This window comes from Peromyscus maniculatus, chromosome 1, assembly GCF_049852395.1.
Source record: "Peromyscus maniculatus bairdii isolate BWxNUB_F1_BW_parent chromosome 1, HU_Pman_BW_mat_3.1, whole genome shotgun sequence".
Taxonomy (NCBI): domain Eukaryota; kingdom Metazoa; phylum Chordata; class Mammalia; order Rodentia; family Cricetidae; genus Peromyscus; species Peromyscus maniculatus.
In genome coordinates this window covers 36920024-36986253 of record NC_134852.1, presented here as the reverse complement: position 1 = coordinate 36986253, position 66230 = coordinate 36920024, and the positions used below count along the sequence as shown (strand labels likewise).

Here is a 66230-nt window from a genome sequence, read left to right as displayed (position 1 = left end):
ACACAAGTGTCTGTATGATCTTTCCCAAACTCCCGCTGCCTGAAACTCAAGAAGAACGGTGCACACACAGATTTGGGTCCAAATTTTATGTAGAGATGGAAAAGAGCCATGTTCATTAGAAGGGGAAACTGAGGCAGGCCACAAAAGGAGAGGTCCGAGGGAGGACATCCGGCCCAGGGCTCCCTCAGGAGGCTCAGAGATGCCAGGAGTTCAGGAGGTCACACAGCACCAAATGCCGCAGTGGGTATTGGCGGCCTGAGTAGGCATCAGGAAGTGGCTGGAAAGGCATTTGCGCCACCGTGAGGGTCGGCCTCCGGGGGCAAGTTCCCACCGGGCAGCAGGTCACCTGAGTCATCGCCGCTGAGGGAAAGCCAGGGGGCTAAGAGAGGAAAAGAGGTCAGCGTCTGTAACCAAGGTCTCACCAGCCCTACACACCATGAGGGTGCCACTCTCTGGTCTCTGTCCCCATCTCTTTCCCCTGGGTGGTCAGGACCTGTCTCTCTCTCTGTGTCTCTCTGTCTGTGTGTCTCTCTCTCTTCCTCCCCTCTTTCTCTTTGTGTCTCTGTCCCTTTCTTCTGCCTCTCTATCTTGTTCCCTCCTCTCTCTCTCTCTCTCCCTCTCCCTGGAACCTTGTCCTGTCTGTCTCTCTGTCTCTCTGTCTCTCCCTCCGCCTTCTCTTTCTCTCTGGGTCTCCGCTTCCCCCCACCGCCCCCCCACCCCTGCACACACCTGGCAGCCCGCTGCGCATCCTGTTCCACAGCAGCACACCCCCTGCGGCAGCCACTAGGATCACCAAGAAACCAAGAATAATTCCAACCACAGGCACAGAAGATCTGGCTGGTGAATCTGCAGCCAGAAAGTGTTATGAAGTCAGGGAAGAAAGCAGCTGATGAGTCCCCGCAGAGACCCTGACCAGCATGTGACTGGGGGTGGACGTGTGCAGAGCAGGCCCTGGGCCTCATGTTTCCACTCTGCATGTAAGAACCAGCCACACTGGTGGCGCTCGCCTTTAATCCCAGCACTCGGGAGGCAGAGGCAGGCGGATCTCTGTGAGTTCCAGGCCAACCTGGTCAACAGGAAGATCCAGGAGAGGCACCAAAACCACACAGAGAAACCCTGTCTCGAAAAACCGGGAAAAAAAAAAAAAAAAAAAAAAAAGGGGAACCAGCCACACACCGCAGTGGTAGCGCACACCTTTAATCCCAGCACTTGGGAGGCAGAGGCAGGTGGATCTCTGTGAGTTCCAGACCAGCCTGGTCTACAAAGCGAGTTCCAGAACAGCCAGAGCTGTTATACAGAGAAACCCTGTCTCGAAAAAACAAAAACAAAAAACAAAAACCAGTCACACTGGTGCTGGAGAGGTGGCCCAGCTGTTAAAAGCACTGGCTGCTCTTCCAGAGGACCAGAGTTTGGTTCCCAGCACCCATATCCAGTGCCAGGAGACCTGACTCTGACCCTCTAGAATAGAAACTTAGGCTGGCAAGATGGCTCAGTGCCATAAAGCCTGACCGGAGTTTGATCCCCATGAGTGACATGGTGGTGGGGGGAACCAACTCTCACAGGCCGCCCTGTCCTTTGAGCTCCACAAGTGTGCCATGCACCTCTGCCTTCCCCTTCTACATAAAGAGTACAGGGAATTAAATATATATGCATATGCTGGGATTAACGGGAACGCCGCCGCTGCCGCCGCCCAGCTATAAATCCTTTTTTTTTTTTAAAGAACAATAGCGATACTGAGAGAACACAGCTACACTGTGAGTGGGCTGGCTGAGAACCCAACTCAGGAAGGAGAAGCAGGTACGCATCAGCCGCGGCAAGGATGCCCAGTGGCAAGAGTGAGCTGCTCGGAAGTCATGAAGACCAGCATCAGCAAGATAGAAGAAGGCTGGACTAGGGAGGACTGGCCATAGGGGTGAGGGGGGAGTCAGAAGCCAGGAACAGCAAGAAGACAGCGAGGCTGGAGGGGCAGCCTCACCTAGGTCCACAGTGAGGGGCTGCAGCAGCCCCTCATGCTCCACGTGACACTGGTAATGGTGTTCATCTCCTCTCTTGACCTCCAGCAGCGACCAGGCGTGGAAAGAGCCGTCGCCGTTGGGACCAATGCTGCTGTTCCCAGAGCCCGCGGCCAGCCCGTTCCGCAGGAATCGCAGCTTCAGCTCGGGTGGGTAGAAGGAGAAGGCAGCACAGGTCAGTATGGAGGAGCCGGAGTTGCTGGGACTGGCCTTCAGGCGCATGGAGGGTGGCTCTGTGGGACACAGGAGACGGGCCAGCAGTTAAGCCGGGCTGTGCCCTCTCTGAAGGCTTAGTGTGAAGCTGGTCACCGCCAGACACCCCCTTCCCTATGTCAGCCCTGTGCTGACCCAGAGGGCTTCCCAGAGGAACAGACACCCAACGCTGCCGACCCTACATGGCACCTCCTTTATCTGCCCCGGCCCTTATTTTGGTGTGTGTGTGTGTGTGTGTCCATGGCACGTGTCTTCCTCTACTGCTCTTCACTTTTCCCTTTACTTTTCACTCTATTGTGTAAGGGTGGTTTTGTCTGTATACCACACACATGCAGTGCCCATGGAGGCCAGAACAGGACATCAGATCCCCCTGGAACTGGAGTTACAGATGGCTGTGAGCCACCATGTGGGTGCTGGGAACCAAATTCAGGTCCTCTGCAAGAATAGTGTCTTTTCCATCCTCCACTTATTTTTTGAGACAGAGGCGCTCTCTCTCTCTCTCTCTCTCTCTCTCTCTCTCTCTCTCTCTCTCTCTCTCTCTCTCTCTAAACCTAGGGTTCCCCCTTTTGGCTACACTAGCTGCCAGGGAGGCTCTGTGACCCCATCTCTGCCAGCCGCCTCCCTGCTGGTACAGCAGCAGCAGCAGCAGCAGGAGGAGCCCAGAGCCCAGGTCTTTGTGCACACTGAGCATCTCCCAGGCACATTTGTTAGTCTGTTTTGAACCTGAATTTCACTCCAGCCCAGACAGGCCTTGAACTAGCTATGTGGACAAGGATGACTCTGAATTCCTGCTCTTCCTGCCTCCCCTTCCTAAGTCCTGAGAAACGGCAGGCCTGTGCCACCATGCCTGGTTTGTGTGGTGCTGGGATGGAGCCCGGGACTTCATGCATGTTAGGAAAGCACTGAACTAACTCTGGGAGCACGTCGGTGTATGTATGGAGCAGAGACAAGACTGGCCTAGCTAGCAGGGTGTAACAGTGAACACTCACGCCAGGAGTGCTAGTGCTTGAGGAGCCAAGGCCGGGAAATCCTGAGTTCCAAATGAGCTGGACACTGTCTCAAAAAATGAGAGCTGGGTGTGTGGCCCACACCTTTAATCCCAGCATTAAGGGGGCAGAGGCAGGTGGATCTCTGTGGGTACCAGGCCAGCCCAGTCTACATAGCAAGTACCAGGCTAGCCAAAGTGACATAGTGAAACACTGTCTAAAAAAAAGAAAAAGAAATGCATGAAGAATAAATAAAAAAGTAAACTGCTGCTGGGATGTGGTCCAGTTTGCAGAGTGCTTGTCTGATGTGTGTGAAGTCCTGGGTTCAGTCGCCAGCACACTGAGACTGACTGTGTGTGGTGTGGTGCACACCTGTAATCACAGCACTCCAGAGGTGGAGGTGGGAGGATCAGGAGTTCAAGGTGATCTTTGACTACATAAGAAGATTGGGGCCAACCTGGACTCCACAAGACCCTGAATCAACAGCAATAAACCCCTAAACAAAATGGAAGTCTATAGGGGTCTAAGAACCCAGCAGGCCTGTGCTGGGCGGAGGCGTTCCCTCCATCCGGGGTGGGTCTGTTCTTGTTCTCAGCTGCAGGTACTCAGCAGAAAATAAGCTGACATTTTCTTAGGAAGAGGAAGCCAGGCAGCTTCCCCGAAAGAGGGGCCTCACTGGCAGCTGGGAGACCTGGCACACCATTGGCTCAGCCACAGAAGACCGGAGCTCGGTCAGCACTTCTGTGTTCTTCCCAGTGGTTCCTATTGTTTTCTAGTGCGGATGACTTCCTGTGGGTGGTTCTCCTGTTTTCCAGGGCTGACCCTGAGGCTTCAGCCCTGAGCTTCAGCCTAGCCTTGGCTTCTGCCTAACAGAAAAAAGGAAGCACCTTAACCACCAGAGACATTAAGCTGTGTGGCCGAGGCCTGTGAGCCCGGCACCCAGTGGCTAGGGCAGAGGGATCCCAAGCTCAAGGTTTAAGCCACAGAGTGAGTTCAAAGCTAGCCTGGGAAACTTAGTGAGAGACCCCACCTCAAAATAAAAGGTCAAAAGAGGGCCAATGAAGGGCTTGCGGGATGGCTTAGCAGCTAAGAGCACTTGCTGCTCTACCTACAGAACTGAGTTCGATTCCCAGCACTGACATCGGATGACCTGTAACTCCAGCTGCAGATCTGATAAATTAGTAATAAAATACAGGGCTGGTGAGGTGGCTCAGTGGGGAAGGAACTTGCTGACAAGCCTGAAGACCTGAGTTCTAGCCCCAGAACCGACATGGCAGAAGGGAGAGATCCAGCTTACAAAGTTCTCTGACCTTCACACTTATGCTTTGGGATGTGTGTGCACATACACATACACACATACACACACACCTGCACACACACACACACACACACACACACACACACACACAAATATAACTTTAAAAATATTTTTAAGTAAAATGAGGGCTAGAGACATGCTCAGTGGTAGAGGCTAGAATCCCCCAGTGAGGATGGCTTGGTGGTAGAGCCCCTGCCTTGCATGTTTGGAAGGAAAGGAACAGAAACACAGCCTTATACCTGCTAACAGAAGGCCATTATGAAAAACAAAATCCCATACAGACAGAAAGTACCAAGTGCAGCCAGTACCCGCAGAAACTGGAACCTTGCCACGGGGTGTGGAGACCGTGCAGCTGCATGGCATTTCTTTTCACTTAGTCCTGGCTGGCTCAGAGATCTACCTGCAGAAACTGGAACCTTGCCACGGGGTGTGGAGACCGTGCAGCTGCATGGCATTTCTTTTCACTTAGTCCTGGCTGGCTCAGAGATCTGCCTGCAGAAACCGGAACCTTGCCACGGGGTGTGGAGACCGTGCAGCTGCATGGCATTTCTTTTCACTTAGTCCTGGCTGGCTCAGAGATCTGCCTGCCCCGCCTCGGGAGTTCACGGACCACCACACTAAGCCACCATGGAGTTTCCTGAATCAGTGAGCTCAGCAGGCAAAAGTAGTGGCTGCTCCTCCAGAGGACGCAGGTTCGATTCCCAGCACCCACCCCACGGCAGGGAACGCAAAACCACCTTTATCTCTAATTCCAGGGGATCTGATGCCCTCTTCTGGCCTCCTTGAGCATGGCATGCATGTGGTACATAGACAACAATGGAGGCAAAACACCCACACACATAAAATAAAAATAATTACTCTTTTTTTCTAAAATGAACCCAGCCGTCCAACTTGTGGGCGCTTATCCAGAAGTTGAAATCTAGATCCCATGGAAACACTGGCCCCTACTCTGCATTGCAGCATCCGTCAAAACAGCCAAAGCACAGAACCATCTGAACACCCATCAGCAGATGAACGACGACGTATGACCAGGCTCCACCGTGGACTCTACCCAGCCACGTTCCTCAGACTGTGGAGACGGCTCAGCAGATAAGCATGTTTACTGCACAAGCATGGGGACCCGAGTTCGAATCCTCAGCACTTCTGTGAAAACCGTAACCCGGGCACTGAGGGTGTAATCAGAGAGGAGAGGACCACTGGGGATCTGCTGGCTGCCAGCGCAGCTCCAGGTTCAGTGAAAGAATCCATGTCAAAGAAACAAGATGGAGTGTGATAGAGGAGGATGGCATCCTTCTCTGACCTGTGTATGTGGACAGGTGCACACCACACACACATGCACGTGTGTATGCACCCCACACATCACAGTCACATATGTACACAAAAAAATAAATAAATAAGTAAATGTAAGCTTAAAAATGTTTTATAAACCTAAAAGATGGCTGGGGGGGGGGGTGGCGGCGGCACATGCCTTTAATTCTAGCACTGGGGAGGCAGAGGCAGGCGGACCTCTATGAGTTCAAGGCCAGCCTGGTCTACAGAGTGAGTTCTAGGACAGGCGGGACTACACAAAAGAGAAGCCCTGTCTTGAGAAAAACAAACAAACAAACAAACAAACAAAAAAACCCTAAAAGATGAAATACAGGCAGGCATGGCTCAGTGGCAAAGTTCTTGCCTAGCAAGAGAAGGGTCTGAATTCAATACCAAAAAGAGTCAACGAAGTGAGAGGTGGAATTAAAAGCAAAAGGAGTTGGGACTGGAGAGGTGGCTCAGCGTTAAGAGTGCGTGCTGCTCCTGCAGAGGACCTGAGTTCAGTTCCCAGCACCCACACTGGGCAGGTCATCACTGCCAGTGCGGTAACTCCAGCTGCAGTGGGTATAAAGCCTCTTCTGGCCTTGGTGAGCAGCTGCACTTGCGTACACACAGACACACAAGTGCACATATGAAAATAAAAACGTGAGTGTGCACACCAGTGCAGGTGCCCATGGAGGCCAGTGACATCTGATCCCCTGGCGCTGGACTTATGGGTGGCTGTGAGCTGCCAGGTGTGGGTTCTAGAAACTGAACTCAGTCCTCCACAAGATCACTATGTGCTCTTAATTACAGAGCCGCGTCCAGCCCTAAAATTTGTTTTTCAGGAAAAGGTCCTAAGAACACCCCGAGGCTGCGTTCTGGCCTTCATGCACATGAGCACACCATGAGCACAGCACACTCAAATCCAGACAGGATGAAACTTTGGTTTGTTAGAAAGGAAAGCGTGGGAGTGGGGGGTGGGGGGTGGGGGGGTGGGAGGTGGGGGGGTTACATAGACTGCAAAGCTGTAAAACTCTCCAAATACACAGAAAGACCTAGGTCACCTTGGGTTGGGAATGACCTCCAAGATATACTAACATAAAAGCACAGTCCTCAAGAGAGAAAAGTGATAAATGAAAAAGTTCCACTTCTCAGGGGCCTAGAGAGATGGCTCAGAGGTTAAGAGCACTGGCTCCTCTTCCAGAGGACCCAAGTTCAAGTCCCAGCAGCCAAATGGTATCTTACTGACGCCCTCTTCTGGCCTGCAGGCACACATGCAGACAGAGCACTCATACACATACATAAATAAACCTTCCTTTAAAGAACAAAAGAAATACGGTGGAGGAAGTGTTTTTGAAACACTTACCTGGTGACGGGTTGGGTCCACAATATACAAAGAGCTCTCAGAGGTTAACAAGAAGAAAAAGACATGGAAAAACTTTGCACTTGGGAGGCTGAGAACAAAAGGACAAGTTTGAGGTTCCCTGGTCTACACTATGAAACTCTAAATATAACGACAACAAGAAAGAAAGAAAGAAAGAAAGAAAGAAAGAAAGAAAGAAAGAAAGAAAGAAAGAAAGAAAGAAAGAAAGAAAGAAAGAAAGAAAGAAAAAGTAGCTGGCCGTGGTGGCACACTCCTTCAGTCCCAGCACTCAGGAGACAGGCTGCCAGATCACTGTGAGTTCAAGGTCAGCCTGAACTACAATTAATTAGCTGGGTGGGGCAATACACTTCTGTCAGCCCAGCACTTGGAAGGAGGCAGGAGGATCAGGATTTCAAGATCATCCTCCACTACATCGTGAGTGTGAGTTCGTGGCTAGGCTGGGTTACATGAGACCTTGTCTTAACAGGCCCCCTGGAATGTGTGGGAATGCACTGAGCAGGATGTTGGGAGAGCGTCAAGCATGGCTACAGAGATTTAGAGGACAGGCAGGGGATGGGCTCACCCTTCCACTCCAGGTACTGAAGGCCCCTCTCCAGGTGGCCTAGCAGCCGCTCAGGACAGGAAGTCAGCAGGAACTCACTCTCCTTCCTGGCCACCTCAGGCTGCTTCATCCACAGATTTCCAACCATCTCTGTCTCAGGCCACTCTCCAGTCCAATTGCCAATGCTTGCATTGAACTGCATGAACTCCTCGCCATTGAGGGCGAACACAGCCGTGGGCAACGAGGAATTGTCGGGGGCCAGTTCGCAGCCCAGCAGGCCCTGCAGCGTGTAGTTACCTAGATGCCGACACGCAGGTGAGCAGACTGAGACCAGGCCAGGCTTCCTGTCTCGCTCCCTCCCTCAGACCCAGAGGTCCAGACCCAGCCTTCACCCTTATTCCTAGGGGTTCAGACAGACCTCACCTTCTTCTTCAGACCTACGGCTCCAGCCTCCTTCCTCCACCCAGGAGTCCAGACCCCACATTCCTTCCTCAGGCCCAGGCTACTGCACCCCACCTTTAATCACGTCGATATGGTGGTCTTCCAGGATTCTGATGGCCTCCAAGAAGAGCTGTTCTTTGCTTTTCAGGTCCACAGTCTCCTTCTCCCAATACCAGGACATTTGATTTTCCCACATCCAGGCCCCGCAGGGCACAGCCTCCCGCCGCAGGCTGTTGTAGCTCAGATACTGCTGAGGCCCCAGCCAGCCCGTGGCCCAGAAGGAGGGAACCCCCTTGGATGGGTTGGACACAGCTGTCAGGTGATACAGCAGTGGGGGGCGGGTCTCTGTGCAGAGGAAAGAGGGGCGTCGGTGAGGCGTGGACAGCGAAAAACTGGACTCAGTCTGAGGGGCAGTGATCTCACAGAGGGAGGGCCCGGAGAGACGCAGAGAGGGAGAGAGAAAGATGGACAGGGACAGATACCCTGAGACTGTCAAGTGTATTTGACAGGAAAGCGATCCACAGTGAGGTTCCCAGCAGGGCTAGGACATCATGAGGTGGCCTCTTACCTGCACCCCAGGTCCGAGGCAGGAGGACCAGCAAGAGGCTGAGGACCCAGGCCTGGGGCATCCCCATCCTGACTGGGTGACCTGAAGTGGGAGGGACACGTGACTCCTCTGGACCCCGCCTCGCTGATTCTTCACAAGGTCCCTGCGGACTCTGCATAGACCCAGACACTGGTGGTGGGATGGGGACCCAGTCCGCGATGACAGGAGTGCCCGACTCCTGTGTGAACTTTCACCTCTTCATTTGATCCACGTTAGTTAATTAATTACAGAACTAGACAGACCAAAATTTGTCTCAGACTTCTGCCATTTCCTTTTCTCCTCAGGCCTCATTCCCAGAGGCTCAGCCCTCACCCCCTCCCACAGACCCAGGAGTCCAATCGCATGAATTCCTCCCTCGAACCCAAAAATCTAGGCCCAGCCTTCCTCCCTCGGACTCAAATGCCCAAATTCCTGCTCTCCTCCCTCAGACCCCAGCCTCTTCTCTCCCCCTCAGGAGTCAGGCACACTCTTCTTCCCCCACACCCAGAGGTCCAAGCCCAGCCCTCCTCCCTCAGACCCTGGTGCCGGCCCCTCAAACCTAGGAACCCGGGCCTCAGCCTCCTCCTTGGCCTGGGCCTGTGTTGCTCACAGAGGCCTGCTTCCCTCTTTGCCTGCAGTTTGCGGATCCTCTGCCCGGAGCCCCTAGTTCTGTACTTACATCCTGTACACAGAACTGTGGGACTCCGAGGGCATCCAACTCCACCCCCCAGCTGCTAGGCACGCCCCTGGGCCTCTGCCCGGCCTCTCTGGAACCTCCTGTGGTATTTGGTTGGAAGTCTCCTGGGGCATAGTCAGTTCGGCCTGCCTCCCAGAGAAGCTTCCATGTTTACTCACCCTGAGGGTTTTCATAGTAGACTCCCAGCCCTGGAAGGGCCTGGACACTGCATGTTGCTTTAAGACACCCCAGGACTTGGAGGCTGGGGGTGTGGCTCAGTCATGGAGTGGTTGCCTAACACACAAGACTTGGCTACAGCCCTCTTCCAGAGGCAAGCCTGCTCTGATTTCCTCCGTGAACCCAACACTGGAGGGAGGCGCCCCTCCCTGCTTGCACACTCTCTGTGGATAGAAGCGTCTCTCAGGCCTGCCTCCCACCCACGATCGGGCCAGGACACAGACACAGACAAATAGGGACTCCAGCGGATGGGTAGGTTGACAGGTAGCCGGGCAGTAAAGTAGAAGGGGGATCGGCGGCAGCCCCTGCTTATGATTCCCGAACTCCGGAGGTGGCGGCAGGGAGGCCAGGAGTTCAAGGCCAACCTGGGCTGCATGAAGGAATACAGACAGAAGAGAGAGGGAGGCTGAGAGGGCCGTGAGTGGTGGGTCAACAGACAGACCAACAGGCTGAAGACAGACAAAGCAGCTGTGGCGGCACGGGACTGGAGCCCACGCGCTTGCAGAAAGAACAGAAAGTGTGGAGCGGGAGCGATGGCTGCACCTGTAGAGGACCTGAGTTCGATTCCCAGCACCCACGTAGTGGATCACAACCACCCATAACTCCGGTTCCGGGGGACCTGACAACTTCTGATCTCCCTGAACACCAGGCAGGAATGTGGTGCACATGCATACATGCAGACATAAAGAAAATAAATAAATCTAAAAACAAACAAACAAACAACTCTTTAAGGGAAAACGGAAAGTCAACCTCTGGTGCTGTCTTGACCTCCCTCTCCAAGCCGTCTATATTCTTTGTGTGTGTGTCGGGGGTCAAGACAGAGACTCACGCAGCCCAGGCTGACCATGAACTTCCGATCCTCCTGCCTCCAGTTTAAACGCTGGGATTACAGGCCTCTGTGGGGTAGGGAGACGGCTCAGGCAGTACTTGCATGCCTTGCAAGTATGAGGATCTGAGTTCTGAGCTGCCAGGTAAAAAGCTGGTTCTGTGGCTAGAGAGATGCTGAGTGATTAAGAGCACTGGCTGCTCTACGTGGTGGTGGCGCACACTTCTTATTCCAGTATTTAGGAGGCAGAGGCAGGTGGATCTCTGTGAGTTCGAGGCCAGCCTGATCTACAGAGTGAGTTCCAGGACAGCCAGGGCTGCATAGAGAAACCCTGTCTCAATCCCTGCTCCAAAAAAAGAGTTCCCAGCATCTACATGAATGCTCACAACCCTCTTCTGGCCTCTGAGGGCACTGTACTCACATATACAGACACGCAGAGTCATTCAAATACATGTAACTAGCCGGGCGGTGGTGGCGCACGCCTTTAATCCCAGCACTCGGGAGGCAGAGCCAGGTGGATCTCTGTGAGTTCGAGGCCAGCCTGGTCTACCGAGTGAGTTCCAGGAAAGGCGCAAAGCTACACAGAGAAACCCTGTCTCGAAAAACCAAAAAAAAAAAAAAAAAAAAAAATACATGTAACTAAAAAACAAAAACAAAAAACAAAACAGGCGCTGGGCATTGGTGGCACACGCCTTTAATCCCAGCACTCGGGAGACAGAGCCAGGCAGATCTCTGTGAGTTCGAGGCCAGCCTGGTCTCCAAAGCGAGTTCCAGGAAGGGCGCAAAGCTACACAGAGAAACCCTGTCTTGAAAAAAGAAAAGAAAAGGGCCTCACCTAAGGCCAAGCATTCATAAGTCTTCGTGTTGTGATTTGGGAGCTGGTTGGTGGCCCAAAAGAAAGCCTGTCACAGTTAGGCTGCTCAGCCAGTGAGTCCCGGCTGTCCTCCTGTCTCTCGACTCCAGCTGAAATTAGACACGTGTACCTCCACGTCTAGCTCCAGCCCCCCCCACTTTGGGTTCTGGGAGTTAAACTCAGGTCCTCAGCAAAGCAAGCATTTTCTCAGCTGTGCTGGTTAGTTTCTATAAACTAGACACAAACTAACGTACCTGGGAGGAGGACTTCATATTGGCATGTCTGGGGGCATTTTCTTGATTGACAACCAGTGTGGGAGCGCCCAGCACACTGGATGGTGCCACCCCTGGCAGGTGGTCTTGGGCTGCATAAGAAAACAGGCTGAGCCGAGCCGGGAGGTGGTGGCACACACCTTTAATCCCAGCACTCTGTGAGTTCGAGGCCAGCCTGGTCTACAGAGTGAGATCCAGGACAGCCAGGGCTACACAGAGAAACCCTGTGTGTGGGGGGGGAGCAGGCCGATGGGGCCTTGGGAAACGAGCCAGTGAGCAGCTCTCCTCCTCGCTTTCTGCTTCATGTTCTTGCTTGAGTTCCTGCCCTGCCTCCCCTCAGTGATGGACAGTTATATGGAAGTACAAGCCAAATAAACCCTCTCTTCCCCAAGTTACTTCCGGTCATGGTGTTTATCACAGCAATAGAAAGCTAACTGGGAGCCAGGAGTTGTGATGAACGCCTTTATCCCAGCACTGGGGAGGCTGAGGCAGCAGATCTCTGAGTTCAAGCCCAGCCTGGTCTACAGAACAAGTTCCAGGACAGCCAGGGCTACACAGAGAAACCCTGTTTTCAAAAAACAAACAAACAAAGAATAATTTTAGAAAGTTTTAAACTTTTTTGTTTGTTTGTTTGTTTGTTTTGAGACAGGGTTTCTCTATGTACTTTTGGTGCCTGTCCTGGACCTCACTCTGTAGCCCAGGCTGGCCTCAAACTCACAGAGATCTTCCTGGCTCTGCCTCCCGAGTGCTGGGATTAAAAGTGTGCGCCACCACCGCCCAGCATCTTTTTTTTTTTTTTTTTAAGTTTAGATCACTTCTGCAGTAGGGTCCCTGCTTTCCCACTGAGGCTTCACCTCGGTGTACGTAATAGACTCTGCCACTGCCTCTGCCGTCTGGGTGAATTCACAGCCTGTCAATGCTGTGCTGGAATGGCACTTTGGTGACCTGTATGGGGACTTCTCTTCTTTCATCTCTTAGCCACTTCTTCCTAGGGTGCCTGAGGTCATTGAGTGAGCAGTTCAGAGATGTAGGGCAAACTCTAATTGGTCTTAATAATAAAAACCCGGAGTCAGATATCAGGATCAGAGGAGCCAGCCACTAGAGAGATTTCTTACCTCTACTGAATCCTCAGACCAAAAGAGGGTGAGCTCCTGTCTCCTCCTGCCTTATATTCCTGTCCCTGCCCAGCCATATCACTTCCTGTCTTCAGGCAAGCTTTATTTGTTAGAGTACAAATAAAATATTACCACATTTCCCCCTTTTTGTCTAAAATAAAAAAGGTTATAACTAATATTAAGAAAAACTATATACAATAAGTATAATAAGTACATACAATATATACAGGCAATAAATATATTAACAATGTCTAGTCCATAAACATTTGACAAATTCAGAGAAAATACTCCATTATCTACCCTATTTTGGTGAGTCCAAAAGGTTGTACCTAATTCACTTTCTATTCTAACTTGTATTATCAAAACTACCTTTTAATGTCTCACAACCCTATACACGTTACACCTCATTAGTGAATTTCTTTTCTGAATCTGGTAACAAGGAAAACCATAACTATAACTATCCAGCCTTCAACTCCCTCAGAGACCTGAGAAGGCAATAATGTTACCCGAGTAAGCAGGAAGTTCAAGCAAGCGACTTCCAGCAAATGTGAGAAATGACAGAAACAGCTGGCTGCCTGGACAGTCACCCAAGGTTCCTCTGCAACATTGGGGCATCTGTTGTCAGCCTATAGGCCTAGCATAGCTGACAGACTCATCTGTGAAGCAGGATTTTCTGAAGGGCTGTCCTACCTTGTCTTGTCAAGGTTTGGCATTCCTTTCTCTTGTGCCCTGCTTGTCCATTTGGACAGCAGACTGTCAGCAGTCAAGGCAAGAGCGCTTTCTTGCCTGGTGGATAACTTTTACCACAATGAAAGTAAACCCCATATGAAGTTTCTTCCAGGTCCATCATCTTCTCTGAAGTAGATTGCTGCTGCCAGGAGCAGACATGTCTCATTAAAAATAAAAATAAAAAAAGAGCCTAGTGACCCAAGGGTGTCCAGGCTGTCACCCTGGACGGCTGCTGTCACCTCAGGGGTATGAGCAGGCTGAGGAGTTCCTTCCAGTCCCTTGTGAAAAGCCTTATGTCATAATTGCAACTTACAGACCCTGGCTGAGGGACACTTTGTGACGGCTCATTGTAGCCTGCAAGAGCAAGGGGACAGTTTTCTTCTGACTTCCCCGCAGTGTGGTGTGATTGACAGGACTGCCCCGCAGTGTGGTGTGATTGACAGACTAGAGGAACTGTCTTTCTCTTCTGTCGCTTGTTTTGAGAAAGGCTCCCACGCAGCCAGCCTTCCCCTGGACCTTTACCTCCTGAGTGCTGGATTACAGGGAGTGGCAGATTGCCTTCTATTGCATGGTAAATGCCACACGGACGCAGCTGAGGAGGAAAGGGCTGACTTCATCTTTCACATCCCTTCATGACAGGAAGCCAGGGCAGGGACTCAAGCGAGAGCTTCGAGGCCGGCGCTGATGCAGACACCCTAGAAGACGGGCTCACTGGCTTGCTCTCCAGCCTGCTTTCTTGTGCAATTTAGCCCCGCCTCCCCAGGGGTGGCACCACCCGCAGCGGGCTGGGCCTCTTCAACAAAAATCAGGAAAATGGGCCCCCACTTGCTCACAGGCAGCTCTGATGGAGACATTGTCTCAGCTGACCCTAGTTTGTGTCAAGTTGACCGGAACTAGCATCAACCGCCAAGCCCAGTTTCTGTGGTGCTTGCTAGGTGAGCACTCTACCGCCTGGACCCCTTCTCTTCCTGGCCAGCATTTCCTCTCAGCCTCCAGAGCATGAGGGGGCAACTGGCGGGCATTGTGCCTGCTCTTCCCAAACAGGTTCCCACCCCTCCACCTGACCTGCTGCAGCCGGTTCTAGTTTATCAGCCTCGCTTTGAGATCACTGCAGCCTGAGGAACTGAGTTCATTTGGTGCTTAGCACTCGGGAGGCAGAGGCAGAGGCAGGCAGTCTCTGAGTTCAAGGTCAGCCCCGTCTACAGAGTAGAGTTCCAGGACAGCCAGAGAAACCCTGTCTGGAAAAAAAACCAAAGTACATAAATACATTATTTAAAAAAGAGGAAGAAAGCCGGGCAGTGGTGGTACACATCTTTAATCCCAGCACTCGAGAGGCAGAGGCAGGCAGATCTCTGTGAGTTCAAGGCCAGCCTGGTCTCCAAAGTGAGTTCCAGGAAAGGCACAAAGCTACACAGAGAAACCCTGTCTTGGAAAAAAAAAAAAAACGAAGGAGGAGGAGGAAGAGAGAGAGAGAGAGAGAGAGAGAGAGAGAGAGAGAGAGAGAGAGAGAGAGAGAGAGAGAAGAACAGCTTGTATAGCCCAGGCTACTCTCAAATTCTATAAGTAGTCCAGAATGACCTTGAACTACTGACCTTCCTGCCTCTGCCTCCCAAGTACTGGGATTCCAGACAGGCTCACCATGCCTGGATGGTGAGGTGCTTGGGTCTGAACCCAGACCTTCAAGCATGGTGGGCAGGCATTCCACAGACTGGGCCACTGGCCCAGCCTCCTCCTCTTTCCTTTCTCACCCAGGGGAACATAGTTTTTTGCATCCAAAACTGCAATTTTATGGGGTTGGGGATTTAGCTCAGTGGTAGAGCGCTTGCCTAGCAAGCGCAAGCCCTGGGTTCAGTCCTCAGCTCTGGGGGGGAGGGGGAGACAAAATAACAAAACTGCACTTTTAGGGTTAACATGGAAACCTCCCTGGCTCTCTGTGGATTCTCTCTTCTTGCTGAGCTAGGCTCCCTAACCACAGCAGCCATTATCTTGGCAGATCTTTCTGGAATGCAACCCTCTGTAACTCTCAGATTCTTGTGAGGTCCAAAAGTGTGCATAGGAACCTTTGTTTTAAAAAAAAAAGCACCCAAGGAGCAATAAATTCTTCCCAGGACGTGCCGAGGACAGAGGACAGGACCCCTGAAGTCAGGGAGTTTGTGGACAGGACAGCAGGCTGAGCACATTGTGGATGTGACTGGAGTCAGCCTTCTTTTGAATTTTTTTTTCTTTTCTTTCTTTCTTTCTTTTTTTTTTTTTTTTTTTTGTTTTTGGTTTTGGTTTTTTGAGACAGAGTTTCTCTGTGTAGCTTTGTGCTTTTCCTGGAACTCACTCTGTAGCCCAGGCTGGCCTCAAACTCACAGAGATCCACCTGGCTCTGCCTCCCGAGTGCTGGGATTAAAGATGTGTGCCATCAGCACCCGGCTTACTTTTAATTTTTTGAGACAGGGTCTCTCTCCCTGTGTAGTGCTAACAGGCCTGGACTTGCTATGTAGATAGCAAGGCTGGCACTCAGGAGGCAAGGCAGGCGGATCTGTTGTGGAATATTACTTTAACTAGGCAAAGATGTGTTACATTTGTTTAATGCTGTAATGATGTGTTGCATTGCCTGCCTAAGGCACCTAAGGTCTAATTAAAAAAAAAAAGCTGAACAGCCAATAGGTAGGCAGGAGAAGGATATGCGGGGAGGACGGACAGAGAGAATAAGTCGGAGGAGGCATCTAGGCTCCCAGGGGAGAAGAGAATGAGAAAGAAAGAGGGGGAGCCGCACAGGGCCAGTCAGCCAGACATGGAGTAGGACATAGGAAAGAAAGGTCAGAAGCCCTGAGGCAAAACACAGATGAAGAGAAACAGGTTCAGTTATAAGAGCTATCAAGAAAAGAGGCTCATCTAAGGCCAAGCATTCATAAGTCTCTGTGTCATGATTTGGGAGCTGGTTCATGGCCCAAAAGAAAGCCTGATACAGATCTCTATGAGTTCAAGGCCAGCCCAGTCTACAACGCTGCCACCAGGCTGCCAACACTAAACTTCATTATTTCCAGTTCAAGACAGGGGAACCTGTGCACGGGTGTTTGAAAGATCGACCTCAGCAAGTCAGTACAGCAAGACCAAGGGGCCAGCCAGGAGTTTGACCCTTGGCCCCTGAAGTCATCCGGGATCCAGGGGCAGTGGGTCCCCATGAAAGGCTCTACAGCGCTGATAAGTCACCTGTCCTCGAGACCGGGGACAGACGTCAGACTGTCACCATTGCCTGTGTTACGTGTCCCTTGTGGTTCCAAAGGCAGCCACGTAGTCAACAAGACCCTGAGCCACCCCAGCAGGTGTCCCGTAAAGAAGGCAGAGTTCCTCCTGTCTCCCATAGAACAGCCCCTGAGCGGTCTCCGTCGATCCGCAGGGTTAACCGTGTGTGGCTGGGAGGCTGGTCAGACTGCAAAGTGCTTACAGTACAAGCCTGAAGGCCAGACTTTGATACCCAGCACCCAGGTGTAAAGGTGTGTGTGATGCACACCTACAACCCCAGCGCTCCAGAGGGGGAGGCAGTTCAAAGCCAGCCTGGGCTGCAAGAGATCCTGTGTCAGCCGGGCGCTGGCTGGTGGCGCACACCTTAAATCCCAGCACTCCGGAGGCAGAGGCAGGCGGATCTCTGTGAGTTCGAGGCCAGCCTGGTCTACAGAGTGAGTTCCAGGACAGCCAGGGCTACATAGTGAGACCCTGTTTCAAAAATAAAATAACAACAAACCCAAATCAATAAATATGTCCAGAAGGACGGCTTGGTGGGCAGAGGTGCTTTCCGAATGACCTGAGTTGGATTCCTGGGACCCACGTTGTAAAGGAAAGAATCGACAGCAGAGTGGTGTCCTCTGGCCACCATGCCTGTGCTGTGGCACTGGCACCCACCACCACCATCACCACACACAAAACAAATAATAAATGTAATAAAATAAATAGGAAAAACCGTTCTCAGCAGTCTGCATCCCAGCTGGGTCTCTGCCACTCCCTCCGGCTCTCTCCTCTGCCCTCCTCTGCCCCCATCTACAACACATGGACCTTTACAGCCTCTTCAGCTTAGGGGACCACTCCAGGGTGCCCTGACAACACATCATTTGCCACCAAGCCAGGACCAGAATATCTGCTGGTTCTAGTGGATTCGGTCAGCAGTGGACAGAGACATCCTCATTAAAACAGATAGGGCCTCTGAGGTCTCCACCGTACCCTTAGGACAGATTAGCCCTGGCTTTGGGCTACACTCCATCCCTACAGCTTTCTTTCCCTGTACCACTCAGGGAGAGAGGGAAGCTCTTTTTTTTTTTTTTTTAAATTTTATTTATTTTATTTTACAATACCATTCAATTCTGCATATCAGCCACGGATTCCCCTATTCTCCCCCCTCCCACCTCCTCCCCTTACCCCCAGCCTACCCCCCATTCCCACCTCCTCCAGGGCAAATCCTCCCCCGAGGACTGCGATCAGCCTGGTAGACTCAGTCCAGGCAGGTGCAGTCCCTTCCTCCAAGACTGAGCCAAGCGTCCCTGCATAAACTCCAGGTTTCAAACAGCCAACTCATGCAATGAGCACAGGACCTGGTACCACTGCCTAGATGCCTCCCAAACTGATCAAGCCAATCAACTGTCTCACCTATTCAGAGGGCCTGATCCAGCTGGGGGCCCCTCAGCCTTTGGTTCATAGTTCATGTGTTTCCATTCATTTGGCTATTTTTTTTTTTCAATAATTGAGTAAAACCGAAATTTATTATAAGCCACAGTCATCCTAGGGACCTCCATGCTATATATATAGCCTTCATGGTTCTATGGGTTGTGGTCTGATTGTTCTTTATTTTATATCTAGAATCCACTTATGAGTGAGTACATACCATGACTGTCTTTCTGGGTTTGGGTTACCTCACTCAGGATGATTTTTTCTAGTTCCATCCATTTGCCTGCAAATTCCATGCTTTCATTGTTTTTCTCTGCTGAGTAGTACTCCATTGTGTATATGTACCACATTTTTTTCATCCATTCTTCCGTTGACGGGCATCTAGGTTGTTTCCAGGTTCTGGCTATTACAAATAGTGCTGCTATGAACATAGCTGAGCATGTATCTTTATGGTATGAATCAGCATTCCTTGGGTATATGTCCAAGAGTGGGATGGCTGGGTCTTGAGGTAGTTCGATTCCTAATTTTCTGAGAAACCGCCATACTGATTTCCACAGTGGTTGTACAAGTTTACATTCCCACCAACAGTGGAGGAGTGTTCCCTTTGCTCCACATCAAGAGGGAAGCTCTTCATGCAGCGTGTCACCCTCGATTTTCTGGAAAGATCTAGAGCAATGGTTCTCAACCTTCCTAATGCTGTGTTCCCTTTAGTAAAGTTCCTTGTGTTGTGATAACCCAACCATAAAATTATTTTTATTGCTACTTCACAACTGTAATTTTGCTACTGTTATGAATCATGGTGCAAATATCTGATATGCAACCCCTGAGAACGGGTCTTGGTTGTCCTTGGAACTCACTATGTAGACCAGGCTGGCCTGTAACTCAGATCCGCACCTGCTTCTGCCTCCCAAGTGCTAGGATTAAAGCTTGCGAGTGCCACCACCCCGGCCTCCCAATAGTACTTTTAAGATCCTATATTAGGGAACTAGAGAAATGGCTCAGTGGTTAAAAGCCCTGGCTGTTCTTCCTGAGAACCTTGGTTCAATTCCCAGCATCCACATGGCGCCTCATGACCACCTGTAACTCTAGTTCCTGGGGAGCCAACTCCCTCTTCTAGCCTTAGTTGGCACCAGTGTTGTAGACAGACACACGTGCAAGCAAATCACATAACATAGAAATAAATAAATAATATTTTAAAATAATCTGTCTGGCACATGCCTTTAGTCCCAGCACTTGGGAGGCAGAAGCAGGTGGGTCTCTAAGTTTGAGGCCAGGCTGGGCTACAGAGTGAGTTCCAGGACAGCCAGGGCTACAAGAGAAACCCTGTCTGGAAAAATAAAACAACAACAACAATAATAATAATAATAATACATACATACATACATACATACATACATACATACAAACATTCTGGATTACTGTGAACTGTGCACCCCCAATGAGCCTCCTCAGTCCTTCCAGCACATGTCTCCCCCCAGTTCTCTCACTGAACCCCAGCACCTTATCTATCTCCATGTGTCGTATCTTGGGAGTTCCCTGAGGCCCCAGATAATGACAGCCCCAGTCCTGAGCTCAGCCTCTCTGGAGTGCCCCTCACATTAACTGGGGAGACTGGGTTTATCTGAAACCCTTGCCAGGATAAGAAGCCGCTAGACGCTGTCTAGACCTGACCTTATCCAGTCCTGCAGTGCAGTCAAGGTACAAGCCAGTCCTGCCACCGTGGGTCCATTTGCCCCAGTTAACCTGTCCACTCCCGGAAGGTCAGACGACAGCTTCCTCCTGAGGACCTGGTGGGCGACATCTGGGGACTCACCCACAGAAACCTCCAGACTCGTAATGAGCAGCCCTGGGTCTTCCTCTCACCTTGAGTTGTTTTGTTTATTTTTGTTTTGTTTTGAGTCAGGGTCTCTCACTGAACCTGGAACTCAAAGCCTGGCTGGACTGGCTGGCCAATAAGTCCCGGGCTCCGCCTGTATCGCCAGCCCCCCAGTACTGAATGTAAAAATCTGCTCAGGCCACCACATCAGGCCACCACATTAGGCCACCGCATCAGGCCACCACATCAGGCCACCGCATCAGGCCACCGCATCAGGCCACAGCATCAGGCCACTGCATCAGGCCACAGCATCAGGCCACACACAGCATCAGGCCACACATCAGGCCACAGCATCAGGCCACACACAGCATCAGGCCACCGCATCAGGCCACACATCAGGCCACAGCATCAGGTCACACACAGCATCAGGCCACACATCAGGCCACAGCATCAGGCCACAGCATCAGGCCACACATCAGGCCACAGCATCAGGCCACACACAGCATCAGGCCACAGCATCAGGCCACAGCATCAGGCCACAGCATCAGGCCACCGCATCAGGCCACAGCATCAGGCCACCGCATCAGGCCACCGCATCAGGCCACCGCATCAGGCCACTGCATCAGGCCACCGCATCAGGCCACCACATCAGGCCACAGCATCAGGCCACAGCATCAGGCCACAGCATCAGGCCACCGCATCAGGCCACAGCATCAGGCCACAGCATCAGGCCACAGCATCAGGCCACCGCATCAGGCCACCGCATCAGGCCACAGCATCAGGCCACAGCATCAGGCCACCGCATCAGGCCACAGCATCAGGCCACCGCATCAGGCCACAGCATCAGGCCACCGCATCAGGCCACAGCATCAGGCCACACATCAGGCCACAGCATCAGCCACAGCATCAGGCCACCGCATCAGGCCACAGCATCAGGCCACCGCATCAGGCCACCGCATCAGGCCACAGCATCAGGCCACCGCATCAGGCCACAGCATCAGCCACAGCATCAGGCCACACATCAGGCCACAGCATCAGGCCACAGCAGTCCCTTTCAATGATACCTACAGACACTCGGCTGAATGGACTTGGCTCACTGATGTCCAGGCATGGGGGTGGAGGAGTGGGCAGGACCTCTCACCTGAGAAGTAAGTTTACATCAAAGTGGCCACACAAGCTGCTCTCCTCACCCTTCCCTGCCTCCTGCCTGGGAACTGGAGAGTCTGGCTGAGGGTATGGCTGTGACCTTTCTCACTCTCAGAAAGCTGTGAAAAAGATCCCACTTCTGCCACTTGGGCTGTTTCCTCAGAGAGCATCTATGCTGTTGCCTCTCTGTCTGTGGCATTAATAGCTCTACTAATAGGCTCTTACTCCCCAGGAATCCACCTTAGTGTCCCTCTAGAACCCTCCGAAACCTTCACTGGGATCACAAGGTGGGGTACTGTTCCCGGCTTTTACACAGGCACTGGGGATCTGAACTCAGGTCCTCCTGTTTGTACAGCAATCCCTCCCAGCCCAGCTATGTCCCCAGCTACTTTCTTGTCAAACTGTGCTTTGTGTCTTTGGCCCCTACTCACTCAACCACCAGGCTGATGGGGCCATTCCCAGTTACAGGCCTTAGGCTTAAGATGGCACTGTCTCAGGCGTATGGGCCATCTCCTGCAGCATTAATGCTGCCTCCCAGCACTGGGGATCTCCAGCCACCACCATCTCCTGAGACAGACCCTCCCTCCCTCCGGTTTCCAAGGTTCCTCTGCGAACTTTTATGCCCTGAGGTCCTGTAGTCCTGTGACAGAGCGGGAACGTGGTCCAGGCCGCCATGATATCGCCTCAGTGTGAAGCAGCTTCAGATGACCTCAGACCCAAAGATGGGACCTTGCTGATCTGTGGTATGGCTGCGGGGTAAGGAACGCAGGAATTTAGCAGTCACTGACTGCATCTGGGGTAAACATCAGAGTGAACACTGTTTTCTAAAAGTACTTTGACCTCGAAGAATCCTTGTGGAAAACAGTGATTGCTTTCCATGATTTGTAGAACTGTTTTTCTGAAGGGGCATTACAGCCTTCACATGACTCTGGTCACAAGATGCTTCCGGAATACCTGAGGCTCTTGCATTATTGGGCACTGCAAATCGGTCCACGGTAAGGACTAAAGTGGCAGAGGTGTGATGCTTTCCTTCAGAGAAACACACAGATTAGATTAGGCTCCTTGGCATGAGGAAATACTTTATCCAAAACACAACTTTGTGAGCCAGGCATGGTGGCACAAGTCATTAATCTCAGCACTCGAGAGTCAGAGGCAGGTGGATCTCTGTGAGTCTGACGCCAGCCTGGTCTACAGATCCAGGACAGTCAGGACTGTTACACAGAGGAAACCCTGTCTCGAAAAACAAAAACAAAAGAAAACCACAAACAGCCAGGCAGAAGTGGTACACGCCTTTAGTCCCAGCACTCGGGAGGCAGAGCCAGGAGGATCTGTGTGAGTTCGAGGCCAGCCTGGTCTACAGAGCGAGATCCAGGAAAGGCACCAAGTCTACACAGAGAAACCCTGTCTCAAAAAAAAAAAAAAAAAAAAAAAAGCGAAAATCAATTTTGTGTAACAATCAATAAATATGTCTTTGTACAGCTGTTCAGAGTTCAGTTCATCAGAGGCTGGACCTTTCTGCTGCCACACAGGCCTAAAAATTTCACCTTGGAGTGACCTCTTTCTTCAACCAACCCACACAACACAGAACACCCCGACATTTGATACACAATGACATAGAACTTGAGGAAAGATAGGTCCGGATACTCCCAGACTGGAAGTAAAGTACGCCCCCAAAAAATACAGTAGTAGATGAGACTCCAGGATAGGACAGGAACATGGGGATTTAAATTCCTCATCTCAGGAGTGACAAGGAAAATGGCTCCTGATTCAAAGAATAAGAAAAGAAAAAGGGGGCTGGAGAGATGGCTCAGAGGCTAAGAGCACTGACTCTTCTTCCAGAGGTCCTGAGTTCAATTCCCAGCACCCACATGGTGGCTCACAACCATCTGTAATGAGATCTGGTGCCCTCTTCTGGCATGAAGGCATACATACAAACAGAACACTACATTAAAAAAAAAAATCAATAAATCTTAAAAAAAAAAAAGAGAGAGAAAAAGAAAAGGAATCTTCCTAGTAAAGAAAGGGAAGGGAGAGAAATAAAAAATTCCCAGTGGAAAAAGGGCAAATGTTTAGTTAAAATTTTAAGAAGCCGTGGTGGCAAATAGGATGCTTTTGCCCTATGTAAGACAGATTTTTTTTTTTTTTTTTGAGACAGGGTTTCTCTGTGTGGCTTTGGAGCCTGTCCTGGAACTCACTCTGTAGCCCAGGCTGGCCTCGAACTCACAGAGATCCGCCTGCCTCTGCCTCCCGAGTGCTGGGATTAAAGGCGTGCGCCACCACCGCCCGGCTCAAATTAGTATTCTTATGATTTCAAAAACAGCTCATAAAGTGGTGTTAAAAACGGGATATATTCCTGGAAAAGGTATTAGAAAAATTATCAAGGAAAGTTACAGGCTATTCAGGTTGTCAAAAAAACAAGACAAGACAGGAATCGGCTACTCAGATTTGAAGTAAGGGCCGCTGCCAGGGCCCAGCTGCTCTGCCTTTAAAATGGCTGACTAATAAGCTGGTGTGGATGAGCAGTGGCCCTTCACTAAAGAAAAATGTCAGGTGCTTGAGGGGTTTAGAGATGCTAAACAAACTGAGAAAACTGCAAGTCCTTGAAATTCTCCTATGTTGGGGAGAGGGGGGTCCTGCAGATTTCTGCTGCTGGGTGTTAGCCCCTAGCTTTAATTTGCCTTTTGTCTATGGTACCTTCCATTTGAAATATGTAAATCTTTGTTTTTTAAAGATTTATTTATTATGTATACAGTGTTCTGCCTGCATGTATGCCTGCATGCCAGAAGAGGGCACCAGATCTGACAGAGGAATGATCTCCACAGTATATAAAGAACTCAAGAAACTAGACATCAAAATACCGAACAATCCAATTAAAAAATGGGCTAAAGAGCTAAACAGAGAATTCTCAAAAGAAGAATCTCAGACGACTGAAAGACATTTAAGGAAATGCTCAACATCATTAGTCATCAGAGAAATGCAAATCAAAACGACTCTGAGATACCACCTTACACCTGTCAGAATGGCTACGATCAAAAACACCAATGACAGTCAATGTTGGAGAGGATGTGGAGCAAAGGGAACACTCCTCCACTGTTGGTGGGAATGCAAGCTTGTACAACCACTGTGGAAATCAGTATGGTGGTTTCTCAGAAAATTGGCAATCGATCTACCTCAAGACCCAGCCATACCACTCGGGCATATACCCAAGGAATGCTGATTCATACCACAAAACACAGAACACCTGACAGGTGAGGAGATTCCTCATTTTAGTCTCAGAATAAGTTGGCTTTGCCTTCAAAATAGGCTGGCTCTGAGGAAAGCTGTGGCTGGCAGGAGTGATCCGAGAGCTCAGCAAGCCAGGCTTGAGTCCGTCTCAGGGCTCCCGACGCCACCATAAGCACTCCACTCTGTGTGAATGCATGTGTATGACTGTGTATGCACTTAGCTAGTTAATCTGCAAGTACTGGGCACTGAACCTCAGGCCTCAGAAAGTTTAGATATGCTATACCTCTGAGTGACAGCCTCAGCCCTAATAGTGACTCTTTTTTTCCTTAATGTTTTGTCTTTATTTTTATTTTGTGTGCATGAGTGGTTTGTCTGCATGTGTGTCTGTGTGCTTTGCACATGCCTGGTGCTGATGGAGGCCAGAAGAGGGTGTGGGGTCCCCTGGAACTGTGGTTAAAGATGATAGTGAACCTCCATGTGGGTGCTGGGAATTGAACTCAGGTCCTCTGGAAGAGCAGCCAGTGCTCTTAACTGCTGAGCCATCTCTCCAGTCTCATTTCCACTCTTTTTCCAAAAGTTTACTGTGTGTATGGTATGGTGTGGGGTGTGTGTGTGTGTGTGTGTGTGTGTGTGTGTGTGTGTGTGTGTGTGTATGTATGAGAGAGAGAGAGAGAGAGAGAGAGAGAGAGCACTACGGGGGGAGTGTATGGTATGCATGTGGCCGTCCGAGGCTAGCTCTCTGGAATTGTTTCCCTCTTTCCGCCGAGGGGTTCTTGGGGATCAGAGGAAGGTCAAAAGGCTAGCGTGGTAAGCACTTTTAGCTGCTGAGCCAGCTCGCCGACCCTAATGCTGCTCTTTAATAAGTACACTCCCATCATCGGAAACTTGACCCTGTGACCCATGCTTGCAGATAGCCAGTCCCAAGAAGAGACCCTGTCCAGCTTATTCCTCAGCAAAGTGAGGAGTCCACGTGGGCAGGACAGGAGCCCCACAGGTGTCCTCCCTGACGAGACATTAAGTAACCAAGGCAGTGACACAGAAATACTGCTGGAGAAGCGGCCTCTGGCATCTCAGCGCTCCAGTCAGCTCGCCCATGGCGGCCTCTGTCTCGCTGAATTCAGTCAGCGCCATCCTAGGGGCAGGAGAAATGTCTCCTAAGTTTTACCGAACGAAAGGACAACAAGGTACCACAAAGAGAAGGCAAGATGCTTAGTGGGCAGAGGTGCCTGCTGCCAACCAGTCCTGACGTCCCAGGTTCAATCCCCAGGAGCCTGTGTGGTGGAACCGACTCCCGAAGTCGTCCTTGGACTTCCACATATGCACTATGACACATACACACATAAACAAATATGGTAAGGACTTGGGGGGCTGGAGAAGTGGCTCCGAAGTTAAGAGCACTTGTTCTTGCAAAGGACCGGGGTTCAGTTCCCAGCACCCACATGGTGGCTCACAATCTTCTGTAACTTCAGTTCCAGAGGATCTGATGCCTCTTTCTGACCTCTGGGCACACTGGTGGTGCCCAGACATCCACACAGGCAAAACACACAGACACACAGACACACACACACACACACACACACACACACACACACACACACACACTCACACACACACACACACACATACACACACACTCATGAAAAAATTATTTTTTTAAAAGAAAAGATCCAGCCGGGCGGCGGTGGCGGCTCACGCCTTTAATCCCAGCACTCGGGAGGCAGAGGCAGGAGGATCTCTGTGAGTTTGAGGCTAACCTGGTCTACAAAGTGAGTTCCAGGACAGGCTCCAAAGCTACACAGAGGGACCCTGTCTCAAAAAAATGAATAAATAAATAAAAAGAAAGAAAGAAAAGATCCAGGCGGTGGTGGTGCACACTTTTTATCCCAGCACTCCTGCTGGAGGTAGAGGAGGGTGGATCTCTGTGAGTTCAAGGCCACCCTGGTCTACATAAAAAGTGAGTTCCAGGACAGCTAGGGCTGTTACACAGAGAAACCTTCTCTTGAAACAAAAAAACAAAACAAAACAAAACAAAAAAAAAAAAAAAAAAAAAAAGGAGACGTAAAGAAAGAAGAAAAAGAGAAAAAAGAAAAAGAAAGAAGAAAGCAAGCCATGATAATTAACCAAATTTATGTTGACGGTTGTTTACAAAGGCACGGACAAGCTTCCTTCTGTGTACAGATGTTTCAAAGACTATAAAATTGCAATGCACTATGTTTAGGGCCAAGCATACAACACATGACCCTGGATTTACCGCGCTCCTTTCCCAGCGGTGACCCTGCAGTTTTCTGGGAATTTCACCAACTAGACGATGAACTTTGTGTTCTGTCCTGAAGCATCTTGAAGCCCTTGTGCTGTCCTGAGAGCTGTCCTTATCGGCTCTGACCCTACTCTCAGCCTCTCAGGGGACACCCTAGGAGTTCATTTACCAAAACAAGTGGGGGACCCCTTAGAAAGTGTTTGCACAGGGCTGCAGAGTTAGTTCACTGGGTAAAGGTGCTTGCTGTGCGGGGCCCGGCACCCGGGTCAGTCCCTGGAAACCACGTGGTAGAAGGAGGGAACTGACCCCAGACACACTGAATAAATCTAATAAAAATGTCTAAAGCGTTTGGACACAGGGACTTCAGAAGCTTCAATATCATTTACATAGCTGTTGTCAAGACCCCACAGCGTCTTCTTTCTCTCTTGAGAAGCTCAGAGCTGCACTTGGATGTGTACCATTCTTTCCTACCAGTGCCCATGCTTAAATCACATGATGCATGCACATATACTCAGGAACATACATATTTTTCAATCTCTTTTTAAAATTTTTATTTGTGTGTGATATATACCAAACTTTCAGGGTTGTTTTTTTTCTTTTTCTTTTTGTTTGTTTGTTTGTTTTGGTTTTGGTTTTTTTGAGACAAGGTTTATCTGTGTAACAGTCCTGGCTGTCTTGGAACTCACTCTGTAGCCCAGGCTGGCCTCTAACTCACAGAGATCTGCCATTTCTGCCTCCCGAGTGCTGGGAATAAAGGCGTGCGCCACCACCACCCGGCACGCTTTCAGTTTCGAATGAATGGATTCTCTAGTCCAGCAGAAGTAAGAGGGTAAAGGTCTGGTGAGATGGGGCACCGGGTAAAGGTGCCCACTGTCAGCCTGGCTACCCAAGCTTGAGTCCCAGAATCTGAGTGGAGGGAAGAGAGAATCAACTGACTCCTGAAAGTCACCCTCCCAACTCTGTGGGGCACAGAGGAAGCCCTGGGCTCATGACAGTAGTGCCCTATCGAGAACTTTAGTCTCGCAAAAACCCCCAACCCTGCCACTGGGGCGAGGCTGGTGGCGGCGCTGTGAGCATGCAAAGCCTTTCTCTGGACCATGTGTGACTGTCGACGGTGTGTCCGTGAAAAGTTTACTGCAGCTTTCTCCCGGGTGTCTACGGCCCTCACGGAGCCAGTGGAGAAGAGCTGTGTGCTATGGCCCAGCTTTCTGCTCCACTCTAAAACAAACAGTGCTCTCCCCAGAGCCGCAGCTTCTCCAGCGGAGAGCGAGAGAGCCCAGGCATCCCAAGCCCAGGCTGTCTGTGTGTCCATGTGTTTCTCTTCATTCCCTGGATGCCCCAGTCATGTCTGTCTCTGGGGCCATGCTGGACAGGATAGACCTCCACATGCGCTGTGGCACAGACATAACTAACTAAATAATTGTAATTTAAAGGCCATTTTTAATTTGTTTTTGCTTTGTTTTTCAAGACAGAGTCTCTTTGTGCAGTCCTGGCTGCCCTAGAATTTGCTCTGCAGACCAGGCTGGGCTTGAACTCACAGAGATGCCCCTGCCTCTGCCTCCGACTGCTGGGATTAAAGGCGTGCACCACCACTGCCAGGTTAAGAAAAAATGTTTTTTTAATCGCTCTGGTTTTGAGCTTGGGGATGTAGCTTGGTTGGTAGAATTCTTGCCGAGCAAATGCACAGCCCTGAGTTCGCCTCCAAGTTCTACACAAGTGGGGCAAGGTGGAGAACTCCTGGCATCTCAAGACTCAAGGGGTGGAAGCCAGGACCACAAGTTCAAGGCCATCCTCAGTTACAGGCTCCGTGAGACTCTGCCAAAAATAATAATAACAACAACAATAATAATAAGAGGCAGGGGCCTGGAGAGATGGCTCAGAGGTTAAGAGCACCAACTGGTCTTCCAGAGGTCCTGAGTTCAATTCCCAGCAACCACATGGTGGCTCACAACCATCTGTAATGAGATCTGGTGTCCTCTTCTGGACTGCAGTCATACATGCTGTATACATAATAAATAAATGAATCTTTAAAAATAATAATAATAATAATAATAGGCAGAAGTATTGCAACAAGTTTAAGTGATGCCCTGTCTCAAAACAAAACAGAACAACAACAAAAACAGAGGCAGCAGTGGTGGCGCACGCCTTTAATCCCAGCACTCGGGAGGCAGAAGCAGGCAGATCTTTGTGAGTTCAAGGCCAGCCTGGTCTAGAGAGTGAGTTCCAGGAAAGACGCAAAGCTACACAGAGAAACCCTGTCTCGAAAAACCAAAAAAAGAAAGAAAAACTAAGAACAAACAAAAACCAAAAAACAGAGCCAGGCGCACAGGATTTTAATCCTAGCATTGGAGAGATAGAAGAAGGCAGATCTCTGTGGGTTGAGGCCATTCTAGTCTGCATAGTGAGTTCCAGGTCAGCCAGGGTTATGTAGAGACCCTGCCTCAAAACTAACAAAGAAACAAATAAAAGTCAGAATGTATCCGCCTGGGTTCTGGACCTGTATTAGCATTAATAGGCTCCGCCATTATCACAGCCCACAGGGAGCCAGGGCATCACACCTATCTGCAATCCCAGCAATCTGGAGGCTGTGGTGGGAGGATGGCTATGAATTTGAAGCTAGTCTGGGCTTAGCAGTGAATTCCCTGACAGCCAGAGCAACAGAGTGAGCTATCTCAAAGCAAAACAAGCTGGGCGGTGGTGGTGGTGGTGGTGGTGGTGGTGGTGGTGGTGGTGGTGGTGGTGGTGGTGGTGGTGGTGGTGGCACACACCTTTAATCCCAGCACTCGGGAAGGCAGAGCCAGATGGATCTCCGAGATCGAGGCCAGCCTGGTCTACAGAGTGAGATCCAGGACAGGCTCCAAAACTACACAGAGAAACCCTGTCTCGGTGAAGGAAAAAAAAAAAAAACAACCCAAAGAGGAGTAGCAGCAACACCTGCTGGCCATTCTGCCTCCCTTAGAATGTTCCAGTGATCTTCCATATTAGGGCCAGGCCAGGCCACAGCATTAGCCAAGGCAGGACTGCCTTGTCTGCAGCTGGTGGGCTTGAAGCCCGCCACCACCAAACCAGGACCCTGAGCCATATGGTGGTAGTGCACACCTTTAATTCCAGCACTCGGGAGGCAGAGGCAGGCGGATCTCTGTGAGTTGGAGACCAGCTTGGTCTACAGAGAGAGTTCCAGAACAGCCAGGGCTACACAGAGAAACCCTGTCTCGAAAAACCCAGCAATAACCAGAACCCTGCTGAGAAGCCCTGCCTGGAGCCCATTTCCCCACGGTCTCCTCCACCAGGCCATGCCGTGTCAGAATCTTCCAGGAGCCTACAAAAAGGACTCCACAGAGCTTGCTCTCAAGACCCAGTGTCCCATTCTGTAGAAAACCTCTGCAGCTACCTTACAGTGTCCCACCTGCACAGCTGCTGGTATGGGCACCTTTACAGAGGAGGAGACTTATCCAAGGCCACCCAGCTGCTGGTGCTGCGGTTCAGTCTCAGGACATCTGGATCTGGGGGTCCCCTTCTCATGTTTCCACTTCCAGGGATGAGGGGTGCAGATAGTAGTCTTACAGTCTTTACCACTGACAGGCAGGAAGTAGGTTCAGCTGTCTGTACAGGAGAATCAAGGAGGAAGTGTGGGCTGGTGAGATGGGTCAGCAGGTACAGGTACTCGCTGCCACGCATGAAGGCCTGTGTTTGACTCAGGGGACCCCATGATGAAGAGAACTGGCTACTCTGACCTCCACCTAGGGGTCTGTGGCAGGCATACACTCACTCACATAAATAATCTTTTCATTTTTAGAAAGGGTTCTCACTATGTACAGGCTGGCCGTCTCGATTGGGATTAAAGATGTGCACCAACATGCCATGCTCTGTTTATTTTGAGACAGGGTGTCCACCTGTGGACTTACACTTTCATTCTCAAGTCTCGATTTCCCAAATGCTGTAAATTACAGGTGCTTGCTGCTGGTCTATGAGGTGCTGGTGTGGATCCCAGGGCCTTTCCATTCTAGACAAGCACTCTACCATGGAGCTACAATCCCAGCCCCTCACTGCTGGATTCTAGGCTGGGCTGAATTACCCAGGTTGGTCTCTGACTTCTGACAATCCTCCCACCTCAGCTCAGCCTGAATTACCACCAATGTCTACAAGAGACTGGAGCTGGACATTTCCCAGATGGAAACAGGTACCCAAGATTAAAATAGACTGGACTGGATGATGGTGGCCCACGCCTTTAATCCCAGCACTCAGGAGGCAGAGGCAGGGGGATCTTTGAGGCCAGTCTGGCCTCCAGAGTGAGTTCCAGACAGCCAGGGCTCCACAGAGAAACCCTGTCTTGGAAAAAACAAACAAGAAAAAAACAAAAGGCCAAAATGGGCTGGAATCTCAGCTCCCAGGAGACAAGAAGGGCGAGGCTGTCGCCAGTCAGCTTCAGGCCAGCTAGGAACACACAGCAAAACCCTGTCAAATCATTAAAATCACGAGGCCAGGGAGCACACGTCTACCTGGAGCGGAGGTGCCAGGCCTGGCTGGCCCTGGGGATTTGAGCGAGCCGGAGCCCAGTGGGAAAGGACGGAGGGAAGCTGAGTGGTCAGGGACTTGTGGTCTCCAGCTGTGCAAGGGGAGCCCAGCCATAAGCTCCGTTCTTCAGGTGACAACTGTTTAGGGGTCGTCAGGGGTCTCTCCCCCTCGTCTCATGGCCTGTCATGGGCACCAAGAAGTCCCAACCACCGCTGGGAGGAAATGGGGGAGCTGGGCTGTTGTAAACACAAGGCCCCACCCCAACGGAAGCACCTGTGGTTGGAGGGGCCACACCTCTCAACAATCGGCTTCAGATTCCTCAGGGTCCCTGTCCCCTGCAGCCCCTCCTCCTGGGTGGCTGGCAGGCTCCCAGCTTGGGCGGTGGCCCCTGACCTGCCCCTGCCCCTTCCTGCTCGCTTTGATGCGGGCCCACTTCCTTTGACAGGAACCCCCTCCCCTGGCGCCCTGGTTAAAGGCAGGAGGCTGAGGCGGGGCAGTGGTGCGGCATCTCTCACAGGCAGAGGACTCTTCCCACGGCCCTGTCTCCCAACCCCTGGACCAGTGCTGTACTTCAGACCCTGGTACAGGCCTGGGGGGCAGGGACCTGGGGACCCCGCAGCGGTGGCTCCAGCTTCTCCCAGGTCTGTCCCCTTCCCACAAACCCGGGATGCCTTGGGTCTTTTTCCTGAGTGGGTGTCCCCACCAGTCCCACATCTGTAACTCCCATCCTGGGGCCTCTTCCCACCCTGCAACTCCACCGTCCTCCCGTCCTGGGCACAGGCCTCTCAACGCAGCAGGCAGTGGGTGGTACATGCTTTTCCAAGGGGCTATCTAAGCAGACTGAGGTTCTCAAGGGGGGAACCGCACCCCTCCACTCTCCAGGTGAGTGTGGGAGGTCTCCCTTTGGTACAGGGAGACCAGAGGCCCAGAGGGAAAGCCCAGGCTGCTCCCTGGGGGCGCTCTAAGGCTTAGACCTAAACTGAGGCCAGGGGCTCCACCCTCCCTTACTTCCTCCCAAGGGACTGGGAGGTGGAGGATGGGCGCCGGCTGCACCAGGTAACTGACCACGTCCACCTGGATGCCAAGATTTATCAAGGGAAGGCAGCAGGTCACCCCAGCTCAGAGAACCCGTGTGTGAAAGCCCTGGCAATCCCCACTCTGGCCCAGACGCAGACTCCAAGCCTGTTGTGTGAGCTAGAAAACCACTTTATTTGTTTCGGGGAATTGTCCAGAGTCCCCTCAGAACTTCTGGAACTGCTTCTTGGTGCCAGCAGCCTTGGTGACCTTGAGCACATTGAAGCGGACTGTCTTGCTCAGGGGCCTGCACTCTCCCACAGTGACGATGTCGCCGATCTGTACGTCCCTGTGGGGTCAGAGGGGAAGGGGTGCTCAGGAGGGCCTGCCCAGCCATCCCTTTGTCCCCACTGACAGGCTGAGGGTGCTTACCTGGCTCCAGGCACCTCAGTGGCCACTCTGGGGTTACCAGGAGTAACAAACTGTCATTTCATTCTCCTAGACATTTAGCTTCCCTTGCCTGCTCTTCCCCAGCAGTCTACATACACCCAGACTCTGAACCAAGACACCCTGCTTTCCCCCAAAGTCACCCTTTTCCAAAGTAAGGGCTCTCCCACCAGCGGCCCTTCCTGACACAGGTGCCCTCTCCAGCCCAGCCAGTGACTCCCTGTCTTGTGTCAGGTTGACCTAGACTATCAAAGAACTGGGTTCACCTGAAACAGGGGGACAGGTGCACAGACATGTTCTTGTGGCGCTTCTCAAAGCGATTGTACTTCCGGATGTAATGGAGGTAGTCCCTGCGGATGACGATGGTCCTCTGCATCTTCATCTTGGTCACGACACCTGAGGGAAGTGGACAGGAAGGAGTCAGCAGCTGGGAGTGACTCGGACTGCGGAGAAGCGGTTGAATGGGGCTCCAGGAGGTCCCCTCTGGCATCAGCTGTGCCAATCGCTCTCAGCAGTGCCCCTCGGGCTGTCTGAAGACCATCGTGAAAACAGACATCATGTGCCAGCGGTCCCGGACGCAGTAGCCCAGGACCACACAACTTCCCACTCACCAGACAGGATCCGACCTCGGATGGAGACGTTACCGGTGAAGGGGCATTTCTTGTCTATGTAGGTGCCCTCGATGGCCTGAAAGGATGAGAAGGCGCGGCTTAGACTGGTTCCTAAATAGAACCAAAAATTTAGCCTCGGCTGGGTGGTGGTGGCCCACGCCTTTAATCCCAGCACTCGGGAGGCAGAGGCAGGTGGATCTCTGTGAGTTCAAGGCCAGCCTGGTCTACAGAGTGAGATCCAGGATGGGCACCAAAGTTACACAGAGAAACCGTGTCTCGAAAAACTAAAAAGAATGCAGCCTCACATCCAGACTACGATTCCCAGGCGCCCGAGGGTCAGCCACTGAGAAAAGGCGTGCCCCCACACATGCAGAAATCCACAAGTCTCAGCGGTTGGAGGGTCCCGTACCTCCTTGGGCGTCTTGAAGCCTAGACCGATGTTTTTGTAGTACCGAGGGAGTTTTTCCTTGCCGGTTTCTCCAAGCAGAACACGCTTCTTGTTTTGAAAGATTGTGGGCTGCTTTTGGTAAGCACGTTCCGTCTGTAGGGATCAACAGTTTGGTGAAGTTACGGGTTAAACTTCGGCAGACCACGCATGTAGCTCTTCTTCCCGCCAGCCCCGGGGGGCCGCTGCCCCACAGCGACCCCGTAGACACAATCACCCACCATCTTTTCGCTTGCACACTAGGTTCTAACGTCTCACGGCCTGCAGGACTCCTGCCCTGGACCAGAACCATGCATGGCCTTTAAGCACGCTGGTTTTCCAGAACACGCCAAGCTCGCCCACTCAGGCCTCACGCCGTATGTACACGCGGCTGAGCCTGGGGGCTGTCACCCGGGTACTCACTAGGCTGAGGCAGGAGGATGACAAGCCCAGGACCTGCCCGAGTTACTGGTGATCTACAGGCCACTCTGGGTCAGAACGCAGAACCACGCCGGCGCCGGGGCGCTCTGCTTACAGCCTCCCCGGCGACCCCGAGGCGCGGCTCATCCTCCACCCGCTACCCCGCCGCCCCCGTTCCCCGCCCGAGCTCCGGCCCCACCGACGGCCGCGCCCCAAACCCTCAGCCGCTGGCCCGGGGTCACAGCCGAACTCCAAAGCGCTCGGGACCCCATACTGCGTAACACCCCGGGTTCGGGGCCGCTCCCCGGGCGGAGACGCGCAGGCGGCCCGCCTCGGCTTCCCGTACGATCGCGAGGCCGCTAAGGAAGGAGATCGGGGCCCGGCCCGGCCCGCAGCGCGCACCTGAATGTCCGCCATCTTCCCGGCAGCCTGAGGAAAGGGCGGCGGGCGCGTGCCAGGGCTTCCTTATTGACTCCGCGAGGCCGGGAGCGGAAGTGACGCCGCCCCGCCCGCACGCACCCGGGAGGCACTTCCGGAGCAGAGCACGCGATTCTGGGACGGTCCGTGCGCCGCCATGATGGAGGACTGCGGGGCAGGAGGCGGAGCTTGTCATCTCGCGAGATCTTAGGCGGCTTCCAAGGCGCACGCCAGGGGCGGGTCCTGCAGGCGCTGCACCCACGTGGACTGGGGACCGCGTGGCGGGGCTCAGCCTCCCGACCAGGAGCGGCCGCGGCCCGCTTGTGGATGTTGATTACGACACCGTGGTTGATGCACGGAACATTGACGTGAAGTCCGGGCGGTTAGCGTCTCCCGGGAGGGCAGCTCGGAGGCGCCGGGGACACCCAGCCCTGCCTGGGGAGTAGGGCGAGGCTGCCGCCCGCTTCCCTGCTTCAGCCGTTAGCTTCATTTCCTTTTGTTAACCCCGAGTGTGCGCACACACACACGTGGCTAGTGTAGACACGCACGCACACACACACGCGCACACACAGTCACAGACACGCGTGGTCAGCACCGCTTCTGCAATCGGATGTTCTTGAAATGATGTCGCTACCTCAACTACCCAGTAGCTGGAACTTCAGTGTTTCAGGCAGGCAGTCTCCAGTTCATTTGCTTGTGTTCGGACCGGTCTGTGCTGTCACAGGCCGTCCTGACCAGGAGGGCCAGCTGCGGTCAATCCTCCTCCTGGGTTTCTGTCCTGACACCGCTGGCTGAATGTGTGACATGACCCCTTCTCTCTCAGATGGAGACGCCACAATAAACTAAGCCAGGCACCTGGGTTTCCTTTTTGTGGCGATAGCAACGTTGTGTAGTTGAAGGTGTGGCTCAGGGAACCGTCCATGTGTATGGACCCACTACCACTCTACATTTAAGAGCCTGTTAGTGGTAGTCCTGTCTTTGATCGCAGCACTGGGGAGGCAGAGGCAGGAGGCCTCCAGGTTTGATGTCAGCCTGGTCTGGAGTGGGTTCCAGCATAGGCAGGCTACAGGAACTGTCTAACGAGGAAAGATCCTGGTCCTAGCAGGGCTTCAGGATGGATGGGACACTTACAACCATGGAGAACTAGACACCGGTTCATGTGTTTCTGAGACAGGGTTTCTCTGTAGTTTTGGTGCCTGTCCTACATCTCTATAGACCACCAGATCTGCCTGGTTCTGCCACCCAAGTGCTGGGATCAAAGGCTTGAGCCACCATCGTTCAGCTTCATTTTGGTATCTGGCTTGGGTTGGGAGGAGTGTATATAACACGTATGGGACTCCAGTGAGGGCCCCATGAGCGTTGGATCCTCTGAAGCCACTAAAATTAAGGCCCCCTGGAAAATCCATCGTTATCCCTGCAACCCTAATCCCTTTATGATAGAGGGACTCTAGTCACCCCAGTTGACCTCCTTTCCAGGCTCACACTGGCTGACCAAACTCACCATTTTCTGTACCTTTTTTATCCTTGGCTTAACTCATTTTGGGTATTCTGAGTTCCTGGAGCCTAAGTTCCACTGACAATCCCATACTTTGCAGCTGAATCAGAATGAAAAACTACCTGCGGCTCGATCTAAGACGATTAGTGCCTGCACCTTTTGACCCATCATCGTGCCTTCAATGGAAAGGGCAGACCATGAACGAGCCGGGCTCAATGTCATCTGAGCTTTATTCCTGATGGTGCCCTGCTGCCCCTGCCTACAGAGCAGACACAGGGCAAACTCCAGTTTCCTCAATAGTCAAGTAATTTATTAGCACAGAACCCTGCAGCAGGAAAACAGCTGCTCTGACCAGTCCTCAGGAGCAAAGGCACTGCCTCCAGGTGCCCCACAGGTTCTCACGGCTGCAGAGTGTGGCACTGGGTCTGAGGGGCGGGCAGAACCCGACACTTCTTCAAACACTGCAGCCCAGAGCTGTCTCCAAGGCACACCCCCCCCCACAGGAGCCTGACCAAAGCACCTGTCCCCACTCCCCTGGTCGGCGGGAGAAGAGCAGACCAGGCAGGCATTCAGCAAATAGTCTTTATTGGGCTCACACCAGGAGTCCATTGGTCTTGAGGACCTCTGTGAACTTGCTGATTTTCTTCTCCACGTTCTTTTCTGCCTGTTTCCGCAGCCTCTGTGGGGTAAACAGACAAGTGGGGGGTCAAGTGGCTGCTTCTCTCCCAGGACTGTACCCTCTCACACCCTGGGTACACAGGTCCTGTCCTCACCAAGAGCTGCTTCTTCTTCCGGTAGTGGATCTTGGCCTTCTCCTTCCGTTTCTCCTCCAGAGTGGCTGTTACTGCCTGGTACTTCCACCCGACCTCATGAGCCAGCCGTCCCAGGTAAGCAAACTGCAGGGGCACAAGGCTGTAAGGACATGGAAGGTGCCCCAGCAGCACAAGGGTGAGCTAGAGGACCCTAGAGAGTCTACGAAAGGACACACCCCACACCGGACCCCTCCTGGCATCAGCTGAGCCCGTGGCATTATCGGCACTGCCCACCAGCGGCATCCGAAGACCATCGTGAGAAAGAAAACCATCATCTGCCAGGCTTGAGGTCCCACCCGGTCCACACTCTGCAAACGGAGCTTACCTTCCTGGTAGGCTTCAGCCGCACGACCTTGAGGGCGGCAGGGACGACCATCCGTTTTTTCTGTTAGAGAATGAGAAGGACTCAGAGACCTGCTGTGAACGGCACCTGGGAAGGAGGCTGCTGGGGCAGGCGTCTCAGCCAGTGGAGTTTTCATGAGGCTCAAACAATGTAGGTAATAGCAGAACATCACAGACGCTGGATGCAGAGGCTGTGTGTGAAGCTAGGCCTGCACAGCTCACCTTGTCATAGGGTGGAGGGATCCCATCCAACACCTTGAGGCGTTCCAGGGCAGCCTGGCCTCGCTTGGTCTTGTGGGGCAGCATGCCTGTGGGAAGAATAGCAGGTCTCCTCATTAGGGGGGCTAAAAATTCCCCTCTTAGCCCAGAGCAGGGGACCAGCCAGCCTCAGATGGTAGTGCATGTGGAGTCATCTCATGGTTGGGAAACTCGAACATGAGTGGGAGCTGTCCTCATCACAGGCTGACAGAGTCTCCCACCTCCCCACATCACCCACCGGCCCAGCTCACCTCGCACAGTGCGCCAAAAAATGCGGCTCGGGGCTCGGAAGTGGTAGGGGCCTCGAGAGGGGTTGGTGTTCATCCGCTTTCGGAGAAATGCCAGGTACTTCACTGTCGAGAGAAAAGTGGATCAGGCCTCCTCAGGCCCAGAAACCGCACCGAAGGACCCGTTTGTCCCGGGATCCAGTCAGTGCCCCACCTGGAGACCATCCCCAGGCCCTGACTCACACTTGTTTCTGTAGAAATTTCCAGAAATGTTGATGCCCTCACAGCGCACAACCACCACCTTCCGGCCTGGAGAGAACATGGGTTGTGAGTTAGGCGAGTCACACCTAACCCCTAGCAAAGCCACACCGCCCGGATAGACAGCCAACTGCTCTGAAGGACTTCTGTCCTAGGAGTCCAGAGCAAGGGGCTGGCAAGTCTCAGAGCGGTGCATGGGTTGATCTCACAGTCGTGAGACTCAAACGAAAGATGGTGATTATTGCTCATCATTGACTCCCAGACAACAGGGAAATCCTGAATGAAACTTACCCAGCAGTACCTGCTTGGCCACAATGGCCGCCAGGCGGCCCAGAAGATGGCCTCGGCCATCCAGCACTAGAACCTGTGGGAGACAAAAAGGTTTAGGAAGCAATCTGGCTCTCCCAACCCCAAGTCACCAAACAGTCGAGTGTTTTTTCCCCACAGGATGCCTATCAACCGGATTAAAAGTGCCCCAAAGGGACACAACAAACCAAGAGAGCCTAGGGGTGGTCCAGCAGAGGTAAGCGAGAAGACTTCGGGTGCCTGCAGTATTTCGGCATTCCACTTTTTGAGGCCTTGAAATTTTCTTAACAGACATTCACCATGTCACCTACCAAGCCTCATATTGCTGGATAGGAGGAATGTACTGGCTCACGTGTGAACACCCTGACCACAACAAAATTCTATACTAAGCTAAGACTTAATACGTTTAAATAATGGCTCTTCTGTCTAGTTTATAATTCTGGAAAGCAGTGAACAGTCTTCAACTCTCAGACAGGGTGGCTGACATGTGCCTGTAAACCAGCCAAACTACGGGATAGTCACACAGAAACGCACCCCACAACTATCCTCCCTGTTCTACTATTCATGGAGATGAGTTTGTTATGTCCCTCGAGAGCCTCCAGGTATTTCCAAGAGCAAAGATGTCCCAGGCAGCATCCTTTACTAGACCTCGCCAGCAGCGACCTTCCGTTAGAACCTCTGGAGTACAGGAAGGTGCAATTCCATTCCTGACCAGCCCCAAAGTCGCGGGGCTCTGCCGCGCTCACTCTACAGAACAGATCATTTTACACCTCCGTCTCACGGATTCACCCCTTCCCGCTGGAGAACTTTGTTAACAGGACTACTTGTTATAGTGCCAGAGCGACAGGAAAGCGGCACCCGTAAGTCGTGGGAACAGGGGCCTCCATTTCAGCTTCCCATCCCTAGAACCACAGGAACGAGCAAACCCGGCCACGAGCGACCCCAGGCTTCTTCCCGCACCCCAACTGCCTGGGATGAGACCTGTGCAAGTTCCTCCCAGGTGCTGGGAACCAAGCTCCACTCCCGTCCAGTTCCGGCCCCGGGAAGAAGGTCGCATCCCCGTCGCCCATACCTAAGGACGTCCGCGGCACGCTGTGCCCGCCTCACTCCCTTCCGCCAAAGCGTGCGTCTCTACTTTCCTTAACTGCCGTCCTTAGGTCCCAGCGCACTCGCAGAGTGGAGCGGACGCCCCACTCGGCTCCCGCCTGGCACCCACCCGACCCCCGACCGCCCGGCGCGCGCAGAGCCCAACCTGCCCCTCCGCCATCTTCGGCAGCCGCCCGGGAAAGGAGGAGGTCTTGGCGCAGGGTTTCTTATCCCTTGCTGCAGGGGCGGAGGAAGTGACGCGGGCTGGGCCGAACAGAAGGGATTCTGTCTTCTCATTGGCCGAAGCCGTCTGCGTGCGCACACGGGAAGGTGGGCCATCTTCATATTGTCCAATCAAGGTATCGCTCGAGCGAGGCCATGCCGGGGCGGGGCGGGAGGTCACGTGGGTCCCGAGGCGGCTTCAGCAGGACGCGGCCGTCCATCCCCGGCGGCCATGTCTTGGAGGGAGCGCGCCTCTCCATTGATCGCCGCTGTGCCGAGCGCCATTCCTCCGTGGTGACGGCTGCAGAGCACGTGGTGGCCATGAGGGGGCGAGCATGAGCCCGGGCCCGCTCGCCCGTGTGTGCGTTCCCTCCCTTCGGCCTCATGGTGTGCCAGGCAGCTGCTGGCCTTTCCGAGTCTCTGCATCTCAACAGGTGGAGGCATTGTCCCAGACGGGCGAGGGGGGAGGGAGGCCTTCCAGGACGGGCACACCCACCCGCCGTGTGTCCAGAGGCCTTTGCATCAGCTGTGCGTGTTAGGGGTACCCGCCTCCCCCCGGAAACAAACGCGCCAGACGAGTCACCTGGGCAGTCTCCGTGAGCAACTCTAGAGAACCTCTCCAAACCCCCCAGCCTGAGTCCATGCCTCCTGGAAGCTCCAACACTTTGCGGCCGTGGCCTTGGGGAATTTGGGCCGCTCCTGCCTCCCATTAGGGCTCCAGGGAGCATTCGTTACTCAGTGCTGATTCTGGGCCATTGGAGGCCTCGGAAAACGAACAGCACCTTTTGTCGCTGGTTTTGGCTTTTGACATAGGACTTCTGCAATCCAGGGTGGCCTTAAAACTTGAGGTCCTGCCTCAGCTTCTGGAGAGCAGGGCTTACATCACCAAGCACTGCAAAACCAAGATCCTGAAACCTAAAACAGCCCACCCACCCGCTCCCTGTCCCGTCCACAGATAGGTCCGGAAGAGCTGGTAAAAACCATTTATATCCAAGTTCATGGGGGCAAAGACTTCGTACAGAGTGGGGTGAGTAGGGCTTTTGCTGGTTTCCGATGTTGACTTCGTCCTCTGGAGAGAGCTGGAGGGGCAGCGAGGTCCAACAGGGGGCCAGCCTCCACCCAACTTTCCCCGTGTCCAGGCTGTGCAACGTCTGCCACGTGACTCCTGCTTGGCCTCAGTCTCCTCTGTAAAACTGGATCATCAATGGTCTGTCCGTCGACAGCACTCTACCGCTGAGCCACGCCCCCATCCCTTTTCAGCAAGGCCTGTTACCCCTGAGCTACACCCTCCCCTCCTCATCCGTCCCTCCCCAACTCCACTCCGGTTAGGTTAGCCTGGAATTTCTATGTACCAGAATAACCCAGAATCCTGACCCTTCTGCCTCTTCTCCAGGGTGCAGAGACCTTGCACCACAAAATCTGCTCCCAGTTTTTTCCTTTGTTTGTTTTTGTTTTTTGTTTTTCCAAAGGGAGTCTTACAGCCAGGCATGGTGACACACACCTTTAATCCTATCATTGAGGAGGGAGAGGCAGGTGATCTCTTGAGTTTCAAGCCAGCCTGGTCTACACAGCAAGTTCCAAGTCAGATAGGGCTACATGAGACCCTGTTTCAAAACAAACAGGCAAACAAACAAAACAAATCATGGCCCTCAAACTGGCTTAATGGATAAAAGGCCTCTGCCACCAAGCCTGAAAACCTGAGTCCATCCCTGGGACCCTCCTGGAAGAAGGAGAGGACCAGCTCCTGCAAGTGTCCCCGACTGGTACACAGGCACCATGCCACAGTTATGCCCCCCATGCGTAATTATTTTTCAAGTTTAATAACTTTGGGGAGGGTCGAATTAATTTTCTTAAAAAGGGGAATTGCCATCTTGTATGATAGTGATCCCAGCACTCCAAAGGTAGAGATGGATTACCCACGAGTTCAGGCCATCTGAGCTACATAGAGACCATCTCAGAAAACAATAAGATAGAGTTGGGATTACAGACCAGTGCCACTATGTCTGATAAATGGTGGGTTTCAGAAACACGCCGAGGAGTGGGAAACCACAACACTTAGAGGTTGTCCCGTGTTCCAGTGGCCGTGACAGCAGCAGAGGACCCAGAGCCTTCCTGTGCGGGGCCTGCCACTGATCTCCACCCCAGCATCCCCATTTGTCACTGTCATTTTGAGCCAGATCTCACTCAGGTGCCCAGGCTGGCCTGGAAGCTTCCATCCCTCTGCCTCAGCCTCTTGCTAGGGTTGCAGGCACGCAGCACCATACCCATACCCAGCTCTTTATTTTAAGGAGCTGGGATGACAGAAGCCACCACACAGGGCTACAGTGTTCCTCTCTCTTTCTTTTTCTTCCTTTTTGTTTAAAGTCAGTATCCTCCAGCTTCAGCGTTTCCAGTTCAGAAGTACTGGACTGCCGATGTCCATCACCATGCCTGGACATTGTGTCCTCTGGGCAGGGCATGTAGCTCAGTAGTAGTACAGTATTTGCCTAGCTTGTTCCTTGTTTTGGTTCCCAACTCTAGCACCGAGAAAACAAAGAAAAAAGAAAAAGAAAAGCCTTGTTGTATATAACATGCCTACAGGCCCAACTATTGGGAAGGCTGGGACAGGAAGATTCATCAAGGTGTTCAAAGTCAGTTTGAGCAACATAGTGAGACCTCATCTGCAAAAAAATAAGTGTCGCCGGGGGTGGGGGTGGTGGTGGTGGTGGTGGTGGTGGTGGTGGTGGTGGTGGTGGTGCACGCCTTTAATCCCTCTGCCTCAGGGAGGCAGAGGCAGGCAGATCTCTGTGAGTTCAAGGCCATCCTGGTCTCCAAAGCGAGTTCCAGGAAAGGCGCAAAACTACACAGAGAAGAAACCCTGTCTCGAAAAACCAAAAAAAAAAAGTGTCACTGAATTGCGTTTTTTTGTTTGTTTATTTGAGACAGGAGACAAGGGTTCACTGTGTATCTCACAATGGCCTTGAACTCACCTTGTAGCCCAGGGTGGCCAGACCTTGCAGCAGCTGCCCTGCTCTGGCCTCTCAAGTGCTGGGACTACAGGTATAACCTCCAGGAGAGGCATGAGTGTAAAGCACACAGTGAACTCGAAAATATGGGTACTTGTGGGGGAACCTGCCTTCTTGCCTTCTTCCCACACCAGGCTCCTTCCCACAGTCCTCCACGGCTCTCTGCCACCTTGTGATGGCAGCAGCTTGAGAAGCCCCTGAGCTTTGCCACACTGGAAGCTTATCAAAGGCTGCTCTTCCCCCAGACACACACAACTCCCCTGAACCCCTGCCCCTCCAATGAGACATAGTGAGACCCTCCCCACCCCCGAATCTTGGACTGACTCTCTGCCCCCAAGCCTGGCCATTCCATGCTCCAGTGTAAGTGGAAGACTCACCGAGACAAGCCCCTGGCTGAGCCAACGCCGCCCAAGTGTCATATCCTAGGGATGGGAGGTGAGGGGCACCTGAGGCCCCCACAGGGTCAGCCACCTGCCACCCTCATCCCTTGCCACCCCCTCCCTCCAACTGCCCTGACTCCGGGCTCACCCCGGGGCGGAGCGCCGTCCTCCTCCGTGCCCTTTGCCAGCGAAGGCCCCAGGCAGCGGCCAGGAGCACAAGCGTGAGAGGCAGCAGCAGCAGCAGTAGCAAGAGCTGGCTGGACGGAGGCTCTGGAAGCTCGGTCCCTTCTAGGGCGACAGGACTCCTGGGGGGCAGCAGGGTAGACGAGTCTGGGGAGAGAGCAGAACCAGGTCACCGAGGGACTGGCCAGAGCAGACACTGGAATTCCTGGAGGACCATGGGTAACAGTGCATGAGGGGCCTACAAACAACCGAAAACCTGGGGCAGGGGAGATAGGCCAGGCGGCATCGCTTTAACCAGCATTCTAGAGACAAAAGCAGGCGGATCTCTGTGAATTTGAGGCTAGCCTGGTCTACATAGTGAGCTTCAGGCCAGACAGGGATGTTTATAGTGAAACACTTTCAAAAATAAACCAATTTGGGGCTGGAGAGATGGCTCAGTGGTTAAGAGCACTGGCTGCTCTTCCAGATGACCCAGATTCAAATCCTGACACCCACATGGTGGCTCACAAGTGTAGCTCTGATTCCAGGAGCTACAAATCCAATAGTCTCTTCTGCACGCACACAACCTAAATAAATAAATAAATAAAATTTTAAAAGTATGAGCCTGGCTGAGTATGATGGCCCATACTTTTTTTTTGTTTGAGACAGGGTTTCTTTGTGTAGCCCTGGCTGTCCTGGAACTCATTCTGTAGACCAGGCTGCCCTCACGTTTAATCCCACCACTCAGGAGACGGAGGCATGAGGATCTCAGCCTTATCTACATAAAAAGTTACAGGCAGCCAGGACTATATAGAGAGACCCTGTCTCAAAATTAAACGAAACAAACAAAAACTAAGAAAAAATCATTGTTACTCAGAAACCTGTGGCTCAGTCAGTTTCCCTTCTTAGTGGACAGGACTGCCCTAGACAACCAGACTGGAAGTTCTGTCTTCTCAAAGACAGGTAAACTGAGGTCATAAAGAGGCATGTCTGATGGTAACATCTATTGCAGTTAATGGCTGTTAGGAAGAGACATTTTCTTCAGGAGTGTAGCCACTGGTGAGGTGCCCCGTAAACAACTTCTCAGACATGGTTCCTGTAGTCAACCGAGTCTAACTAGTCGGGACTAGTTAGAAAGAGGAAGGGGATCCGTGAGACAGGGAGACACGTATGAAAATGTCATGAGACACATCATTATATGTAGTTAATATGTGTAAAAAATATGAAAAAAATCTTATGAAGCCAGATGTGGTGGCTTCACACTTGCAATCAGGACAGGCAGGAGGATTGCTCTGAGTTCAAGGCCAGCCTAGCCTACATAGTATGGAAATGTCATGAGCCACATCATTTGTTTAACTAAGTAAAGATGTGTTGTATTTGTTTGTGTTGCAGAATAATTGTGTAACTAAGTAAAGATGTGTTGCTGTTTCACCTTGCCTGCCTAAGGCACCTGATTGGTCTAATAAAAAGCTGAATGACCAGCCAGGCAGTGGTGGCGCACACCTTTAGTCCCAGCACTTGGGAGGCAGAGGCAGGCAGATCTCTGAGAATTCGAGGCCAGCCTGGGCTACAGAGTGAGTTCCAGGACAGTCAGGGCTACACATGAAACCCTGTCTGAAAAAACCAAAAAGAAAAAAGAAAAAAAACGCCTGAATGACCAATAGCGAGGCAGAGGAGGGATAGGTGGGGCTGGCAGACGAGTCAGAGAGCTAGCCAGGGTCCAGCCAGCCAGACACGGAGGAAGCAGGAAAGCAGGATGAACAGTACGTAGACGAGGTAAACAAGCCTCAGAGCAGCACATAGGTTAATAGAAATGGGTTAGTTTAAGTTAGAAAAAAAAAAAAGCTAGCCAGAAACAAGCCTAAGCTAAGACTGGGAATTCATAATTAATAATAAGTCTCTGTGTGTCTTTATTTGGGAGCTGATTGGTGGCCTAAAGAGAAAGCCTGCTACAATTATTATATAAAATTAATATGTGATAACACGGAAAAGAAAAAGTTCTGAAGCCAGATGTGGTGGCTTCACACTTGTAATCAGGACAGGCAGGAGGATTGCTCTGAGTTCAAGGCCAGTCTGGCCTAAATAATGAGACCCTATCTCAAAAGAAGAGAAAATGGGCTGGAGAGAGGGCCCAGCAGTGAAGAGCACTGGCTGTCCTTGGTTTGGACCTGGGTTCGGTTCCCAGCATCCACAGAGCGGTTCACAACATCTGTAACTCCAGTTCCAGGGGGATCTGATGCCCTCTTCTGGTCTCTTTCAGCACCAGACACAGTATGTAGGTAAAAACACTCATACACATAAAAATAAATAGATCTTGAAGAAGAAGAAGAAGAAGGAGGAGGAGGAGGAGGAGGAGAAGAAGAAGAAGCAGCAGCCGGGCGGTGGTGGTGCAAGCCTTTGATCTCAGCATCTCAGCACTTGGGAGGCAGAGGCAGGTGGATCTCTGTGAGTTCCAGGCCAACGAGATCCAGGACAGGCACCAAAACTACACAGGGAAACCCTGTCTCGAAAAAAGAAAAGAAAAAAGAAAGGAGAAAGAACTTGTCTCAAGTCTCAGCTTGTGGAAGCAGAAGCCTCTAGGATACACAGTAAGCAGGACCAGGCTGGTGGTACTGTGGTGCTGGGCTCTGGTGAGCCGGGTGGTACTGGGGTGCTGGGCTCTGGTGAGCTGGGGTGCTGGGCTCCGGTGGTGCTGTTACCTGGCTGACATTGCACCTCCAGGCACCGAGAGAAATTCTGGCAGGCCTTCCCCATACAGGGTTTCAGAATCAACAGCTGGGAGCAGGTGTCCTGCAGGAGGTGGGAGATGTTGGTCTGGACGAAGCGAAGACATTCTGGGAGAGGCTGGGAGGAGGGAGGGATAGGTCATCACCATGTCATACCAGAGTCTCCACCAACCCAGGGCCCTGACCTGAGGTCAGAGCCAGTGGGCCCAGGTCCCAAAGATGTCAGGGTTCCACGGTTGTTAGGGGAGAGAACCCCTTTGTAATGGCCTTCTTCACCTACTGAGGCACAGACCCAGTAACAGGATCCCCAGGTGACCTTAGGGCTTGGAGGTTCCAGCTCTACCTCGTGGTATGCTGTCGGCAAAAGAACCCACCCCCCCACCCCCACCCCCACCAGCCCTAGCAGAGCCCTGTCTACTTGAAGGCCTGGGGAGGGACTTGGCTCCTTCGCTTTGTGTCCAGGTCCCAGTGCTAACCTGGAAGGCGCATGACCTGACGAAGTGTATCTCGGTGTTGACAGCCTCCAGGAGCCCCTGCATTTCCGCCCCTGCCACGGTCTTCAACTGCTCCATCCAGCGCTGGGCCAGGAAGAGGCTCCACAGAGCCTTGCAGTATTTCTCCTGCAGACCAAGAGGCCAGTTCAAGCCACAGGGCTGGGGTGCAGGGGTGCGTGTCGGGGGTGCTACCTTATGACTAACGGGATGGGCAGAGCCAGGGGTTGAGGGAGGGTGGGCGGGTGATGGCTGAGCGGGGGCGGGGCTAGGTGTCCGAAGAGGGTGGGCGTGGTCAGATGCCTAAGGTAGGTTGGGCGGGGCCAGGGGCCTGAGAGAGGTGGGACTTCGCTAGAGACGAAGGGGTGAGAACGGGGTGAGAACGGTGGGCCTGCCCATCGTGGGAAGTGGCAGGGGTACAGGTCTGAGACCCCTGACGGGAGGGAGGCGGGCCAGACTTGTGAAAGGTGGAGCGAGGGTCTGGGAGCGGGGCGGGCCAGCTCTAGATCCCCGGGTCCGAGGGGCGGGCAGGCGGTCCACTAGCCTTGTCCCCGAAGGGCGGCACATCTGAGTCTGGTTCCCACCTCCACCCCAGGGCCCTCCCGACTGTGACTCACGTCCTGAAGGTTGATGGCCACCGTGACGGGGTAATCTTTAAGCAGGTAGTCAGTCTGTGGGAGAAACCAAGGTCGGAGGAGTTGGGAACTGACCCCGAGAGAAGGGGACATGGACACCGAGAAAGGAGGACAGGGCCCGTATAGAGAAGAAGGGACAAGAGACAGCAGGAAAAAGACCCACAGAGAGGGAGAGACAGAGAGAGACAGAGAGGAACATGGACCCAGAAAAGGAGACCTGCAGAGAAACAGAGACAGACATAGAACAGGGACTCAGAGAGAGAGAGAGACAGTGACAGAGACCCAGAGAGAGAGAGACAATGACAGACCAGAGAGTGAGATCCAAAGAGAGACAGTAGAGACCCAGAGAGAGAGATCCAAAGAGAGACAGTAGAGACCCAGAGAGAGAGAGACAGTGACAGAGACTCAGAGAGAGAGATCCAAAGAGAGACAGTAGAGACCCAGAGAGAGAGACAGTGACAGAGACCCAGAGAGAGATCCAAAGAGAGACAGTAGAGACCCAGAGAGAGAGACAGTGACAGAGAGACCCAGGAACGAGACCCCACAGAGATAGAGACACAGAGACGGGCAGAGGGGTGGGGTAGGGACCCAGCGCGGTGGCCTGGCCTGGGTTGAGCCGGCTCACCAGCTTCTTGATCCTCAGGTTGAAGTTGGAGGAGATAGGATTGTGGCTGAAGTAGCAGTCAGGCGTCCCCCGCAGGCAAGGGCTCAGCAGCAGCAGCAGCAGCAGCAGGGACGACTACAGGGAGGCGATGCCGGCGTGACTCCATGCCGGGACTGACTCCCTGCATCCATCCCGCTCCCTTCCCTAACTGGGCGTCTGTCACCTTCCCCGTCTCTGCCTGTCCCGCACCTTGGCCGCTGTGACAAGCCTGAGTCCGCATTTCTCCATCTCCTGGTCCTCTTTCTTCTGACCGTCCCGGGTCTCTCTCCATGCCTCCGTCCCTTACCCAGCTCCCTTCTCCGCCCTGCTCCATCATCCCTCAGGTATACGCACATTTGGGCTCCAGGCTGGCACCAGCACTGTCATCTCGGCCGGAGACCCCTCATGCCTGTGGCAGGGTCTGGGAAGGGACAGAAGGGCAGGCCTCGCACCCTGCAGCCCTTGCTCTGCTCGCCCCTGTACCCCTCCGCCCGGTCCTGCCTGCGCCCTTGATGTGGGCACGTTTCCGCCTCCTGCTCCCTCGGGCTTCCTGCATGAGCCCCAGTTACAGTGAAAAGTCATCTTCCCTTCTAAGAAACCCGTGCCCAGAATCCTCCCCAGGCCCCCACCCTGCTCCCTCGGGCCCGGAGTGGGGACCCTGGGACCGCCCCTCGGGGACCTGGAAAGCCATCCACCCCACGCACCAGGCTTGCCCCAGCTGGGTGTGGAAAGACCAGGCTGGGTGACAGCCAAAGACCGAAAGTGAAAGGAAACTTTGGGGTAGACTGTGCCAGGGGTGTGTTCGTGCCCGGGCGGGACGCGCCACCTAGTGGTGACAAGTGACGCGGCCACCGGCCTCAGGACAGCACACCCACAGCGACAGGGTGAGCTAGGTGAGGTTGCAACCAGGCCTTCCAGCTTCGAAATGGATGTAGAATCCGACCAGTGCCCATCACATCAGCTGCCACCGGACTGGCCTTGCCTCCACCATCTCCCACGAAGACTGCCACCGTGGCCTCCCTTCTGAGTTCCCTGCTTCCTAGCCCCCAACTGCTCCCAGGGGACAGAATTTGTGAACCTGTCAGCTGAGCCCCTCCAGTCTCTGGGTTCCCGATTCTTTCAAGATAAAAAAAAAAAAAAAAAAAAAAAAAGTCCAGTCTTCAGCGGGGGCGGTGATAGTGCAGACCGGTCATATCAGCTACCAAGGAGCCTGAGGCAGGAGGACGGAAGATTGGAGGCTGGCCAGGGCAATTTACTAAGACCCTGTCTCAGTAAAAAGAGGAACAGATTGACAGCTCGGTTGGAGAGCAGCTGCCTGGAGTGGCCAGTGAGCGGCAGAGTACTTGCCTGGCCTGCTGCGGGCCCTTGACTCGATCCATAGTCCCTGCTTCACCCCTCCAAAGAGGTGGCCCAGAGTCTGCAGAGTTCGGCCCTGTGCTAGCCGGCCCTCCCCCTGCCCTCCCCATGCTAAGCTCCTTTCCAGCGCTAGCCATCCTTGGCGTGTCTGAGGTGGGTCTGCTCTTTTTTTCCTTTTTTGGTTTTTCGAGACAGAGTTTCTCTGTGTAGCTCTGGCTGTCCTGGAACTCGCTCTGTAGCCCAGGCTGGCCTCGAACTCACAGAGATCCGCCTGCCTCCGCCTCCCGAGCGCTGGGACTAAAGGTGTGCGCCGCCACCGCCACCGCCCGGCTGAGGTGGGTATACTCTTAGCCCAAGGCCCTGGCACTGGCTGTTTCCTCAGCGTGTGGAATGCCCTTCCCTCCAGGTACCTCTGTCGTCCCCATCTCATCGAAGTCTTAAACGCACAAGGCAGAGGCTTCATGACGCCCTGGCAGCAGTGGTCTCACCCTGCTCTGTTCTTATCGCCACTGAACACATCCTGTGGTTGACTCATCTTCCCCATTGTCTTGGCCTCTTCGGTGGCTGTTTCCACCCTGCAAAGCCCTTGCACTGAGAACTGTACCTGTCTGGGCGCAGCATCAACCGCACGGGAGTTCATTGGATGAGTGGCCGGCAGGCCCTGACTCTTCCTAGTCCACCACTGCTGTGCAGAACATGTGTCTGCGCTGGGTTTGATGCCTGGGAGATAAGCCTGGGATTTTCCAAGTATGGGGAGGGAGTGCCATTGTTTGTCAGGGCTGGCACCTGGACCGCACCTGAGTTCCCACTGAGGCCATTCAGAAAGGAGCAGGCTGTGCCTGAGAGACTGAGAATGAAGACTATGGTATGTTGGAGCTAGTAGAGCTAGGTGTTCAAGGTTAGCCTTGGCTACATAAGATCCTGTCTCAACCGGGCGGTGAGTTTTAGTCCCAGCACTCGGGAGGCAGAGGCAGGCGGATCTCTGTGAGTTCGAGGCCAGCCTGGGCTACAGAGCGAGTTCCAGGACAGCCAGAGCTACATAGAGAAACCCTGTCTCGAAAAACAAAAACAAACAAACAAAAAAGACGCTGTCTCAAGTAGGCAGGGCATGATGATGGCACCATGTTTAATCCCAACACCCAGGAGAGGCAGAGGCAGACAGATCTCTGTGAGTTCAAGGACAGTCTAGCCAATATAGCAAGCTGTAGACCAGCCTGGACTACACAGTAAGATCCTGTCTCAAGAACCTAAGACAAAACAAAAGAAAACCCAACCAGCCAATCAACCAACCAACCAAAACCAAGGCTGGCTGGCAGGATGACTCAACAGGTAAAGGTGCCAACCTTGAAGCCAGATATTAAGTCTCTGGACCTACAAGAAGGGAGAGCCCACTTTCAAAAAACTGCTTTGACCTTCATGTGCAAACCACAGCACATGCACACACATACAACATAAATAAAACCTGAAAGGAAAAAGGCTAAGGGTGCTGTGGTGGCAGCTTGAGTGATAAGTCACCCACCTACTGGAAGGTTCAGGGACTCTGTCTGCCTACCTACCAGAGCCACAGTGTGAATTCTGAACAGTAAAAAAGTCTTCTTTTGTGTTTCAGCCTACCTTGGGCTACATGAGACCCTGTCTCAAAAAGCCAGATGATGGACCGGGGGTGTAAGTGGCGCACGCCTTTAATCCCAGCACTTGGGATGCAGAGGCAGGTGGATCTCTGTGAGTTTGAGGCCAGCCTGGTCTACAGAGCGAGATCCAGGACAGCCAGGGCTACACAGAGAAACCCTGTCTCAGATGAAAAATGTTGAAATGATGCGGTCTCAACCTCCAGGACCCCCAGTCTTTCCAGCAAAAGCCCCCGACCTAGACCACAGTCCGAGGGATGATGTGGGGCCTCTGCTGCCCTTTCTCACCGTCCTTTGTTGGGACGACTCTTGTGTTAGCTTCCTGCTGATGTAACAAGAGATTACAAGTTGAGTGGCTGGAAACCACAGTATATGCCCTGCCAGGCCGTGGTGGCGCACGCCTTTAACCCCAGCCAGTGAAGCTCTGAGCTTGAAGCCAGCCTGGACTACAAAAGGACATCCAGGATGGCCAGGGCTATACAGAGAAACCCTGTGCGTGCGTGCGTGCGTGGGTGCGTGCGTGCGTGCGTGCGTGCGTGTGTGTGTGTGTGTGTGTGTGTGTGTGTGTGCGCGTGTGAGTGTGTGTGTGTAGGGGGAGTTTATCCCCATTAGGTCTAAAGGCAGGAAGTCCTGCTGCCCCCTCTGCAGGACCAGGGGAGAAGGCCTGTAGTACTGCAGCTCCTCTGACCTCTCCTCTCCTCACCCCTCTGCACATGCCTCTGCAGCGTCTTCTCTGAGTCACAGGTTGCTTGTTCTTGGACTTAGGGTCAATTTAGATAATGTATGGTGACCCCATCTCTAGATCCTGGGGCTGCAGCTAGTCCATTGCTAGGTTAGCGTGCGTGAAGCCCCGGATCCCTTTTCCTGCACGGCAGAAGCAGGCTAGGCAGTGCACCCACCCCTCTACTCCCAGCAAAATCCTTTCACTGAGACTGAAGCCAGCCCGGGTCTACCCAAGCAATCGTCCCCAGCCTCCAGCTGCAACCTGCCATGTGCGCCCGCCGCTCTGTGCTCTGCAGCCCCTACCGCCGCTGCAGTGTCCGCTGGGTGGGCAGGTCACGGCCAGCTTCTTAAGCACGGTCGTTCCTAGAGCACCAGAGCCGCCTCGTGTGGCAGCACTTCAGGGGATTTGTCACTACCAGTCTGACAGGCGTCAGGCTAGTGCCACTCTGCCACTGTGAGGGCTTGGCCAGCCCTCGTCCTCTGTGAGCTGAAGTTTTTCCTCTACTCTAGACTGGACAAAAACCCAAGGTGTCTTCTTTGTGTAGCTCAGGGGTTGAGCCCAGGACTTCCCACGCCCCTGGCAGGCACTCTACTGTTGAACCGTGTCCTAGCCCCTTCCTGGGGGATTCTAGGCAGGGGCTCTGCTGCTGACCCACACCTCCAGCCCTGGGTAGTTCTGTCTCTTCTTGGTCCACCTACCCGAAGTAGATGGTCTACAAATCCCTAGTCCGTCCCCAGCCTTTCCCTCTGGGAACCCTGGCACGCTTGTATGTCTTGCTTTGGCCAATGACTTGAGAGAGGAAAGCAAAGGTTCCTCCTGGGTGAACCCGACAGGCTTGGGAATGGATGTGGGGGAAGTCAGCTTATGTTGTGACTGTCTCCTTAATTTCTTCACGTGTTGGAAACTTAACCCCCACATTCACATTGTTGGTATCTCCAGCTGGGGCTTTAATGGAGCAATACCTAGGGCCTGGTATTTCAGCACTTGAAGGCTGGGGCAGGCAGATCACAGTAAGTTCTGGAACAGCTTGGTCTACACAGTGAGTCCCAGGTCAGCCAGGGTTAGTCAAACTCTCTTCTTGAGAGCCTGATTAGTATACTATGTCGCCCTGGCCCCGAAGATCATAGACAAGGCAGCCCTCAGATCAAGGAGACCCTCCTGCCCTGCCTCTGGGATTAAAGGTGTGTGCTACCACCCCAGCAAGACTGTCTCAAAAAACCTTAAAACATGGGACTGGAAGATGACTCAAGGCTAAAAGCACACACTGCTGCATAGGACCCGACTTGAGTTCCTAACACCCAACGCGAGAGAATTGGGTCTGTCTGTGCCCATACCCACTTACAGAATAAAAATAAAGAGCATACTGTGCTGGCCGGTTTTTGTGTTGCTTCATGACAGGGTTTCTCTGTGTATCCCTCGCTGTCCTTGAACTCACTCTGTAGACCAGGCTGTTCTCAAACTCACAGAGATCCCTCTGCCTCTGTAGAGACCCACAGAGGTTTCCCAGAGAGATCTGAGCTTGCTTTACCCAGCAGGGCTGCATAGGGGAATGACTGGACCACGGTGGTATGGTTAGCAGGTGTTTGGAAGGGTCTGCACTTGGCTGTGCAGTATCCTTTGATCTAGCAAGGGCGGGATCTTTTACTCCCCCCCCCCACTGCCCCTTCAAATTTTTTTTGGGGGGGGTTTCGAGACAGGGTTTCTCTGTAGCTTTGGAGTCTGTCCTGGACTAGCTCTGTAGACCAAGCTGGCCTCAAACTCAGAGATCCACCTGCCTCTGCCTCCTGAGTGCTGGATTACAGGAGTGCGCCAACTCCACCACCGCCTGGCTCCCTTCACATTGTTATCAAAAGCCCTTTTGAAGAGACAGAAGGGGCCGGTAGATTTTGATCCAGGTCCTCCCGAAGCTATCCTGTGTTTCTTTCTTCTCTCCAATATCTTTTGTTTTGTTTTGTTTTTATTTTCCCGCAGGGTTTCTCTGTGTAGCTTTGGAGCCTGTCCTGGAACTCACTCTGTAGCTCAGGCTGGCCTCGAACTCAGAGATCCTCCTGCTTCTGCTTCCCCAGTGTTCGCCACCACCAGCCTAGCTTGCTTTTTTTCATGAGATCTGGCTGCAGGCAATCCTGTAGGGCATCTTCTTAATCAGTGACATGGGAAAGCACAGCCCATGGTGAGTGGTGCCAACCCTGGCCTGGTGGTCATGGGCGCTAAGAAAGCAGGCTGAGCAAACCATGAAAAGCACGCCAGTAAGCAGCGCCCCTCCACGGCCCCGCATCAGCTCCTGCCTCCAGGGTCCTGCCGGGTTTGAGTTCCTGCCCTGGCTCCCCTCAGTGAACCATGATCTGGAATGTGTAAACTAAATAAACCCTCCCCCCCCCACGTGCTTTTTGGCATGGGTTACATCACAGCACCAGAGCCCTAATTAAGACATACACAGTAACATATAATCAGGGTTGCTGGGGAGGGCCTTGTCAAGTGCTCTCTAAAAAGCTGTCATGCTACAAGGTACCCTCGATCTGGTTATCATGCCAGGAAGGCCTTGCAGATGCCGACCAGATGGGCCCCTCCCAGCTCCAAAGCCTTGTGTGAAACCTTTATTCTTGGCAAGTGACAGGCTATGATAATCAGTTACAGCCACAGAAAATGGACTAAGGAAAAGTTGAGCCTGATGGCTCACGCCTGTCATCCCACTGGCAGAGGATCAGGAGTTCAAGGTCATCTTTGGTGCCATTGGAAGTTCTGGTCCAACCTGGGATATATGCATACCCTGTCTCAAAACCAAACCAACCAACCAAACAGAACACCACCACCAAACCACAACATACAAGAAAATGGATTAAGACGGCCTCCATCAGCCCAGTTCCCCTGGCAACACTGATGAGCAGAGAGGAGAGAAAGCAAGGAGAGGGTGTTTCCATTCGAAAGGCAGAAGGCAGGACGCACATGTCTGTAACCCGGTACTCAGGCTGAGGCCCGAGGATTGGATGAGCTACACCTTGAGACCCTGACCAGAAAAACAGCCCCACAAACCAAGTCACAAACCTAAAAACCAAACTAAAGCTAAATCCACGGGGCTCCGCTGAGAGCAAGCACATGGTCACAGTTTAGGTTCCAGGACGCCAGGGCCTGCCTGCCTGGCAGCTGTGCCCACGGGACCTGGCCCAGTAGTGGTGGCCCTGGCTCTGGCTGGCACAGGCATATCTCCTTCCCCTTGGTACATGCTGGGTTACAGATCTTCCAGTTCAGAAAGGACTTATGGGAAGGAGGTGGCCCTGTAGCCCACCCAACTCTGGAATCAAGCATAAAGGTGACAGAGCCTTCCAGGGACTTCCCTCTAACTCCTCATGACCCTAGAGTGCTGGGTGGGGCTGAGCTCCCTTTATCCATCCCATAAACACAGTGTTGTTCCAGGACTGCCCACTGGGCCACACATTAAGAAGTCACTGTTCCCGCACTCAAAAGCAGTCAAAGTCACTCAGTTTATTGGAAACCATGGGAAGTCTGAGAGGAAAACTGCAAGCATCTGGTATCTCTGGGCACACAAGATGGAGGCGTCTATCTTCCGGCATCAGTCCCCCATTGGCAACCACAGGGCCTTGGTCCGTGCTGCGTGCAGACTCAGCTCCACTTCTGCCCCTTCGACCTCCTCATCCCAGGCCCTTGGGAAGCCCCTGTTCACCCACACAGACTTGAGGTTTCCTGCAGATGCCCATTCCACAAACTGGGAGCCCTGGGACGGGGAAGCATGTGATTAGCACCGCCAGCAGTTTAGTTACTAAACAGCTGCTTCCTTAGCAACAAGGACTTGTAGAGACCTAATCCCTGACCTAAGGGATTCTGGCCAGCATTCCCTCCAGATGCGGAGGAAGTAGACCCAGGGAATCCCCGTCTTCCCCGGTGCTCATGTTCAAGGTTCTTGCCGGTGGGGACCTGCCATCCACCAACAGGCTAGAGCTTTAGGAGGCTAGAGCTGGAGCTTGGCAAGTTGCTAGGGTGCCATCCTTAGCAACAGGTTTTCCTGTCTTTGGGCAGGGGAGGCAGTTAGGCCCTTATTATGAAGAAGACCCTCTTCCATCAGGCAGTAATGGAGCACAACTTTAATCCCAGCCCTCAGGAGGCAGAGGCAGGAGGATCTCTGAGTTCAAGGTCAGCCTGGTCTACAGAGTGAGTTCCAGGATAGCCAGGGCTTCAGAGCAACCTTGTCTTTTTTTTTTTTTTTTTTTTTTTTTTTTTTGAGACAGGGTTTATTTGTGTAGCTTTGGAGCTGTCCTGGAACTCACTCTGTAGCCCAGGCTGGCCTCGAACTCACAGAGATCCGCCTGGCTCTGCTTCCCGAGTGCTGGGATTAAAGGCGAATGCCACCACCACCTGGCAAAACCTTGTCTTGAAAAAACAAAAGACCCTCTTCCTTGGTGCCTGGACTTTGACCAGGGCAACCTCAGAAGTTGCTGCTAAGGCATTTATTTCTTCCTTTTAGCAAGAGGATCCCCAGGGGTGAAGCCATCCACCTGTTGGTGAAGGTTAAGACTCTGAATACCTGGGCAGAGCCGAAGTACCACAGGGCCTGGACGTCCTGGTGTAAGGCCAGGCAGCGGGTCAGGTGGTCCCGATCTCCAGTCACCACGCTCACCAGGCCAGCAGGGAACAGGGCGGCTACATCCTAGGACGTGAGAGGGTTGAAGAGCAATGGGGGCAGGGTGAGCAGTGGGCACCTGGAGGGGCTGAGGGGCTCCGAGAAGGAGTAGGACCTGGGTGACAGACTTGGATGGGATGCTGGGGCTCAAGTTACCATGGCTACCAGGAGGGAGGCGGCCAGCTGAGCTCCTGAAGACCAGGAGCACAGCAGGCAGTGAGGGAGGCAGGCAGGGGATTTTACCTGACAGACCTCCAGGGCTGGCAGAGGACAGGCTCCACTGGGTACTAAGATCACAGCGTTGCCGTGGGCCAGGGCAGGGGCCAGCAGAGACACAAAGGCCAACAGAGGCCACTCATCTGGGCACACCACGGCCAGCACTCCGAGGGGCTCCCGAAGCCGGAGCACAGGGCCTCTCATCCCTGTCACCTACAGGGACAGAGGACACGTCAAGGGCAGGTCCCCAGATCCTCTCCATTGCCTGCCCCATCCCCCCACTGACATGCCTCCGGAGCAACTCCAATCAAGTGTGACTAGGGGATGCTGGGAACAAAACCCTGGAGCCCAGTGGCCACTCGCTGGTTGCGTGAATCTGTAGAGTTAACCTCTCTGGGCCTGTGTCCCGCCTGGAATCCGCCATGCTCCGGCCTCAGCGTATGGAGTAGCTGGGTTCGGGGCCTGTGCCATCAGTGTGTTTCGTGGTACTGGAGCGCGCCAGGCATGCTAGGGCTAGGCAAATGTTCTACCACTGACCACACTCCAGTCCTTGTTTGTGTCTGGCTTGTTTTCTGTTTTGCTTTGAGACAGGGTCTCCCTATGTAGACCAGGCTGGCCTTGCACTCAGAGATCTACCTGCCTCTATCTCCTGAGTGCTGGGATTAAAGGCGTGCACTGCCAGGAGGGAGTGGAGAATGCAGACGCAGGTAGATGTCTGAGTTCAAGGCCAGCCTGGCCTACAGGGTGAGTTCCAAGCCAGGCAGAGAAACCCTGTCTAGAAAAACAAAAAACAAAAAACAACAAAAAAAAAAAGTGTGTACCACAACCACACAACTTGATTTATGTATTGCTTATTTATTTAACTATTTATTTTTGAGACAGTTTCTCTGTGTAGCCCTGGCTGTCTTGGAACTTGCCTTGTAGACCAGGCCGGCCTTGAACGGCTTCTGTCTGCCTCTGCCTCCTGAGTGCTGGGACTTACAGCACACTCCACAACACCTGGCTTGTTTTATTTAATTCCGTATCTGTGTGTGTGGAGGGATAGTTATGTGCACTCGTGAGTGCTAGAAGGAGGCATAAGATGCCCTGGAGCTAGGTAAGTCACAGAAGGTTGTGAGCTCTCTGATTTGGGTGCTGAAATCAAACCTATCCCCTGCAAGAACAGGAAGTGTTCTTAACTGTGGCCCCACGGCTTTGTTTTTTCGATAAACGGTTTCACTATGTGGCCAAGGCTGACCTTGAACTTGTGATCTTTCTGCCTCTGTTCTCCAAATGCTGAGATTTTAGGCCTGCACTACCATATGTGTTGACAAAAGCCTTCCTGAATACAATCGAGCCTACATCACACAGATTTTCAACGGCATAACCTGACATCGTGTATACTCACGAACATCCCGGAAATAGTTAGCACTGTAACCCCCTCCTGGCCTGCCCGACCCCCTGGGTTCTCAGCCAAGCACTCGCCTGTCTCTCCTCTCACCAGAGGTTATTTCTGGGACTGAGCCTGGGCTCGGACCGGGCCGCCTGCCTTGTCCACCTGCGTACAGCTGTCTCACCTGTAGTATCTGGCCTCGGTCTTGAACCTGGGTGCTCCAGAGCTGGAGTCGCCTCACACTCAGCTCTACTTCAGTCTTGGCAACCACAGGCGCTGCTCCGTGGCTCTCTAGTTTTGAGGCCAGGGCTGGCTTCCTACGCTCCAATGCAGCGGCCAGGGCCCACAGCAGGCCTGCTCGGGCCCCTGGAGACTGGGCCGCCCAGCTGTGGGCAAACCATGCAAGTCAGTGGAGGGGTATGGCCGGCCCTAGCTGTTCCCAGATAGCCACCTCTATCCATAGCCCCAACCCAGGGGCTCCAGTCCCAAGTTTACCCCGTCCCAGCCACCCTGACCATGTGAGCCTCTTACCCAGGGGCAGCCTGGTGAGCGGCCTCCACAGCACCTCGGATATCCTTGGTTCCACCCTCAGCCACGTAGCTGCACAATTTGCCTGAAGAATCCTGGATGGGCCTGGAGCTCCGGGCCCCAGGAGCCTGGAAACGGCCCGCAATGAACAGCCCATAGGGAGGTGCTGGGCTGCACAGAGTGAGGTGTGAGGAGGGGCCGGGCCACTCAGGCCCTCTGCCCACTACACTGGCTCGACCATCTTAGTTCCCAGGAACCTTTTGGACTCAAATTTTTTCTGAGAGAAAAAAACACCTACTCCCCGGAGCCTCTGGAGGCTTCTGAATTCCTAGCCCATGAGTTCCTGTGGTCATCTGAACTCTTACATAATGGGCCTCTAGGACACTCAAATCCCATTCCTATGTGCATCTAGGAACCCCTGGATTCTTGCTTCTGGAAAATGCAAACACTAAGTAGAACTGAGATTCTCCAGACCTAGGGTTAGGACCATGAGGCCCTAAGACCCAGGAAGCTACACTCAGAACTGGAGATCCCAAGACTGGCTCTGAGTGCCCCCCTCCAGCCTCCTCACCCTTAGACTGCCAGGCCTGCAACAGCTCACCTGGGCCCTGTTTCTGGCCCCGACGGCAGGCTGGAGGGCACAGCAAGGCCAAAGGTGTCATAGTTGAGACTCTCGCAAAGGAAGGGCTCCCATGAAGGTGTCCCCAAGGGCCACAGATACTCATACAGACCCTGTGAGAGACGCATGGTCACAAGGACGCCAGATGAACTCAAAGTGACTCAGGGCCACTAGGTGTCAGGAGATACAGGGGTGAGATGGGCACTCACATCCAGGCCCCCATGCCAGGAAGACCCACTCTCTTTGCAGCCACCTGTGGGTACCGCAGGGTCTCGGAGGCCGTGGGCGTTGATCCACACAGTGCCCATCTTGAGCCTGTGAAGCAGGTAAAGATGAGGGGTGTGTGTGTGTGTGTGTGTGTGTGTGTGTGTGTGTGTGGTGTGTGTGTGTGTGTGTGTGTGTGTGTGTGTGTGTGTGTGTGCAGCGGGGGACAGGAAGCTGGGTCACAGGAGAGGGAGACCCCGGAGGGAGCTAGGGCAGGAGGAGCGAGTTCCAACTCACCCATAGGCCAGCTCCAGGGCGGGCCCCAGCCTCTCACTCCACACACTGGCGCTGCCTCCCCGCGGCGTCCCATTGGCCAGGGCCAGGGCCTCCTTGGCGGTGCGGAAAGGAGAAGCCACAACCACAGGCCATGGTACCTAGAAGGGGTGTCGGGGGCTTGGCTGGAGAACAAGGCCCTCCTGTCATATTCACCCACAGGGAAGCAGTCACTAGTCTTCCCGGCACCAGGTCACAGGGGCCCCAGAATCACCCCGAGGTGTAGTGCTTTGCCCATGAGTGACTGGGGACGGAGGGCAGGAGCGATGTCTACAGTCAGGGGGCTCACCTCGGCCTGGGCACACGGGGCAGCTGGAGGCAGGCCAGAAACCAGGGTCGGAGAGAAGAATGGGCTGGAGGGCACATCCCCAGCCTGGAATACCTGGGGAGGAGGAGAAGGGAGCTACAGACGACTGTCCCCCCTAGACCTGGCTGTACCTCAGCCCCCTCCCAAACCCCCAGGCTCCAGCTCTCCTCTCTAAACCCAGGTTCCAGGCTCCGGCCTCCTTACTCAGCCTGGGCATCTAGACCCGAGCCCTCCTCCCTCAGACACGGGAGCTCACAGGCCAACTCCCTTCCTCTCTCCACCCAGGCTTGTCCTGGGCTTGTCCCCCCGACTGTGAAACAGCAGTCGGGTAGCCAAGCTCTGAGACTGCACTCTGCGGTTGGGGCTCACCTGTCCACCCTGGCTTTGGGCCTCGTCCACAAAGCGCTGGGCCAGGTCCCGGGCGGCGGCTCCTCGGGCCCCCATGTCCACAGCCCCGTCCAGCCCTGGTCCACTCCGCAGCTTTGCCATCCTGGCCTGCAGTCGCCTCACAGCCTCCTCCCACACAGACTCCTGGATGAGGAGCCTGAGCCCCCCCTGTTGGAAAAAGGGCACCAAAGTAGGCAAGTCTGGGGCAATGGAGGGAGCACAGGCCCCCAGAGGACGGGTCTCCGGGTGGAGGGGCAGCAACAGGCAATAGGTGCAGTCTTGCCCGGCATGGTGGCACATGCGGGTAATCCCGGGAGGATTAGGAGTTCAAGGATAACCTGGGCTACATAGTGAGTTGGAAACCAGCTTGGGCTACATAAGTCCCTGCCTCAAATAATACAAAGCTCCAAAGAACAGAAAGTCAACCCACGTTGGGAACGAACACCCCAGGTGTTGGGAGAGCTGTGGCAGACCCCTGGGCTTCGGGCACCGAGCACACAGGTCTTACCAGGCTGCGGTCTGACCAGATGGCATCTACAACACCCTCCACAGCCGAGTCCACATCTGCTGAGTCCAGCAGCAGCAGCAGTGACTCTGTGCCCAGGGCCAGGCCCAGCTCGGCCCCCCTGCCTGCCAGGCTCCGCCGCAGAGCTCGTCCTTCCTGAGGGAACCCATGGGCTTCATTGTGTGGCAGGCAGGAGCCTCTCGGCCCTTGGCCATGCCCATCCCACCCCCAGCCATGAGGATACCTCCACAGCTCCGCAGAAGGCCACCTTCTGGACGCCAGGTTGGGAGGCCAGGACAGGCCCCAGTGAGGCAGGGCCACACACCACATTGAGGATCCCTGGGAAAGAGCCCAGCTCCCCTGCCAGCTGAGCCAGGAGGAGAGGTGTTGGGAAGGCTGGGGGCACAAGAGCCACCACAGTGCAGCCTGGGGAAGGGGAACAACTAAGGAATCCCGAAGTCCAGTTTCTGGCTCTTTCTTCAGATTCTGAGTTCAGACCCCTACCCTCCCCCTTCAGACCCCAAACATCTTGAGGAAAGGGGTTGGGGGGCCACAGCCCTCACCTACCCATAGCCAGGGCAGGGCAGACCCTCCACATCATGTCCAGGAAAGAGAAAGAAGACGGCAGGATGAGGCCAACAACTCCTGCAAAATAAATCCATAATGAGATAGACGGTGCTTTCCCGGGTCAGGGGGCTCTGGGGCCTGTAGTTCTCACCCATAGGCCCCCAGCCGGCCAGCGCCTTCTCCTGGGCAACTGCCTGGACTGCATGGTACTGGAGCAGTTGCTGGGCCAGTGGGACGTCTCCATCTCGAACTTCTCGAACAGCCCGCCCCGTGACCAGGGACTCCAGGGTCCACAGCAGCTGCTGGTGCTTCTGGATAATCTTGGCCAACCTTTGGAGAAGATAAGGAGTCGGTCCTCGCCCACAGCAACCTGGACTACAATCCCCACAAGCCTCTGGGGCAGAGCCAAAATTTATCAGGGACAGCAGGGACCAAGGCTGTATAGGAAATTAGTCTAGGGAGTCTCAAAACTCTGGGGGTGCCGTAGAATGGTCCTGGTCACCAATTACCAACTAGTCCCACAGATTCTGGGAACTTGAATTTGAGCCTCTGATCCAGTTGCATTATGGGAAATGGGATCTTTACAGCTGTCCCCAAAGTGTGATGGGAAGCAGGGAGCTTAGATTCTAATGGAGTGCTGAGAAACCAAGCCCTTGATATGATAATACTGTGAACTGTGAGAAACAATAGCTGTTTTGGCCACTAAAGCCCCACGTGCATGCAGGAAACATGAGACATTAATTCAAAAGGATCTTGGGAAATGGAATCACCGTTTCCAGTCTCAGCCTATCTCTTCCTCCGCAGGTCTAGCCTGGGCTTCCTCACCGGCTTAGGTGTTGAGCCCGAGCAGCCCCAGGAAGTTGGCTCCAGGTCTTGAATGCTGTCCTTGCTGCCTCTACGGCTGCAGCGATGTCCTCAGCCTGTGCTTGCAAGCAGTTGGCCAGCCTTTCTCCTGCAGAGGCAAGTGGGAGCCGGGACGGGGAGCCCATGGTAGAGCCAGTGAGGGCGGCGACATCAGCCCTAGCTCCCCGTGAAGTCGGGGCCTTCCTGCTTCAGTCACCGTCATTGCTCCAAGTCCCAAAGGCAAGACGCGACTTTCTTTTCCTTCTCTCCCTTCTCGTATGTTTTCAATTGTTATTTATTGATTTGGAGTTAGTTATGTGCATGAGTGTTTTGTCTGTGTGTTTCTATGTACACCACATACACACGGTGCCCACAGGGAGCAGGTGTCAGATCCTCTGGAACTAGAGTTACAGGGAGTTGTGAGTCACCATGGAGACGCTGAGAACTGAACCCAGGTCCTCTGTTCTTATCCAATGAGCTATCTCTCGAGTCTCTCTTACCATGTCTTTCAAATTGTTTGTTTGCTTTGGTTTTCTGAGACAGGGTTTCTCTGTGTAGCCCTGGCTGTCTCAGAACTCACTCTGTAGACCAGGCTGATCTTGAACTCAGAGATCTGCCTACCTCTGCGCCTGGAGTACTGGGATTAAAGGCGTGTGCCGCTACCACTCAGCCTTTTAAATTTATTTTTAACTATGTGTATGTATGTGTGTCTATGTGTGGGTATGAGCACTTCAGTGCATGGAACCCGGCGACCAGCAGAGGGCGATGGATCCCCTGGAGCTGGAGTTACAGGTGGTTGTAAGCAGCCTGATGTGGGTGCTGGGAACTGAACCTGGGTCTTCTGAAAGATCAGTAAACACTTCTAACCACAGAGCTGTCTTCTTCAACAACTACCCCTCACTTTTTTTTTGAAGCCCCTCCCCCTGAAGCCAAGGCTGGCCTGGAGCTCACTCTCTAGTTCAGGCTGGCTTCAAACTCATGGTCTCCTACTTCAGCCTCTGGGTTGCTGGGATTCCTGGTATGAGCCACCACACTCAGTTTGAGGAAGGGAATTTAGTAGAGAGGGGCTTTAAAAAGCCTTTTTGGGGTGCACTAGGAACTATCATTAGTGAGGCTGTCCTCAGGTGAGAACTCTCATCCCCACCACCCTCAGCGGCTGCTCCCACTCAGAGGCTTGAGCAGCAGTAGTTAGGTATGGACATGGCCGCCACCCTGAGAGGTCTCTGTCCCTCCCGGGTGACTGGGCTCATCAAAAACCTGTGACGGGGTCCTGGCAAGGCACTGGATTCCTGTGTTCCGGCTTCAGCCACATCCCATTGACATAGTGGCCCAAGAGGCGGTCGTGGGTGTCCAGCCAGGCCTGAAGGAAGAGAGTTGGAGAAGGGCCTGAGGCAGCTGGGGCAGCCAGAGTTCTCCTCGAGGAGACATTCCCGCTCTTTTGGCCTCAGCTGATTTTTTTCCTCCTGTGTCTGTGCTTTTGATTTTGTTTTGTGCTGGTGACTGAACTCAAGAACCTACGCTTTATCAAATTATACTTCCAGCCCTGGTAGTTTTTTTTTATTATTATTACTATGGTTAAGACAATCTGAAACTCACTATGTTAGCCCATCCTGCTGCATAGCCTATACAGCCCCAGTACTCAGGCCAGCCTGGGCTACACAGCAGAATCTTGGACACTATTCTTTTTTCTCTTTTTCTCACCCTTTTTGAGACAGGGTGCCGTGTAACAGTCCAGGCTGGTCTAAACTCACTGGTGCCGTGAATGGACTGATCCTCCTATCTCCATCTCCTGTGTGCTCCACTATGCCTGACTTAAATATGAAATGTTTAAAGAAAAAAACACATTTTCTTCCACAGAGAAATGGCTTTAAGTTAATTCTGTTTCCCTGGAAACATGCAGTAGTGTTTTTTTTTTGGTTTTGGTGCTGGGGATGGAACCCAGGGCCTTGAGCATATTAGGCAAGGACTCTCCTGCTCAGCTTAATTCCAGGACTGAGCTCCACTGACTTCACACTGAGCAGGACACCTGGCGTCCAGGACACCGTGTCCCCAGCCAGCATCCTACAAACAAGATTACCTGTGCTTCTCTTTGTCACGTGGGGCTGCTGAGCCAGCCAAGTGCAACCACCCATGTAATCTATCCATCTCGGCCCCCATCACTGGGAGAACAGTGAGGACTCGAGGCTCAGTGCTATGCAGCCCTGCGCAGGCTACCAGGCTGTGCGAGTCTGCCTGAGGCTTGATGTGTACTTGCTGCACAGGCCTGGCCTAGCCTGGAGTCCTAGCTCTGGGGCTTAGCTACCATGTAATTGTTCTTGTTTTTGTGTGTGCACATTGCATGTGAACGCCAAAGTTTGATGTTGGGTGTCTTCCTCAGTTGCTATCTTATCTTATTTTTTTTTTTTTTTTTTTTTTTTTGAGACAGGGTTTCTCTGTGTAGCTTTGGAGCCTGTCCTGGATCTCGCTCAGTAGACCAGGCTGGCCTTGAACTCACAGAGATCCGCCTGCCTCCCGAGTGCTGGGATTAAAGGCGTGCGCCACCGCCTCCTGGCTCATTAATTACACTTAATGATATTAATTACATTTGTGGTACTCATTGATTACATTTGCAGTATTCATTCAATAACTGTATTTATGATATTCATTAATTACATTAATTGTATTGATTTATTACATTCATGATATTATGTCCTGATACTGTCATCCATCTGTGGGGTTTTTGCATCACACAAACAGAGATTCTGTACTTGGGAAATTACTGCTTTACATTCCTTTCTCCTCCGTCTTGAGATAACGTCTAATCTTTCTGTGGTATGAGTGTTTTTCATGCATGTATGTGAGTGCAGTGCCCACATGAAGTACCCACCGAGGCCAGAAGACAGAGGCAGTGTCCTGGAACTGGAGTTACAGTGGTTATAAACTGCCATGTACCTAGGTCCTCTACAGGAGCAGCAAGCTCTCTTAACTGCTGAGCCATATGCCCAGTCCCTTTGTCTTTTTGTCAAAGAGGGTCTCTCACTGACCCTGAAGCTCACAGTTTCAGTTAGAATGGCTGGCCAGCAGGCCCAAGGATCTTCCTGCCTCAGCCTCTTTCTTTCTTTTTTATTTTTTTGGAGAGAAATTTCATAAAATGAAAACCTTGAATGGCTGATAAACATGAGAAGATGGACCCCGTTGGTCAGCAGAGAAGGGAAACCAGCATGCAACCCCTTGGCAGAAAGACTCCGCCTCTTTCACAAGGGGTCACGTGTGTAATGGGATTACTGCTTCTTTTGTTGTTGTTTGTTTTGTTTGAGACTAGGTCTCACACCCTGGCAGGCCTGGAACTCACTCTGTAGCCCAGGCTGGCCCAGAACTCACAAGCGATCCACCTGCCTCTGCCTCCCAGGCGCTGGGTTAAAGCTGTGTGCCGCCATGTCTGGCTGTCCCGGGTTGACCTGGGGCCAGGGTATCAGGGCTCAGGTCCTCATTCTTGTGTGAGAAGCACTTGACGGAGCCGTCTCCCCAAGACTCTAATATGTAACCTTAGCCAGGGGCTTATTTATTTATTACTATTAGTACTTTTCCAGACAGGGTTTCTCTGTGTAGCCCTAGCTGTCCTAGAACTCGCTCTGCAGACCCGAGATCCGCCTGCTTCTCCCTCCCGAGCACTGGGATCAGAGGCATGCGCCATCCCCCAGGCTTAGCCAGGGTTTCTAACTCTCTGCCTCTGCTAGACCATCCCCAGGGCTGCTGACAAGGGGGTGGATTGACGTATGGTGAACACCTGCAGGTGTAGTTCTTCCTGTGACCTTTACCGCACCCTCCTCTTCATGCATGTTTCTTGCTTTCTCTTCCTGCTTACATTTTTGCGGTTGTTAAATCCAACATCTACTTCCCACTTCCTGTTGCTTTTCCCTCATCTTGACAACTGGCGTTGTCATTTTTATTTACCTTTTTTTTTTAAAGGAAAATGGGCTTGTGTGGTGGCGTATGTCTACAATTCCAACACGCAGCGTGGCGAAGCAGAAGGATCGCCAGGATTTAAAGGCCAGCTTAGGCTACACAGGGAGACCATGTCTCAAAAATGGAAAAAAAAAATGTGGCAGGGCGAGGACATATGTCAGTAGAATGCTTGTCTTGCAGTTATGAGGACCTGAGCTCAATCCCCAGGCCCCATGAGAAAAAAGTGGACTGTGGTGCACACACTGGTGAGCCCTGTGTTGGGAAGGTGGAGGAGGAAGACTCGGGGCTCAAGAGAACCAGTCTAGCCTATTTGGGGAGACCTAGACTAGTGAGACACTGAATCAAAACAAAGAAGGCTGGGGCAGAAGAGCTGGCTCTGAAGTTAAGCGCACACACTGCTCTTGTAGAGGACCCATGTTTGGTTCTCAGAACCCACAGCAGGCAGCTCATAACCACCTGCAACTCCAGCTCCGGGGGTCTGACACCCTCTTCTGGCTTCCTTGATCACCCACAAGCACATGCACATGCATACACACACAGACACATAACCATAAATAATAAAGATAAATCTTGCCCAGGTGTGGTGGCGCACACCTT

At 53.0% G+C, this 66230-nt stretch overlaps 5 protein-coding genes and 5 non-coding genes across 27 annotated transcripts in view; all 10 read right to left on the bottom strand.

Annotated features, from left to right (window-relative positions):
• Nucleotides 1–71: 71 nt before the first annotated feature.
• Nucleotides 72–9555, bottom strand: Fcgrt (Fc gamma receptor and transporter). 5 transcript variants are annotated; one of them, XM_042274688.2, is made up of 7 exons: nucleotides 9451–9555; nucleotides 8754–9024; nucleotides 8261–8530; nucleotides 7766–8041; nucleotides 1976–2245; nucleotides 730–846; nucleotides 72–379 (listed from the first exon to the last, which is right to left on the bottom strand). In XM_042274688.2, the coding sequence occupies exons 2-7, from the start codon at nucleotides 8908–8910 to the stop codon at nucleotides 267–269; spliced, it is 1203 nt and encodes a 400-aa protein (XP_042130622.1). In that variant the 5' UTR covers nucleotides 8911–9024; nucleotides 9451–9555; the 3' UTR covers nucleotides 72–266. The 5 variants fall into 5 exon arrangements, with proteins under 5 accessions (XP_042130622.1, XP_006986307.1, XP_076431601.1 ...); XM_006986245.3 differs by having other exon boundaries at nucleotides 9331–9489; XM_076575486.1 differs by having other exon boundaries at nucleotides 9382–9489.
• Nucleotides 9556–32270: 22715 nt separating this feature from the next.
• Rps11 (ribosomal protein S11) lies at nucleotides 32271–35198 on the bottom strand. Its single transcript, XM_076575463.1, has 5 exons — nucleotides 34404–35198; nucleotides 33567–33698; nucleotides 33158–33233; nucleotides 32813–32942; nucleotides 32271–32448 (listed from the first exon to the last, which is right to left on the bottom strand). The coding sequence occupies exons 1-5, from the start codon at nucleotides 34416–34418 to the stop codon at nucleotides 32325–32327; spliced, it is 477 nt and encodes a 158-aa protein (XP_076431578.1). The 5' UTR covers nucleotides 34419–35198; the 3' UTR covers nucleotides 32271–32324.
• Nucleotides 33027–33110, bottom strand: LOC121826996 (small nucleolar RNA SNORD35). Its single transcript, XR_006069145.1, has one exon. It is a non-coding gene; the product is annotated as a small nucleolar RNA SNORD35 (small nucleolar RNA).
• Nucleotides 35199–36483: 1285 nt separating the features above from the next.
• Nucleotides 36484–39457, bottom strand: Rpl13a (ribosomal protein L13a). Of its 2 annotated transcripts, none has more exons than XM_006986253.4 (8): nucleotides 39369–39457; nucleotides 38102–38174; nucleotides 37796–37861; nucleotides 37577–37678; nucleotides 37290–37375; nucleotides 37051–37110; nucleotides 36687–36809; nucleotides 36484–36592 (listed from the first exon to the last, which is right to left on the bottom strand). In XM_006986253.4, exons 1-8 carry the CDS (start codon nucleotides 39381–39383, stop codon nucleotides 36506–36508), a joined length of 612 nt encoding a protein of 203 aa, XP_006986315.1. In that variant the 5' UTR covers nucleotides 39384–39457; the 3' UTR covers nucleotides 36484–36505. The 2 variants fall into 2 exon arrangements, with proteins under 2 accessions (XP_006986315.1, XP_042130632.1); XM_042274698.2 differs by lacking the exon at nucleotides 39369–39457 and adding an exon at nucleotides 39189–39274.
• LOC121826995 (small nucleolar RNA SNORD35) lies at nucleotides 36916–37005 on the bottom strand. Its single transcript, XR_006069144.1, has one exon. It is a non-coding gene; the product is annotated as a small nucleolar RNA SNORD35 (small nucleolar RNA).
• Nucleotides 37178–37247, bottom strand: LOC121826988 (small nucleolar RNA SNORD34). Its single transcript, XR_006069139.1, has one exon. It is a non-coding gene; the product is annotated as a small nucleolar RNA SNORD34 (small nucleolar RNA).
• LOC121826986 (small nucleolar RNA Z195/SNORD33/SNORD32 family) lies at nucleotides 37449–37533 on the bottom strand. Its single transcript, XR_006069137.1, has one exon. It is a non-coding gene; the product is annotated as a small nucleolar RNA Z195/SNORD33/SNORD32 family (small nucleolar RNA).
• On the bottom strand, nucleotides 37987–38069 carry LOC121826987 (small nucleolar RNA Z195/SNORD33/SNORD32 family). The gene has a single exon (XR_006069138.1). It is a non-coding gene; the product is annotated as a small nucleolar RNA Z195/SNORD33/SNORD32 family (small nucleolar RNA).
• Nucleotides 39458–40393: 936 nt separating the features above from the next.
• On the bottom strand, nucleotides 40394–48297 carry Flt3lg (fms related receptor tyrosine kinase 3 ligand). 13 transcript variants are annotated; one of them, XR_013052482.1, is made up of 9 exons: nucleotides 47821–48134; nucleotides 47449–47562; nucleotides 46806–46859; nucleotides 46174–46317; nucleotides 45671–45815; nucleotides 42958–43139; nucleotides 42807–42875; nucleotides 40926–42084; nucleotides 40394–40609 (listed from the first exon to the last, which is right to left on the bottom strand). XR_013052482.1 is itself a non-coding variant. In XM_042274697.2 (8 exons), the coding sequence occupies exons 2-8, from the start codon at nucleotides 47851–47853 to the stop codon at nucleotides 40421–40423; spliced, it is 861 nt and encodes a 286-aa protein (XP_042130631.1). In that variant the 5' UTR covers nucleotides 47854–47887; nucleotides 48171–48297; the 3' UTR covers nucleotides 40394–40420. The 13 variants fall into 13 exon arrangements, 11 of the variants coding, with proteins under 11 accessions (XP_042130631.1, XP_042130630.1, XP_076431491.1 ...); XR_013052483.1 differs by having other exon boundaries at nucleotides 40926–41028; XM_042274697.2 differs by lacking the exons at nucleotides 40926–42084; nucleotides 42807–42875 and adding an exon at nucleotides 48171–48297 and having other exon boundaries at nucleotides 47821–47887.
• A 6337-nt stretch (nucleotides 48298–54634) lies between these two features.
• Nucleotides 54635–66230, bottom strand: part of Aldh16a1 (aldehyde dehydrogenase 16 family member A1) — a 14928-nt gene continuing 3332 nt past the window's right edge. The window contains exons 2-17 of the mRNA XM_006986255.4: nucleotides 62946–63048; nucleotides 61671–61797; nucleotides 60997–61175; nucleotides 60846–60923; nucleotides 60523–60704; nucleotides 60282–60434; nucleotides 59756–59941; nucleotides 59369–59461; nucleotides 59044–59180; nucleotides 58752–58857; nucleotides 58525–58655; nucleotides 57927–58094; nucleotides 57580–57781; nucleotides 56051–56236; nucleotides 55712–55834; nucleotides 54635–54904 (exon numbers count right to left, since the gene is read on the bottom strand). Coding sequence (XP_006986317.1) covers nucleotides 54743–54904; nucleotides 55712–55834; nucleotides 56051–56236; nucleotides 57580–57781; nucleotides 57927–58094; nucleotides 58525–58655; nucleotides 58752–58857; nucleotides 59044–59180; nucleotides 59369–59461; nucleotides 59756–59941; nucleotides 60282–60434; nucleotides 60523–60704; nucleotides 60846–60923; nucleotides 60997–61175; nucleotides 61671–61797; nucleotides 62946–63048 — 2316 coding nt within the window. The 3' untranslated portion in view covers nucleotides 54635–54742. The remainder of the gene's footprint in view (nucleotides 54905–55711; nucleotides 55835–56050; nucleotides 56237–57579; nucleotides 57782–57926; nucleotides 58095–58524; nucleotides 58656–58751; nucleotides 58858–59043; nucleotides 59181–59368; nucleotides 59462–59755; nucleotides 59942–60281; nucleotides 60435–60522; nucleotides 60705–60845; nucleotides 60924–60996; nucleotides 61176–61670; nucleotides 61798–62945; nucleotides 63049–66230) is intronic.

Coding starts and splice junctions, on each gene's coding strand:
- Fcgrt (XM_042274688.2), bottom strand. CDS start 8,910: ATGCAGAGTCCGCAGGGACCTTGTGAAGAATCAGCGAGGCGGGGTCCA. Junction 2,246..7,765: donor TCAGTACCTGGAGTGGAAGG/GTGAGCCCATCC, acceptor TGTGTCCCACAG/AGCCACCCTCCATGCGCCTG. Junction 380..729: donor GATGCGCAGCGGGCTGCCAG/GTGTGTGCAGGG, acceptor TTCCTCTCTTAG/CCCCCTGGCTTTCCCTCAGC.
- Rps11 (XM_076575463.1), bottom strand. Junction 32,943..33,157: donor CCGAGGTCGGATCCTGTCTG/GTGAGTGGGAAG, acceptor CACTTCCCTCAG/GTGTCGTGACCAAGATGAAG. Junction 32,449..32,812: donor CACCTGTCCCCCTGTTTCAG/GTGAACCCAGTT, acceptor CTGACCCCACAG/GGACGTACAGATCGGCGACA.
- Rpl13a (XM_006986253.4), bottom strand. Junction 37,679..37,795: donor AAATTTCTACAGAAACAAGT/GTGAGTCAGGGC, acceptor TTCTCTCGACAG/TGAAGTACCTGGCATTTCTC. Junction 37,376..37,576: donor TTTTTGGCGCACTGTGCGAG/GTGAGCTGGGCC, acceptor TTCTTCCCACAG/GCATGCTGCCCCACAAGACC.
- Flt3lg (XM_042274693.2), bottom strand. CDS start 48,048: ATGACTTTTCACTGTAACTGGGGCTCATGCAGGAAGCCCGAGGGAGCA. Junction 47,563..47,820: donor TGCCAGCCTGGAGCCCAAAT/GTGCGTATACCT, acceptor GCCTCCCTGTAG/TCGTCCCTGCTGCTGCTGCT. Junction 45,816..46,173: donor TCAGGTCATGCGCCTTCCAG/GTTAGCACTGGG, acceptor CCCTCCTCCCAG/CCTCTCCCAGAATGTCTTCG.